Here is a 70190-nt window from a genome sequence, read left to right as displayed (position 1 = left end):
ATTCCTGCCATCCCAGGTATCAGCCTGGTGAATCTTGGCTGCACTCCCTCCATAGCAAGAACACCCTTCCTCAGATAAGGTGACCAAAACTGTGCACAATACTCAAGGTGTAGTCTCACCAAGGCCCTGTACAACTGCAGCAAGACATCCTTGCTCCTGTACTTGAATCCTCTCGCTATGAAGGCCTACATACCATTTCCCTTCTTAACCGCCTGCTGCACCTGCATGCTTACCTTCAGCGACTGGTGCACAAGGACACCCAGGTCTCGTTGCACTTCCCCTTTTCCCAATCTATTGCCGTTCAGATAACAATCTGTCTTCCTGTTTTTGCCACTGAAATGGATAACCTCGCATTTATCCACATTGGGCAGATGCATGGCAGATGCAGTATAATCACCCAACCTGTCCAAATCATCCTGGAGTGTTTCTGCACCCTCCTCACAGCACACACGCCCACCCAGCTTTGTGTCATCTGCAAACGTGGAGATATTACATCTAGTTCCTTGGTCTAGATCATTTGTATGTGAATAGCTGGGGTCCTAGCACTGATCCCTGCGGTACCCCACTAGTCACTGCCTGCCACTCGGAAAAAGACCTGTTTATTCCAGCTCTTTGCTTCCTGTCTGCCAACCAGTTCTCTATCCAAGTCAATACCTTGCCCCCAATCCCATGTGCCTTAACTTTGCACGCTAATCTCTTATGCGGGACCTTATCGAAAGCCTTCTGAAAGTCCAAATACACCACATCCACTAGTTCTCCCTTATCTATTCTACCAGTTACATCCTCAAAAAATTCCAGTAGATCAGTCAAGCACGATTTACCTTTTGTAAATCCATGTTGACTTTGTCCGATCCTGTCACTATTTTCCAAGTGCTCTGCTATTACATCTTTTATAATGGACTCTAGCATTTTCCCCACTACCGATGTCAGGCTTACCGGTCTATAATTCCCCGTTTTCTCTCTACCACCTTTTTTGAATAGTGGGGTAACATTAGCTACCCTCCAATCCATGGGAACTGTTCCAGAGTCTATAGAATTTTGGAAGATGACCAGCAATGCATCTACTATTTCTAGGGCCACTTCCTTAAGTACCCTAGGATGTAGATTATCAGGCCCTGGGGATTTATCGGCCTTCAATCCCGTCCATTTTCCTAACACCGTTTCCCTACAGATACTGATTTCTTTCAGTTCCTCCCTTTCATCAGGCCCTATGTTCCCCGGCATCTCTGGGAGGTTATTTGTGTCCTCCTTTGTGAAGACAGAACCAAAGTATGTATTTAATTGGTCTGCCATTTCTTTGTTCCCCATTATAAATTCCCCTGATTCTGACTGCAAGGGACCTACGCTTGACTTCACCAGTCTTTTCTGGTCTGGCCTTGTACAACTTAAAATTGTGACACCTCTCCCCCCGCCCCCCCCCCCTCCTCCCCCACCGCACCCCCGCCCCCCCTCCAGTCCTCCCTAACCTATTCAATTGGAACAAACTAGAACACGATCTATTCCCATCACCTTGTTTATAAACCTCAAATCCGATCGACCCTGTTCTATTGAAACGCTCGACCTTTTTTTCAACAGGTATCAACGTCCGAGTCCTCGACCCGTTCACGGTAAAGCCTCTCGACGCCGCCGCCATCATCACCAATGCCAGAGCCGTGGGTGGACGGATCATCACGGTCGAGGATCATTATCATGAAGGTAACTGCTTGTGGCTCCTCGGAGTGTCTGATCCAACCTCCTTGAGGTGTTTGTGTATAAAGGAGAGATCTTGCACTGGGATGTCCCAAAGCGCTTCAGCCAATGAAGTGTTTGGTTACAAATGCAGGAAACTCGGCAGCCAATTTGTGCACAGCAAGCTCCCACAAATGGCGATCTGATGATGACCAGATCATCATTTGTTTTTAGGTCGTAGGAACAGGAGGAGTCCTTTCAGCCCCCTCGAGCCTGTTACATTAGGAACAGGAGGAGTCCTTTCAGCCCCCTCGAGCCTGTTACATTAGGAACAGGAGGAGGCCATTCAGCCCCCTCGAGCCTGTTACATTAGGAACAGGAGGAGGCCGTTCAGCCCCCTCGAGCCTGTTACATTAGGAACAGGAGGAGGCCGTTCAGCCCCCTCGAGCCTGTTACATCTGGAACAGGAGGAGGCCATTCAGCCCCTCGAGCCTGTTACATTAGGAACAGGAGGAGGCCATTCAGCCCCCTCGAGCCTGTTACATCTGGAACAGGAGGAGGCCATTCAGCCCCTCGAGCCTGTTCTGCCATTCAATGAGATCACGGCTGATCTGGATCTTCACTCCGTCTACCCGCCTTGGCCCCATATCCCTTTATTTGCTCGTCTAGCGAAAATCTATCTCCGGTTTAAAAAGATTCATTGAGCCCAAGCATCTACTGCTTTTCGTGGGAGAGTGTTCCACACCTCCGCCACCCTTTGTGTGAAGAAGTGTTTCCTAACTTCTCTCTCTTGAATGGCCTGGCTCTGACATAAAGGTGGTGTTTAAGGGATAAATATTGGCCCCAGGACATTGGAGAACACCCCCCGATCTTCTAATAGTGGCCATGGGATCTTTGCCCACCTGAGGGCAGACGGGGCCTCAGGTTTAACATCTCATCAGAAAGACCGCCCCTCCGACAGTGCGGCACTCTCTCAGTACCGCCCCTCCGACAGTGCGGCGCTCCCTCAGTACCGCCCCTCCGACAGTGCGGCGCTCCCTCAGTACCGCCCCTCCGACAGTGCGGCGCTCTCTCAGTACCGCCCCTCCGACAGTGCGGCACTCTCTCAGTACCGCCCCTCCGACAGTGCGGCGCTCCCTCAGTACCGCCCCTCCGACAGTGCGGCGCTCCCTCAGTACCGCCCCTCCGACTGTCCGGCGCTCCCTCAGTACCGCCCCTCCGACAGTGCGGCGCTCTCTCAGTACCGCCCCTCCGACAGTGCGGCGCTCTCTCAGTACCGCCCCTCCGACAGTGCGGCACTCTCTCAGTACCGCCCCTCCGACAGTGCGGCGCTCCCTCAGTACCGCCCCTCCGACTGTGCGGCGCTCCCTCAGTACCGCCCCTCCGACTGTCCGGCGCTCCCTCAGTACCGCCCCTCCGACAGTGCGGCGCTCCCTCAGTACCGCCCCTCCGACAGCGCGGCGCTCCCTCAGTACCGCCCCTCCGACAGCGCGGCGCTCCCTCAGTACCGCCCCTCCGACAGCGCGGCGCTCCCTCAGTACCGCCCCTCCGACAGTGCGGCGCTCCCTCAGTACCGCCCCTCCGACAGTGCGGCGCTCCCTCAGTGCCGCCCCTCCGACAGTCCTGCTGACATCTACATATACAGCCTAGGAGATTTTTTTTTCCCCTCAAAACGCTGTCTAGGCTGGGGGTCAATTGGAAAAAATTACAAAACTGAGTGTTTCTGTTGGGTAAGGGTATTGTGGGTGGATGGAGTTGCGATACAGATCAGCCATGTTCAAGTTGAACGGAGGAACAGGCTCGAGGCGGGGGGGGGGAGTTGGCTGAATGGGCCCATGTCTGGCCAAGGTGCGTGTGTGCTGGGCTTTACATAGCTGTGTGTACACTGCGAGTTGATATTTGAGGGTCAAAGGAGTCTAGACGCTTGGCGAGCAGGAGGCTTGTCGACATAAACTGCCGGCTGGGGTCGCTGCCTTTTGAGTTGCAGAAATTGCAGTGCAGGAGGATGCCGCTCTCTGCCTGTCTCTGCTAGCACGTCACTGGAATTGTACTTGCTACAATTGTACAGGGCTTTGGTGAGACCACACCTGGAGTACTGTGCACAGTTTTGGTCTCCTTATATCTGAGAGAGGCTATCCTTGCCTTAGAGGGGATGGACGAGGGTTCACTCGATTGATTCCTGGGATGGGGGGATTGCCCTATGAGGAGAGATTGAGTAGACTAGGCCTATATTCTCGAGTTTAGAAGAATGAGAGGTGATCTCATTGAAACATATCAGATTCTGAGGGGGGGATTGACAGGGTAGATGCTGAGAGGCTGTTTCCCCCCTGGCTGGAGAGTCTAGAACCAGGGGTCACAGTCTCAGGATAAGGGGTCGGCCATTTAGGACTGAGATGAGGAGGAATTTCTTCACTCAGAGGGCGGTGAATCTTTGGAATTCTCTGCCCCAGAGGGCTGTGGAGGCTCAGTCGTTGAGTCTATTCAAGGCTGAGATCGAGAGATTTTTGGAATCGAGGGGAATCGAGGGATCGGGCGGGAGAGTGGAGATGAGGTCAAAGATCAGCCATGATCTGATTGAATGGCGGAGCAGGCTCGAGGGGCCGAATGGCCTCCTCCTGCTCCTAGTATTATGTTCTTATTCGACCATGTGGGTATCACAATGAACTTAATAGGGGTACAGGCAATCCTCTGGTATCTCACCCAACAGGCCATTCTCCCATGGGTGAGGCTAGCAACCCATCCCCGGCCCCCCACTCCCAGAGTCTATTCTACCTTGGGAGGAATCACAACCGAACTCCCCACCGATCCTCTCCTGACCCGCAGTCCAACCACCGAAGCTTCTGAACTCAGGGTCAATATAAGGGGCTAGAGGTTAGACCACACCTGGAGTACTGTGAGCAGTTCTGGGCCCCACACCTTAGGAAGGATATATTGGCCTTGGAGGGAGTGCAGCGTAGGTTTACCAGAATGATACCCGGACTCCAAGGGGTTAAGTTACGAGGAGAGATTACACAAACTAGGGTTGTATTCCCTGGAATTTAGACGGTTAAGGGGTCGATCTGATCGAAGTTTTCAGGATATTAAGGGGAACTGATAGGGTAGAGAGAGAGAAACTATTTCCGCTGGTTGGGGAGTCTCGGACTCGGGGGCAGAGTCTCAAGATTAGAGCCAGACCTTTCAGGAGTGAAGTTAGGAAACACTTCGACACACAAAGGGTGGTAGAAGTTTGGAACTCTCTTCCGCAAACGGCAATTGATGCTGGGGGTCAATTGTTAATTTTAAATCTGAGATTGATAGATTTCTGTTAACCAAAGGTATTAAGGGATATGGGGCAAAGGTGGGTAGATGGAGTTAGGACACAGATCAGCCCTGATCTCATTGAATGGTGGAACAGGCTCGAGGGGCTGAATGGCCTCCTCCTGTTCCTAATGTAACAGGCTCGAGGGGCTGAACGGCCTCCTCCTGTTCCTAATGTAACAGGCTCGAGGGGCTGAATGGCCTCCTCCTGTTGCTAATGTAACAGGCTCGAGGGGCTGAATGGCCTCCTCCTGTTCCTAATGTAACAGGCTCGAGGGGCTGAATGTCCTCCTCCTGTTCCTAATGTAACAGGCTCGAGGGGGCTGAACGGCCTCCTCCTGTTGCTAATGTAACAGGCTCGAGGGGCTGAATGTCCTCCTCCTGTTGCTAATGTAACAGGCTCGAGGGGGCTGAACGGCCTCCTCCTGTTGCTAATGTAACAGGCTTGAGGGGCTGAATGTCCTCCTCCTGTTGCTAATGTAACAGGCTCGAGGGGCTGAATGTCCTCATCCTGTTCCTAATTCTTCTGGAGCAATCTCTGGCCCCCCTGTCGTCTTCCCTGTGTGGTGTTTCATTTTGAAATAATTTGTCCAATTCCTAAACAGTGTCTCTTATCGCGCTAGCCAGTGGTGGTAAAGCATTCTAGGTTGTAATGACTCCGTTTTGTTAAGGAATGGGGCAACTTCTAATTCCTTCACCTGCCCTTGCTGTGATCCTGAATTTGCACCCCCCTCCCTTCCTAACTGTGCAAACAATCCATCTCTTCACCACAACTTGCATTTATCCAACACCTGTAATGTACTAAAACACATCCCAAGGTGCTTCATTAGCCTTGTCAAACAAACTTTGACCCCGAGCCACATAAGGAGATATTAGGGGACAGGTGACCAAAAGCTGGGTCAGAGGTCGGTTTTAAGGAACATCTTAATGGAGGAGCGAGGCGGAGAGGTTTAGGGAGGGAATTCCAAAGCTTGGGGCCCTGGCGCGGTCGCCAATGGCGGAGTGATGGAATTCAGGGGGATGCGTGAGAGGCCAGAATTGGAGGAGCGCAGAGATCTGGGAGGGTTGTAGGGGCTGGAGGAGGTTACAGAGATAGGGGGGGTTGTAGGGGCTGGAGGAGGTTACAGAGATAGGGAGAGGGTTGTAGGGGCTGGAGGAGGTTACAGAGATAGCGAGGGTTGTAGGGGCTGGAGGAGGTTACAGAGATAGGGAGGGTTGTAGGGGCTGGAGGAGGTTACAGAGATAGCGAGGGTTGTAGGGGCTGGAGGAGGTTACAGAGATAGGGAGGGTTGTAGGGGGCTGGAGGAGGTTACAGAGATAGGGAGGGTTGTAGGGGCTGGAGGAGGTTACAGAGATAGCGAGGGTTGTAGGGGCTGGAGGAGGTTACAGAGATAGGGAGGGTTGTAGGGGCTGGAGGAGGTTACAGAGATAGGGAGGGGTGTAGCGGCTGGAGGAGGTTACAGAGATAGGGAGGGTTGTAGGGGCTGGAGGAGATTACAGAGATAAGGAGGGTTGTAGGTGGCTGGAGGAGGTTACAGAGATATGGAGGGTTGTAGGGGCTGGAGGAGGTTATGGAGATAGGGAGAAGGTGAGACCATGAAGGGGTTTGAAGACGAGGATGAGAATTTTAAAATCGGGGCGTTGCTGGACCAGAAGCCAGTGTAGGTCAGCGAGCACAGGGGAGAGGGTGAACGGGCCTTGTTGGAGTACAGGGCAGCAGCGTTGTGGATGAGCTGAAGTTTATGGAAGGTGCGAGGCCTCTTCAACTTGTTCATTGAAAATCTTTAAGTTCCCCCTTTTTAAAGGCTTGAATTCGGGACGTTTAGCTGCAGCACCTCGTTCGGGTGAGTGTTGGCTGAGCCTTATCCAGAGCTCTCCACATGCCTCCTGGAATTCAGGCCAGGGGAGATACTCCTGTAGCTGCTCGACCAGGGTGTGAGGCGCTTTGGGACACCAGAAGTCATGAAAGGTGCGACAGAAATGGAAGATCCCTCTGGGTTGGCAGTCTGACGCTGAGGCTGCCCAGGAATGACTTGCGGATTGTTACTGGAGCAGTCCAGCAGAGGGCGCTCCTTTTGGTTGTTTTCATCTCTCTCTCGCGGGACTCGAGCCCCGTAATCCAGGCCCGACACTCCCCCCGGTGCCAGTACTGAGGGAGTGTCAGAGGGGCGGTACTGAGGGAGCGCCGCAGTGTCGGAGGGGCGGTAGTGCGGCGCTTCCTCAGTGTCGGAGGGGCGGTACTGAGGGAGCGCCGCACTGTCGGAGGGGCGGTACTGAGGGAGCGCCGTACTGAGGGAGCGCCGCACTGTCGGAGGGGCAGTACTGAGGGAGGGCCGCACTGTCGGAGGGGCTGTCTTTCGGGATGAAACGTTAAACCCAAGGCCCCCTGACTACCCTGTAAAAGATCCCACGCCCACTATTGGAAGAAGAGCAGGGGGGAGTTCTCCCCGGTGTCCTGGGCCCAATATTTATCCCTCAACCAACATCTCAAAAAAAACAGATGATCCGGTCATTTATCACATTGCTGTTTGTGGGAGCTTGCTGTGCGCAAATTGGCTGCCGCGTTTCCCACATTACAACAGTGACCACACTTCAAAAAAAAAAGTACATTGTTGGCTCTGACAAGCTTTGGGACATCGAGGTCATGAAAGGCGCTGGAGAAATGCAAGTATCTTCTCTCTCTCTCTCTCTCATTTTACCAACCTTGTCTCTCTCTCTCTCGCTCCAGGTGGTCTAGGTGAGGCGGTGTCTGCTGCGGTTGGCTTGGAGTCGGGGATCCTTGTCCACCGCCTGGCTGTTAGCGGAATCGCCTGGAGCGGGAAATCCGCCGAGCTCTTGGACGCGTTTGGCATCAGCGCTGGGGCCATCGTGGCTGCGGTCCGCTCCGCCTTGGCAAACTGAGACCGGTCTCGTCCTGTCCCTGGCGTGTGCGAGGATCGGGGCTGGGGGGGCCCGCTCGACTGACCAGAGGACCCAACTGATGTCTTCTCCTCAACAGCAAGGTTAACTGATCATTGCGTTCAACCTCGGGCAGCAGGTCAGGTGGGGTTTGCTGTGACGGACGGACGTGTAACGGACCTCCCTTCTCCGCAAACGCACCCGCCGAACCCGCTTAACCGGTACTCCGTGGCCTGTAGCTTTACTTGAACATTCCTGTCCCTCCAACGGTCCAATTATAACCTTAACCTGAACCAAACTAGGTTATGATGCTGCTAGGCTGGGTTGCCCATGGCTTGTATGGTGGCGACGGGCTCGAGCCATGGGCAGTTGGGCTGGTGATACCGGGGACCAATGATGTGAATTCCAGTAATGGCACGAGAATGGATCACCTTGAAGTCTTAATAAAACTTGACCATTCCTTGGCAGTCTTGACTGACTTAATGTTTTCCCATGGCAGTAGATTGTGTGCGTGTGAATATGACTGAGCGATTGAATTCATTCTTCCCTGGATCATGGCTGAGAGGGAAACATAGAAGATAGGAGCAGGAGTCGGCCATTCGGCCCCTCGAGCCTGCTCCCCCATTTAATGAGATCATGGCTGATCATCCAAATTCAGTACCCTGTCCCTGCCTTCTCCCCATATCCCTTGATCCCTTTAGTCTCAAGAAATATATCCAACTCCTTCTTGAATATATTTAATGAATTGGCCTCAACGGCCTTCTGTGGTAGAGAATTCCACAGGTTCACCACCCTCTGGGTGAAGAAATTCTTCCTCATCTCTGTCCTAAATGGCTTACCCCTTATCCTTAGACTGTGACCCCTGGTTCTGGACTCCCGCCATCGGGAACATCCTTCCTGCATCTAGTCTGTCTAGTCCTGTTAGAATTTTATAAGTTTCAATGAGATCCCCTCATTCTTCTAAACTCCAGCGAGTATAAGCCCAATTGACCCAATCTCTCCTCATACGTCATTCCTGCCATCCCAGGAATCAGTCTGGTGAATCTTCGCTGCACTCCCTCCATGGCAAGAACATCCTTCCTCAGATAAGGTGACCAAAACTGCACACAATACTCAAGGTGTGGTCTCACCAAGGCCCTGTACAACTGCAGCAAGACATCCTTGTTCCTGTACTCAAACCCTCTCGCTATGAAGGCCAACATACCATTTGCCACCTTAACCGCCTGCTGCACCTGCATGCTTACCTTCAGCGACTGGTGCACAAGGACACCCAGGTCTCGTTGCACTTCCCCTTCTCCCAATCTATTGCAGTTCAGATAATCTGCTTTCCTGTTTTTGCCACCAAAGTGGATAACCTCACATTTATCCACACTATACTGCATCTGCCCAATCACCCAACCTGTCCAAATCATACTGGAGTTTCTCGGCATCCTCCTCACAGCACTGTGAGCGTCAGCTATTAGCCTGCTCTCTGTCTCCTCCCTTCTGCAGCAGTTAGTACTGCAGTCGATGGTTGGCCTAGATTTTTGTGCTCAAGTTTCGGGCATTGGGACACATGTCCTGAGGCGAGTTGGGGGTGTGCAGCCTGCTCGGCCCTTGATGACCTTGCACCAACCCTTCTTGTGTGGTTGCGTACAGGATTGTGATTCGTAGCGAGGTCCAATGTCTTGCAATGTCAACAATACTGGCTGTTCAATGGTGGGGGCACTGCTGCCCAGCCTGATCCTGTCCTAGGTAACTTCCCCCTAGAGCGGGTGAACCAGAAACCTTGGCTCGCTTTGCCTTTACCCTAGTTCAGGGGCAGAGAACCCGACTGGAACAGATCAACAACCCCCCCAGCTGAGATTACTTTTTATTCATTTATGCGATCTGGGCGTCGCTGGCGAGGCTGGCATTTATTGCCCATCCCTAGTTGCCCTTGAGAAGGTGGTGGTGAGCCACCTTGAACCGCTGCAGTCCCGTGTGGTGAAGGTACTCCCACAGTGCTGTTAGGGAGGGAGTTCCAGGATTTTGACCCAGCGACGATGAAGGAACGGCCGATATATTTCCAACTCCGGATGGTGTGTGAGACTTGGAGATGGTGGTGTTCCCGTGCGCCTGCTGCCCTTGTCCTTCTAGCTGGTGGAGATCGCGGGTTGAGGAGGTGCTGCCGAAGAAGCCTTGGCGAGTTGCTGCAGTGCATCTTGTAGATCGTCCACACTGCAGCCACGGTGCGCCGGTGGTGGAGGGAGTGAATGTTTAAGGTGGTGGACGGGGTGCCGTGTTCTCTAAGGCGCACAGCCACTCACTGCTCTAGGGAACCCATGCAGCTGGCATGCACCGTATTTGGAATGGCCCGCGCAGCCCCTTAAAGGGGCCATGCAGAGCCTGAAAAAAAAGTACAGGGAACATAGATGGGGTGCCAATGAAGCGGGCTGCCTTATTCTGGAGGAATGCAGGTTATTGTAAGTCACGTCTCAAATGACGCCTATTCTGTATACGAGTATTAAATTGAGGGCCTGTCTACTTGGCCAGCGGATGGTAAAATTCCTCTGCCCACTATTGGAGCAGGGAGTTCTCCTGATAATCCTGCCTCACCCACCTTCCCTAATTGATTTGCTGTGGATTCTCACTGCCTGCAAAAAAGGCTGCTGCACGTGCCTACCTAAGACATACACTTAAGAACAAAAAAAAGGTTCTGAAAGTCTTCTAAGACAAAAAATTTGACAGCGAGCTACATGAGATATTAGGGACCGGTGACCAAAAGGTTGGTCAAGGAGGTCGGTTTTAAGGAGCATCTTAAAGGAGGAGACAGAGGCGGAGAGGTTTAGGGAGGGAATTCCTGAGACTGGAGCCCTGGTGCGGTCGCCAATGGCGGAGCGATGGAAATCGGTGGGGGGGTGCGCGAGAGGCCAGAATTGGAGGAGCGCAGAGATTAGGGAGGGTTGTTGGGGCTGGAGGAGCTTACAGAGATAGGGAGAGGGGCTGAGGACCATGGAGGGATTTGAAACATGGATGAGATATTTTAAAATCGAGGCGTTGCTGGACTGGGAGCCAATGTAGGTCAGTGAGCACAGCGGGGGGATGATGGGTGAACGGGACTCGGTGCGAGTTAGGACACGAGCAAATCAGCCAGGCGTTTCCCACATTACAACAGTGACTACACTTCAAAAAGTACTTCATTGGTTGTGAAGCGCTTTGGGACATTCGGTGGTCGTGAAAGGTGCTGGAGAAACGTGAGTCTTTCTTTTCAGGCTGGTAGATAATCGACCAAGGGGGGAATCGACTTTTTTTTAAAAAGAAAACACATCTGGTGACCATAGCGTTGCCAATGTTTTTTTTTAATTCCTCAATCTCGTTGCTGTTTGACCCCACGGCCACTATTTCGAAGAAGAGCAGGGGGTGTTTGGTTCATTGGGTGTGAAGTGCTTGGGGAGGTGCTGAATGGCACTGTGGAATTGCGAGTCTCTATCTAGACGTGCACATGTCTGCAGAAATGTCAGTCCCTGTCCTGCAGTGGGCTGCCCTCTGCTCTCGGGATCTCCAGGGAGGCAGCAATGGCGGTGCCGCTATCACAGCCTGCACTGGGGCGGGGAAATTCCTCTATTAAGTCAATGGGGGCTTCGCCGAACACCCTGGGGGAAAAAAAGAGATACTTGCCTTTCTCCAGCACCTTTCACGATGAAGTACAGTTTAAAGTTTAGTCGCAGTTGCAATGTAGGAAATGCGGCAGCCAATTTGCGCACAGCAAGCTCCCATAAATAGCAATGTGATAATGACCAGATCATCTGTTTTAATGATGTTGGTTGAGGGATAAATATTGGTCAGGACACCGGGGAGAACTCCCCCCTGCTCTTCTTCCAATAGTTGCCGTGGGATCTTTTACGTCCACCTGAGAGGGAAGACGGGGGCCTTGGGTTTAATGTCTCATCCCAAAAGACGGCCCCTCCGACAGTACAGCGCTCGCTCACTACTGCCCCTCCGACAGTGCGGCGCTCCCTTAGTACCGCCCCTCCGACAGTGTGGTGCTTCCTCAGTACCGCCCCTCCGACAGTGCGGCGCTCCCTCAGTACTGCCCCTCTGACAGTGCGGTGCTCCCTCAGTACTGCCCCTCTGACAGTGCGGTGCTCCCTCAGTACTGCCCCTCTGACAGTGCGGCGCTCCCTCAGTACCGCCCCTCCGACAGTGCGGCGCTCCCTCAGTACCGCCCCTCCGACAGTGCGGCGCTCCCTCAGTACCGCCCCTCCGACGGTGCGGCGCTCCCTCAGTACCGCCCCTCCGACGGTGCGGCGCTCCCTCAGTACCGCCCCTCCGACGGTGCGGCGCTCCCTCAGTACCGCCCCTCCGACGGTGCGGCGCTCCCTCAGTACCGCCCCTCCGACGGTGCGGCGCTCCCTCAGTACCGCCCCTCCGACGGTGCGGCGCTCCCTCAGTACCGTCCCTCCGACGGTGCGGCGCTCCCTCAGTACCGCCCCTCCGACGGTGCGGCGCTCCCTCAGTACCGCCCCTCCGACGGTGCGGCGCTCCCTCAGTACCGCCCCTCTGACTGACAGTGCGGCGCTCCCTCAGTACCGCCCCTCTGACTGACAGTGCGGCGCTCCCTCAGTACCGCCCCTCCGACGGTGCGGCGCTCCCTCAGTACCGCCCCTCCGACGGTGCGGCGCTCCCTCAGTACCGCCCCTCCGACGGTGCGGCGCTCCCTCAGTACCGCCCCTCCGACGGTGCGGCGCTCCCTCAGTACCGCCCCTCCGACGGTGCGGCGCTCCCTCAGTACCGCCCCTCACCCAGTGACATTGAATGCGAATCTGTCTGTCTAGACTGGCACATGTCTGCAGGGATGCCACTCAGTCGCTGTCCTGCAATGGGCTGCCCTGCAGGGAGGCAGTAATGGCGGCGCTGCAATCCCAGCCTGCACTGGGGCAAGGAAAGCCCTCTATTAAGTTAATGGTAAGAGGAAGGACTTTGCCTAGCAACCTGGGGGTAATTATGGGATGTGATGGGGTGGGTGGGGGGAGTTCATGAATGGAAAGGGAGAGGGTGCAGCAGTGTCCCGGGTGCTTGCAATCTTGCATTGCAACTTCCTAGCCAACAGATTAGGAACTTTTTACTTCTGCTTCACTGCTCCTCCAATCAGCTTGCAGCGTCGGCCTGACTGACGGCCGGCCCGGGCCAATCAGGGCGCCGCCCATTGTTCCGGAGGCGGAGCTGGCGGCTCTCAGTCCCAGCCAGCTCAAACACGCATGCGCTGAGTTTTTCCAGCATTTTCTGTTATTACGCATGCGCACTGGCCCTGTGCTCCACCCACCCCCCGCCCACTCTTTGATTGACAGGAGTCGCTCCCTCCCTCCGCCCACCCACCGGCAGACCCGCCCATGCTCTTGATCGACAAGCCGCTCCCGGATCGGATTGGACCTCCTGATTGACCGACATGCCCACACTCTGGAGGGGGGGGGGAAGAGAGAACGCACCCGCCCACCACCTTGATCGACAAGCCCAGCTCGGACCTGATTGGCTGGTCTGACGTGATCGACACGCCCACCCTCTTGATCGACAGAAGACACGCGAATCGGATTGGGCGCGTCTCATTGACCGACCCCGCCCATCTCTCTTGACTGACAAGCGAGTCTCGGAATCGGATTGGCTCGCCTGCTGAAGCGAACCCGCCCACCTCCTTTTGATCGACAGGCCGCCTTCGGATCGGAATGGCTCGCCTGGGCTGACGCGAACCCGCCCACCCTCCTTTTGATCGACAGGCCGCCTTCGAATCGGATTGGCTCGCCTGGGCTGAAGCGAACACGCCCACCTTCCTTTTGATCGACAGGTCGTCCTCGGATCGGATTGGTTCGCCTGCTGAAGCGAGCCGCCCACCTTCCTTTGCATCGACAGGCCGCCCTCGAATCGGATTGGCTCGCCTGGGCTGAAGCAAACCCGCCCACCTTCCTTTTGATTGACAGGTCGCCCTCGAATCGGATTGGCCCGCCTCATTGGAGCGGCAGCTGGTGATTGGCCGGGGCGGGGAGGGGCGAGGAATTTGAATAAAAAACCGTCGTCGCGAAAGCGGGAGAGAGAGACAGAAGCAGCAACAGCCCGGCAACCATTTTAATTCGGGGAAAAAAGTAAAATGTGAGAGGAAAAAAACTTTTGGGTGGGTCAATATCTTTGAGGAAAATGTCGGAGGTGACGGTGGAAGGCGGCCGGCCGGAGGAGGAGGAGACGCTGCTGCGGGCCGAGGTGGAGCGGCTGTCGGCCGAGCTACAGGAGACGAGCGAGCAGAAGGTGCGGGCGGCGCGCTACGGCCTGGCCGTGCTGGAGGAGAAGCAGGGCCTGCAGCGGCGTTACGCCGACCTGGAGGCCGAGCACGAAGCGGCCGCGCAGGAGCTGGAGCGGCTGAAGGAGGTGGGTGCGAGCGCCGGACCAATCGCGGCCCACCGCGCTCACTTTCCTCTCCGCCCATTGGTCAGGCTGGCTGTCGATCATTTGGAAAGGGGGCGACCACCATATGCGTCACGCTGTCAATCACTTTTTTCAGCCGGATCCACGTGGGCTACCCGACTCTGATTGGTCCGGCCCACACCTCCATTGTGACGCTCCTTCCTTCCTCGCCTTCCCATTGGTCACTTTTTTTAAAAGGAGGCGGGTTCCAAAGCCATGGCTGATTGGCCCGGCTGACCCCCATTCCTTAGTGACGTCCCTTGCTTTCTCGCTTGGCCATTGGTCCTTTCTTGCTGTCAATCACTTAAAAAAAACAATCGGGGAGCACGTGGGGCAACTCGACGCTGATTGGTTCGACATGTCCTGACTCTTGCCTTCTCGCCCGGCCATTGGTCGCTTCTTCCTGTCAATCAATTTTTTTAAAATAAAAGGTGGCAGCCGGCCCGCGCCTGGACAATCGGGAGCACGTGGGGCAACTCGACGCTGATTGGTCCGACATGTCCCCCCCCCCCCCCCCCCTTGCCTTCTCGCCTGGCCATTGGTTAACTTTGGGACGCCGCTGCTGCCTCGGCTGGCCATTGGCTGTTGCCTGCTGTCAGTCAGCAGCCAGAGGGGGGCGGGCCTGATATTTTGTCCTGAGGTGGGGAAAGCACCTGAAAATGTGGTGGATGGCGTTTATATGGGACACATTCGATTTTTTTTTTTGCAGCACAGGAGGACCCCATTGCCCCCCCCCCCCACCCGCCCTCACTCTGTCACAGTTCTCTTCCTCATTCCCATTCCCCATGAATACGTAGAATTAGGAACATAGAAGATAGGAGCAGGAGGAGGCCATTCGGCCCCTCGAGCCTGCTCCGCCATTTAATGAGATCATGGCTGATCATCCAAATTCAGTACCCTGTCCCTGCCTTCTCCCCATATCCCTTGATCCCTTTAGCCTTAAGAAATATATCCAACTCCTTCTTGAATATATTTAATGAATTGGCCTCAACTGCCTTCTGTGGTAGAGAATTCCACAGGTTCACCACTCTCTGGGTGAACAAATTCCTCCTCATCTCAGTCCTAAATGGCTTACCCCTTATCCTTAGACTGTGACCCCTGGTTCTGGACTCCCCCGCCATCGGGAACATCCTTCCAGCATCTAGTCTGTCCAGTCCTGTTAGAATTTTATAAGTTTCAATGAGATCCCCTCTCATTCTTCTAAACTCCAGCGAGTACAAGCCCAATCGACCCAATCTCTCCTCATACGTCATTCCTGCCATCCCAGGTATCAGTCTGGTGAATGGCGCACAAGCCAGTGTTTACGGCGCAGAAATAGGCCGTTCGGCCCAACTGCTCTGCGCCGGTGTTTATGCCCCGCACACGTCTTCTCCCACCGGCACTTCTCCAGCGCCTTTCACCACCTCAGGACGTCCCAAAGCGCTTCACAGCCAATGGAGTACTGTTTCTGAAGTGTGGTCACTGTTGTGATGTAGGAAATGCGGCAGCTAATTTGCGCACAGCAAGGTCCCACAAACAGCGCTGTGATAATGACCAGATCATCTGTTTTTAGTGATGTTGGTTGAGGGATAAATATTTGCGCAGAACTTCCCCCTGCTCTGTTCCAGTAGTGGCCGTGGGATCTTTTACATCCACCCGAGAGGGCAGACGGGGGCCTCAGGTTTAACGTCTCATCCCGAAAGACGGCCCCTCCGGCGGTGCGGCGCTCCCTCCGTGCAGGAACTGGAGTGTCAGCCTAGATTTTTGTGCTCGAGTCTCTGGAGTGGGACTTGAACCCACAACCTTCTGACTCGGAGGTGAGTGAGACCCAGTGAGCCACGGCTGACACATGTCTTCGCCTGGCAGTTCCACACTGGAGCCTGAATGAATAGTGGTGGTGATGGAAAAAGCCTGCGTCAGTTTTTCTCATCCCTGGCTCAGGAATGCAGGAGCACGAGTGTAGCAAGCCCAGCACAGCTTGGTTGAACCAGTATAGAGCCAGTGCACAGCACATTCCACAATCCCACTGCTCAGATTAGACGCCAGGCAGTCAAAGCAGACGTTTGCTGTAACAGGAACCCAATATACTTTGTTAAACAGCGCAGGATTCTGCACTTGCTACTCCGTGTCAGTTGTGGTTCAATGGGACCCCTCGCGCCTCTGAGTCAGAAGGTCGTGGGTTCAAGCCCCCACTCCAGGGACCTGAGCCCCGTAATCCAGGCCCGACACTCCCCAGTACTGAGGGAGCGCCGCACTGTTGGAGGGGCAGTACTGAGGGAGCACCGCACTGTCGGAGGGGCGGTACTGAGGGAGCGCCGCACTGTCGGAGGGGCGGTACTGAGGGAGCGCCGCACTGTCGGAGGGGCGGTACTGAGGGAGCGCCGCACTGTCGGAGGGGCGGTACTGAGGGAGCGCCGCACTGTCGGAGGGGCGGTACTGAGGGAGCGCCGCACTGTCGGAGGGGCGGTACTGAGGGAGCGTCGCACTGTCGGAGGGGCGGTACTGAGGGAGCGTCGCCCTGTCGGAGGGGCGGTACTGAGGGAGCGCCGCACTGTTGGAGGGGCGGTACTGAGGGAGCTTGCTGTGCGCAAATTGGCTGCCGCGTTTCCCACATTACATAGGCCATTCAGGACAGAGATGAGAAGAAATTTCTTCACACAGAGGGTGGTGAATCTTTGGAATTCTGTACCCCAGAGGGCTGTGGAGGCTCAGTCATTGGGTCTATTGAAAACAGAAGTAGATAGATTTCTGACTAGTAAGGGCATCGAGGGATATGGCGATAGGGCCGGTGAATGGAGTTGAGGCAGAAGATCAGCCATGATCTCATTGAATGGCGGAGCAGGCTCGAGGGGCCGAATGGCCTACTCCTGCTCCTAATTCTTATGTTCTTATTACAACAGTGACCACACTTCAAAAAAAGTCCTTCATTGGCTGTGAAGCGCTTTGAGACGTCCTGAGGTGGGGAAAGGCGCTGGAGAAATGCGAGTCTTTTTTATCTTTAGGGTTCTGTAGGCGACGACCCATCGGTGAAATAGCTCACCGTTTGTCGGTGTGCTGGGTAGGTGATATCTAAGTGAAGTGGGTGAGGTGCTGTTCAGTCTCTGTGCGACCACACCCCAGCTCCAAGTTGGCTGCCTTCAGGAGCTGTGGTGCGAGAGGAGTAAAGGAATGATTATTAATTTTGTTTGTGAAGGGGACAGTCATGAATTATAGAAACTTCTTTCATAAGTGGAATCGCAACTTCACGCCTGACATAATATATACTCACGAGCTAGCTGTGGCGGTCAAAATCAGAGAATTCTCCCAAGTGGAGCTTTGGTCCCAAGCTCTTTTAGTTATCCCGGGGCGAAAAATAGGAGCAGGACTCGGCCCTTCGAGCCTGCTCCGCCATTCTATATGATCATGGCTGATCCTCTATCTCAATACCATATTCCCGCTCTCTCCCCATACCCCTGGATGCCTTTCGTGTCTAGAAATCTATCTATCTCCTTCTTAAATAGATTCAGTGACTTGGCCTCCACAGCCTTCTGTGGTAGAGAATTCCACAGGTTCACCACCCTCTGAGTGAAGAAATTTCTCCTCATCTCAGTCCTAAATGTCCTACCCCGTATCCTGAGACTGTGACCCCTCGTTCTAGACCCCCCCCAGCCAGGGGAAACATCCTCCCTGCATCCAGTCTGTCTAGCCCGGTCAGAATTTTATACGTTTCAATGAGGTCCCCTCTCATTCTTCTAAACTCTAGTGAATACAGGCCTAGTCGACCCAATCTCTCCTCACACGACAGTCCTGCCATCCCAGGAATCAGTCTGGTGGACCTTCGCTGCACTCCCTCTATGGCAAGTATATCCTTTCTTAGGTAAGGAGACCAAAACTGCACCCAGTACTCCAGGTGTGGTCTCACCAAGGCCCTGTACAACTGCAGCAAGACATCCTTGCTCCTGTACTCAAATCCTCTTGCAATGAAGGCCAACATCCCATTTGCCTTCCTAACTGCCTGCTGCACCTGCATGTTTGCTTTCAATGACTGGTGTACAAGGACACCCAGGTCCCTTTGTACATCAACATTTCCCAATCTAAAAGGGTTAATTCCCGAGGACAGGTTGCACAGACTGGGCTTGTGTTCCCTCGAGTGTAGAAGATTAAGGGGTGATCCGATCGAGGTGTTTGAGATGATTAAAGGATTCGATCGGGGCGATCGAGAGAGAAACTATTTCCTCTGGTGGGGGGAGTCCAGAATAAGGGGGCAGAACCTTCAAATTAGAGCCAGGCTGTTCAGCGGTGATGTCAGGAAGCACTTCACACAAAAGCTGGTGGAAATCAGGAACTCCCCCCCCCAAAAAGCTGTCGAGGCTGGGGGTCAATTGGAGCTGAGATTTTTGTTGGGCGAGGATATTAAGGGTTACGGAAGCAAGGCGGGTAGATGGAGTTAAGATACAGATCAGCCGCGATTTAATTGAATGGCGGATCAGGCTAGAGGGGATAAAAAACAGGAAGGCAGATTATTATCTGAACGGCAATAGATTGGGAGAAGGGGAAGTGCAACGAGACCTGGGTGTCCTTGTGCACCAGTCGCTGAAGGTAAGCACGCAGGTGCAGCAGGCGGTTAAGAAGGCAAATGGTATGTTGGCCTTCGTAGCGAGAGGGTTCGAGTACAGGAGCAAGGATGTCTTGCTGCAATTGTACAGGGCCTTGGTGAGACCACACCTTGAGCATTGTGTGCAGTTTTGGTCGCCTTATCTGAGGAAGGATGTTCTTGCCATGGAGGGAGTGCAGCAAAGATTCACCAGACTGATACCTGGGATGGCAGGAATGACGTATGAGGAGAGATTGGGTCGATTGGGCTTATACTCGCTGGAGTTTAGAAGAATGAGAGGGGATCTCATTGAAACTTATAAAATTCTAACAGGACTGGACAGACTAGATGCAGGAAGGATGTTCCCGATGGCGGGGGAGTCCAGAACCAGGGGTCACAGTCTAAGGCTAAGGGGTAGGCCATTTAGGACAGAGATGAGGAGGAATTTCTTCACCCAGAGAGTGGTGAACCTGTGGAATTCTCTACCACAGAAGACAGTAGAGGCCAATTCATTAAATATATTCAAGAAGGAGTTAGATATATTTCTTAAGGCTAAAGGGATCAAGGGGTATGGGGAGAAAGCAGGGACAGGGTACTGAATTTGGATGATCAGCCACGATCTAATTGAATGGCGGAGCAGGCTTGAGGGGATGAATGGCCTCCTCCTGTCCCGATGCTACACTGTCTCTGCGGCCGGGAGGCCCAGACTGTTTCGGACCTGTTGTCGCACTGCGGTTGGTCGGTGAGGAGGGTGCACGGTGCGCCCGGGTCTGCGGGCACGATCGTGTTGAGCAAGCCGGTTTGGGTTCCGTTACTGGTCCGTGTTTTTAGCTGGTGTCCCCAGTGTCTGTACGGGGCAGTTGCCACAGTGTCAGTGCAGGCTCCCCGATCACAGGAGCGAGTTGACTGTCTGCCACTTTAACTCTCCATCTCACTCTGACCTCTCTCTCTCCGCGGCCTCCTACAATGATCCAATGAAGCAAGCTCGAGGAACAGCACCTCCTTTCGATCAGGCACTTGACAACTTTGAGTTCAGCAACTTCAGATCATAACCACATTTTCTCGGACATAAGGCGCTGGCAGTGATTCTGCTGTAACCGTTTACACCTCCTTTAGGCCTATCGTCTCTTCCTTTTACTTGAAAGAGAGAGAAAGATCTTGCATTTCTCCAGCGCCTTTCACCACCTCAGGACGTCCCAAAGCGCTTCAGTACTTTTTTTTTTTGAAGGACCCGGGGGTCCTCGTACATGAAACACAAAAAGTTAGCATGCAGGTACAGCAAGTAATCAAAAAGGCAAATGGAATGTTGGCCTTTATTGCAAAGGGAGATGGAGTATAAAAGTAGGGAAGTCCTGCTACAACTGTACAGGGCGTTGGTGAGACCACACCTGGAGGACTGCGTACAGTTTTGGTCTCCTTATTTAAGGAAGGATATACTTGCATTGGAGGCGGTTCAGAGAAGGTTCACGAGGTTGATTCCTGAGGCGAAGGGTTTGACTTATGAGGAAAGGTTGAGCAGGTTGGGCCTATACTCACTGGAGTTTAGAAGAATGAGAGGGGATCTTATTGAAACATTCTGAGGGGGCTCGACAAGGTAGAGGCAGAGAGGATGTTTCCCCTCGTGGGGAAATCTAGACCTCGGGGGCACAGTTTTAGAATAAAGGGTCGCCCTTTTTAGAACTGAGATGAGGAGGAATTTCTTCTCTCGGAGGGTCGTAAATCTGTGGATTTCTCCGCCCCAGAGAGCCGTGGAGGCTGGGTCATTAAGGTGCAGATAGACTGATTTTTGCAAGATAAGGGAGTGAAGGGTTATGGGGAGCGGGCGGGGAAGTGGCTTTGAGCCCCGAGATCAGCCATGATCTCATTGAATGGCGGAGCAGGCTCGAGGGGCCGAATGGCCGACTCCTGCTCCTATTTCTTATGTTCTTATGGTCACTGTTGTAATGTGGGAAACGCGGCAGCCAATTTGCGCACAGCAAGTTCCCACAAACAGCAACGTGATAAAGACCGGATCATCTGTTTTTAGTGATGTTGGTTCAAAAAAGTCCCATTACCAGCTACCTTTCCCTTACAATTTCATCCCTATTGTCATTTAATCATTGCCACCCTCCACACTATCAGAGACCTTCCCTTTTCCGCTAAACCTGGAACTTCTTCCAGTTCTGACGAAAGGACGTCAACCTGAGACGTTAGCTCAGTTTCTCTCTCCCCAGATACTGCCCGACCCTCTGAGTGTTTCCAGCACTTTCAGTGTATAAAAAAAAAAAATTATTTCAGATTTCCAGCATCTGCAGTATTTTTATGCTTGCCACTTACTTTTAAACTGGGTTCTGGCAAATGACTTCAGGCCTGCGTTGCGATCTTGTTATCGGAAGGCGTTTTGGCTTGCATCGCTTGTCTGAGAGTGGAATGCAGATTGTCCAGTGGGCTAGTCAGTTGTTGTATGAGCTTAATGGTCGATATTACAGCACAACAATCTGCCTTTATCCAGCGCCTTTAACGTAGTAAAACGTCCCGCAGCGCTTCACAGGAGCGTAAATCAGACAAAATTTGACCCTGAGCCACATGAGATATTGGGGGCAGGTGACCAAAAGCTGGGTCAAAGGGGTCAGTTTTAAGGAGCGTCTTAAAGGAGGAGAGAGAGGCGGAGAGGTTTAGGGAGGGAATTCCAGAGCTCGGGGTCCTGGCGTGGTCGCCAATGGTGGAGTGATGGAAATCGGGGGGATGCGCGAGAGGCCAGAATTAGAGCAGTGCAGAGATCTGGGAGGGTTGTAGGGCTGGAGGAGGTTAGAGATAGGGAGGGGGGGACGAGGGCCATGGAGGGATTAAAAAAAAAAAGACTTGAATTTCCACAGCGTCTTTCACGACCACCGGATGTCTGAAAGCGCTTTACAGCCTCATTTTTTTGAAGGGTGGTCACTGTTGTAATGTGGGAAACGCGGCAGCCAGTTTGCGCACAGCAAGCTCCCACAAACCGCAATGTGATAATGGCCGGATCATCTGTTTTTGTTATGTTGATTGAGGGATAAATACTGGCCCCAGGACACCGGGGAGAACTCCCCCCGGCTCTTCTTCAAAATAGTGGCCATTGGATCTTTTACATCCAGCTGAGAGGGCAGACGGGGGCCTCGGGTTTAACGTCTCATCCGAAAGACGGCTCCCCTGACAGTGCAGCAATCCCTCGGCACGGCCCCTCCGACGGTGCGGCGCTCCCTCAGTACCGCCCCTCCGACGGTGCGGCGCTCCCTCCGTACCGCCCCTCCGACGGTGCGGCGCTCCCTCCGTACCGCCCCTCCGACGGTGCGGCGCTCCCTCAGTACCGCCCCTCCGACGGTGCGGCGCTCCCTCAGTACCGCCCCTCCGACGGTGCAGCGCTCCCTCAGTAGCCCCCTCCGACAGTGCGGCGCTCCCTCAGTACCGCCCCTCAGTACCGCCCCTCCGACGGTGCGGCGCTCCCTCAGTACCGCCCCTCCGACGGTGCGGCGCTCCCTCAGTACCGCCCCTCCGACGGTGCGGCGCTCCCTCGGCGCGGCCCCTCCGACAGTGCGGCGCTCCCTCGGCGCGGCCCCTCCGACAGTGCGGCGCTCCCTCAGCGCGGCCCCTCCGACAGTAGAACTGATAGTTTCTCTCTATCTACCCTATTTCCGCTGGTTGGGGATTCTAGGACTAGGGGGCAGAGTCTAAAAATTAAAGCTGGGCTTTCAGGAGTGAAGTTCGGAAACACTTCGACACACAAAGGGTGGTAGACGTTTGGAACTCTCTTCCGCAAACGGCAATTGATGCCGGGGGTCAATTGTTAATTTTAAATCTGAGATTGATAGATTTTTGTTAATCAAAGCATATTGAGGGATACGGGGCAAAGGCGGGTAGATGGAGTGAGGTCGCAGATCAGGCTCGAGGGGGCTGAATGGCCTCCTCCTGTTCCTAATGTAACAGGCTCGAGGGGCTGAACGGCCTCCTCCTGTTCCGATGTTGTTTTCAAGTCTCTGTCCTCCCCTAATTTGGTTCTCGTGTTTTTATTTAAAGTGTTCCATACATCTGTACACTCTGTGGTTGGTGCGTTGAATTCCTGAAGTTCACAATTTAGAAGTTGAGCAACAGACAGTTTGTTTGTGCTGGTATCCCCCGGGATTAATCAGTCACTCCCAACCATTCTTGTGTGCTGTAGTCATCTGCTCAATACTGTTTCAGCTTGCTTTAAAAAGATTCTGCTGGAGTGCCTGATTTTTAAATTCCCATCCTTGTTTTCAAATACCTCCACAGCCTCCTCACCCCCTCTCCCTATCTGTAACCTCCTCCAGCCCCTACAACCCTCCCTATCTGTAACCTCCTCCAGCCCCTACAACCCTCCCTATCTCTGTAACCTCCTCCAGCCCCTACAACCCTCCCCATCTCTGTAACCTCCTCCAGCCCCTACAACCCTCCCTATCTCTGTAACCTCCTCCAGCCCCTACAACCCTCCCTATCTCTGTAACCTCCTCCAGCCCCTACAACCCTCCCTATCTCTGTAACCTCCTCCAGCCCCTACAACCCTCCCTATCTCTGTAACCTCCTCCAGCCCCTACAACCCTCCCCATCTCTGTAACCTCCTCCAGCCCCTACAACCCTCCCCATCTCTGTAACCTCCTCCAGCCCCTACAACCCTCCCTATCTCTGTAACCTCCTCCAGCCCCCTACAACCCTCCCTATCTCTGTAACCTCCTCCAGCCCCTACAACCCTCCCTATCTCTGTAACCTCTTCCAGCCCCTACAACCCTCCCTATCTCTGTAACCTCCTCCAGCCCCTACAACCCTCCCTATCTCTGTAACCTCCTCCAGCCCCCTACAACCCTCCCTATCTCTGTAACCTCCTCCAGCCCCTACAACCCTCCCCATCTCTGTAACCTCATCCAGCCCCTACAACCCTCCCCATCTCTGTAACCTCCTCCAGCCCCTACAACCCTCCCTATCTCTGAAACCTCCTCCAGCCCCTACAACCCTCCCCTATCTCTGTAACCTCCTCCAGCCCCCTACAACCCTCCCTATCTCTGAAACCTTCTCCAGCCCCTACAACCCTCCCTATCTGTAACCTCCTCCAGCCCCTACAACCCTCCCTATCTCTGTAACCTCCTCCAGCCCCCAACACCCTTCCCTATCTCTGAAACCTCCTCCAGCCCCTACAACCCTCCCTATCTCTGTAACCTCCTCCAGCCCCTACAACCCTCCCTATCTTTGTAACCTCCTCCAGCCCCTACAACCCTCCCTATCTCTGAAACCTTCTCCAGCCCCTACAACCCTCCCTATCTGTAACCTCCTCCAGCCCCTACAACCCTCCCTATCTCTGTAACCTCCTCCAGCCCCCTGCAACCCTCCCTATCTCTGAAACCTTCTCCAGCCCCTACAACCCTCCCTATCTGTAACCTCCTCCAGCCCCTACAACCCTCCCTATCTCTGTAACCTCCTCTAGCCCCCACAACCCTCCGAGATCTCTGCGCTCCTCCAATCCTGGCCTCTCGCGCATCCCCCGATTTCCATCGCTCCGCCATTGGCGACCGCGTCAGGCCCCCCCGAGCTCTGGAATTCCCTCCCTAAACCTCTCTGCCTCGCACTCTCCTCTAAGATGCTCCTTAAAACCGACCTCTTTGACCCAGCTTTTGGTCGCCTGTCCTAATATCTCCTTATGTGGCTCGGGGTCGAATTTTGTTTGATAATCGCTCCTATGAAGGTCCTTGGGACGTTTTACAACGTTAAAGGCGCTATATAAATACAAGTTGTTTTAGTAACACAGTTTCCCCTGAATTCCCTATTGGATTTATTGGTGACTATCTTGTATTGATGACCCCCTAGTAGAAACCAAATCAATGGCATAGATGTGAATGGGGGAAACTGTAATCTTGGATGTACATGTACTTCCTCTCTATATATAGTGTGTTCAATGTCCACATACCGCTCCGAATCTTGTACTCTCTGCTGGTCTCGGGGCCCACATCCCAAATACAACATAAGCTGACAAAGCATTGTGAATATTATAAGGAGTAGTGTCCAATCCATGGGTTACAGCCATGTCTCTGTTGGTAGCACCCTCGCACCTGTCCTACTCCAGAGACTTGAGCACAAAAATCCAGGCTGACACTCCAGTGCAGTAATGAGGGAGCGCCGCACTGTCGGAGGGGTGGTACTGAGGGAGCGCCGCACTGTCGGAGGGGCGGTACTGAGGGAGCGCCGCACTGTCGGAGGGGTGGTACTGAGGGAGCGCCGCACTGTCGGAGGGGCGGTACTGAGGGAGCGCCGCACTGTCGGAGGGGTGGTACTGAGGGAGCGCCGCACTGTCGGAGGGGCGGTACTGAGGGAGCGCCGCACTGTCGGAGGGGCGGTACTGAGGGAGCGCCGCACTGTCGGAGGGGCGGTACTGAGAGAGCGCCGCACTGTCGGAGGGGCGGTACTGAGGGAGCGCCGCACTGTCGGAGGGGCGGTACTGAGGGAGCGCCTTACTGAGGGAGCGCCGCACTGTCGGAGGGGCGGTACTGAGGGAGCGCCGCACTGTCGGAGGGGCGGTACTGAGGGAGCGCCGTACTGAGGGAGCGCCGCACTGTCGGAGGGGCGGTACTGAGGGAGCGCCGCACTGTCGGAGGGGCGGTACTGAGGGAGTGCCGCACTGTCGGAGGGGCGGTACTGAGGGAGTGCCGCACTGTCGGAGGGGCGGTACTGAGGGAGCGCCGCACTGTCGGAGGTGCCGTCTTTCGGGATGAGACGTTAAACCCGAGGCCCCGTCTGCCCTCTCAGGCGGACGTAAAAGATCCCACGGCCACTATTGGAAGAAGAGCAGGGGGGAGTTCTCCCTGGTGTCCTGGGGCCAATATTTATCCCTCAACCAGCATCACTAAAAAACAGATGATCTGGTCATTTATCACATTGGCTGTTTGTGGGAGCTTGCTGTGCGCATCTTGGCTGCCGCGTTTCCCACATTACAACAGTGACCACACTTCAAAAGAAGTACTTCATTGGCTGTGAAGAGCTTCGGGACGTCCTGAGGTGGTGAAAGGCGCTGGAGAAATGGGAGTCTGTCTTTTTTTTAAACAGCATAAACAAGCAATGAGTTACGACACACAATCAACGTGCGAAATTGTTTTTTCATTTATTCCCCGAATTGCTGGTGCTGATGTTTTTTCCTCGAACCTGCCCTTTTTCCAGAGATTAGACAGTCGCAGTTGCCGTGATGAGATTAACCTCGAGGAGGAAATCATTTTCAAGTGGGCATCAGGCCATCGAATTTCTTCCTTGGGATGTTTTTCCTCTCTTGTTTTCCCTCGCGTCCTGCAAGCAGTGACTCATACCTTGGTACAGTTCCATGACTGCCAACAAATCCCCCCCCCCCTTCCAACTGGCCGTCCTTCACATGTGAGGCCTGGTACTGATTTTTGCCGGCCGGCATTTAGACTGCAAGAGGATATCTCCGTCGCGCCTGCTGGTCCCGTCTTTCCCCAACACCCTCGCACACGAGCTCTAGCAGGGCTCGCCAGACTTTGATCAGGAACCTGGGCCGCTTTCACGGCGGGGGGGGGGGGGGGGGGGGGGGAACACAGCAGCCAACAAACCTGGGGCCGCCTTGCTTTTTTTTTTTAAACGGGTCTGTACCTCCCTTCAGGAAGGATGTTGAGGCCTTGCAGAGGAGATTGACCAGAATGGTACCAGGGGATGAGGGACTTCAGTGATGTGGAGAGACTGGAGAAGCTGGGGTTGTTCTCCTTAGAGCAGAGAAGGTTAAGGGGAGATTGACCAGAATGGTTCCAGGGATGAGGGACTTCAGTGATGTGGAGAGACTGGAGAAGCTGGGGTTGTTCTCCTTAGAGCAGAGAAGGTTAAGGGGAGATTGACCAGAATGGTACCAGGGATGAGGGACTTCAGTGATGTGGAGAGACTGGAGAAGCTGGGGTTGTTCTCCTTAGAGCAGAGAAGGTTAAGGGGAGATTGACCAGAATGGTACTAGGGGATGAGGGACTTCAGTGATGTGGAGAGACTGGAGAAGCTGGGGTTGTTCTCCTTAGAGCAGAGAAGGTTAAGGGGAGATTGACCAGAATGGTACCAGGGGATGAGGGACTTCAGTGATGTGGAGAGACTGGAGAAGCTGGGGTTGTTCTCCTTAGAGCAGAGAAGGTTAAGGGGAGATTGATCAGAATGGTTCCAGGGATGAGAGACTTCAGTGATGTGGAGAGACTGGAGAAGCTGGGGTTGTTCTCCTTAGAGCAGAGAAGGTTAAGGGGAGATTGACCAGAATGGTTCCAGGGATGAGGGACTTCAGTGATGTGGAGAGACTGGAGAAGCTGGGGTTGTTCTCCTTAGAGCAGAGAAGGTTAAGGGGAGATTGACCAGAATGGTACCAGGGATGAGGGACTTCAGTGATGTGGAGAGACTGGAGAAGCTGGGGTTGTTCTCCTTAGAGCAGAGAAGGTTAAGGGGAGATTGACCAGAATGGTACCAGGGGATGACTGACATCAGTGATGTGGAGAGACTGGAGAAGCTGGGGTTGTTCTCCTTAGAGCAGAGAAGGTTAAGGGGAGATTGACCAGAATGGTACCAGGGGATGAGGGACTTCAGTGATGTGGAGAGACTGGAGAAGCTGGGATTGTTCTCCTTGGAGCAGAGAAGGTTAAGGGGAGATTGACCAGAATGGTACCAGGGGATGAGGGACTTCAGTGATGTGGAGAGACTGGAGAAGCTGGGGTTGTTCTCCTTAGAGCAGAGAAGGTTAAGGGGAGATTGATCAGAATGGTACCAGGGGATGAGGGACTTCAGTGATGTGGAGAAGCTGGGGTTGTTCTCCTTAGAGCAGAGAAGGTTAAGGGGAGATTTAATAGAGGTGTTCAAAATCATGAAGGGTTTTGATGGAGTAAATCAGGAGAAACTGTTTCCAGTGACAGGAGGGTCGGTAACCAGAGGACACAGATTGAAGATAATCGGTAAAAGAACCGGAGGGGAGATGAGGAGAATGTTTTTTACGCAGCGAGTTGTTGTGATCTGGAACGCGCTGCCTGAAAGGGCGGTGGGAGCAGATTCAATTGTAACTTTCAAAAGGGGGAATTGGAGAAATACTTGAAGGGGGAAAATGTGCCGGGCTGTGGGGAAAGAGCAGGGGGGAGTGGGACTGATTGGAGAGCTCGTTCAAAAAGCCGGCACAGGCACGATGGGCCGAATGGCCTCCTCCTGTGCTGTATGATACCACACTGTACGCACAGTCACTCATAACTGGGACACCCCAAGGCTGCCGTTTTTCCCATTATTTTGTTGTTGATCCTGAATACATATTTCCTGGTTCACGTCTTGTTTGTGGGAAGGCCGGTGAGTCACAGGGCTGGAAATGTAACCTCCGAATGCACTGTTGTACTATATGGTGTAATTACCTTAGTGGAATTTCTCCAAGTCATGAGCCACTCAAATTATTGAAACCCCTTTTTTACATTTCAACAGCGACCACACTCCAAAACAAAAAATGACTTAATTGGCAGTAAAGCTCTTTGAGATGTTGCGAGGTCGTAAGAGGCGCTGTATAAATACCTTTTATCCCTCAGATTAGCATGCAGGAGTCTTTATTGTCAGTATATTGGGGGTGTTCCCAAGTCTTGGATTAGCTGGAGAGACGACATAAACTAGGCTTGTACTCCCTGGAATGTCAAAGGTTAAGAGGGTGGATAAATGTGAAGTTACCCACTTCAGTAGGAAAAACAGAAAGGCAGAGTATTATTTAAATGGCGATAGATTGGGAAATGTTGTTGTACAGAGGGACCTGGGTGTCCTTGTACACCAGTCACTGAAAGCAAGCATGCAGGTGCAGTTAGGAAGGCAAGTGGTATGTTGGCTTTCATTGCAAGAGGATTTGAGTACAGGAGCAAGGATGTCTTACTACAGTTGTACAGGGCCTTGGTGAGACCACACCTGGAGTACTGTGTGCAGTTTTGGTCTCCTTACCTAAGGAAGGATATACTTGTCACAGAGGGAGTGCAGCGAAGGTTCACCAGACTGATTCCTGGGATGGCAGGGCTGTCGTATGAGGAGAGATTGGGTCGACACGGCCTGTATTCACTAGAGTTTAGAAGAATGAGAGGGGATCTCATTGAAACGTATAAAATTCTGACCGGGCTAGACAGACTGGATGCAGGGAGGATGTTTCCCCTGGCTGGGGGGTCTAGAACGAGGGGTCACAGTCTCAGGATACGGGGTAGGACATTTAGGACTGAGATGAGGAGAAATTTCTTCACTCAGAGGGTGGTGAACCTGTGGAATTCTCTACCACAGAAGGCTGTGGAGGCCAAGTCACTGAATATATTTAAGAAGGAGATAGATAGATTTCTAGACACAAAAGGCATCAAGTGGTACGGGGAGAGAGCGGGAATATGGTATTGTGATAGAGGATCAGCCATGATCGTATTGAATGGCAGAGCAGGCTCGAAGGGCCGACTCCTGCTCCTATTTTGCTGTGTGATTTGATTGAGGATTTTAGTATTTTGAATGGAATTGATTGGGTAGATGGAGGGAATCTTTATCCGCTGGTGGGGGGAGTCTCGGGCAAGGGGGACACATCCTTAAAATCAGTGCCAGGCCGTTCCGGAGCGAAGTTCTGAAATACTTGGTTAGCAAAGGGTGGTGGAAGTGTGGACCCCTCTTCCCACAAAAAGTTGTGGCTGCTTGCTCAGTTAATCATTTTAAATCCGAGCTCGATAGATCTTTGCGATGCGAGGGTCCAAAAGGTTCCAGAGCCAAGGTGGGTGGAATGGGGTTAAGATACAGATCGGCCACGATCCCATTGAATGGCGGAACAGGCTCGAGGGGGGCTGAATGGCCTCCTGTGTATTTGCCGATTCACCATCCAGGGCACAGGCGGAGAGAGCTGACTGCGGGAGCTCGACAGGTTTGCGCGACATTCCTGCCCCCGCTGACATTAATGTGGGTGTTAATCGGAGAGCCGACGAGAGGAATGTCGCACGACGGCGCGAAGCATTGGCCCAGTGACGTCGGCAGGATGCACCTTCTGTCCTCGAGACATTAAACCAGGGTAATTCAGTGTTGCTTCCCTTCCCTGTTTGAGGAAATGTCGGCTAAAGATAAGATTGGGAATGCAGCGTAGGGCGTTACGGGTATGAACCTGTTCGCTCCACATTTCTAACAATAGTACAGCACTGACTGAGGCCACTCGGCCCATCGAGTCTGTGCCGGCTCTGTCGGAGAGCAATCCAGTCAGTCCCCCTCGCCCGCTTCTTCCCCATATCCCTGCAATTGTTTCTCCTTCAAGCATTTCTCCAATTCCCTTTCGAAGGCTACTATTGAATCTGTCTCCACCGCCCCCTCAGGCAGCGCATTCCAAATCCTGACCACTCGCTGCGTAAAAAAGTTTTTCCTCATGTCGCCTCGGGTTCTTTTGCCTATCACTTTAAATCTGTGCCCTCTGACCCTTCAGCCATTGGAAACAGTCTCTCTTTATTTACTCTGTCTAAACTCCTCATGATTTTGAATACCTCTATCAAACCTCTTTACCTTCTCTGCTCTAAGGAGAATAATCCCAGCTTCTCCAGTCTCTCCACATCACTGAAGTCCCTCATCCCTGGTACCATTCTGGTCAATCTCCCCTTAACCTTCTCTGCTCTAAGGAGAACAACCCCAGCTTCTCCAGTCTCTCTCCACGTCACTGAAGTCCCTCATCTCTGGTACCATTCTGGTCAATCTCCCCTTAACCTTCTCTGCTCCAAGGAGAACAACCCAAGCTTCTCCAGTCTCTCTCCACGTCACTGAAGTCCCTCATCCCTGGTACCATTCTGGTCAATCTCCCCTTAACCTTCTCTGCTCCAAGGAGAACAATCCCAGCTTCTCCAGTCTCTCCACATCACTGAAGTCCCTCATCCCTGGTACCATTCTGGCCAATCTCCCCTCAACCTTCTCTGCTCTAAGGAGAACAACCCCAGCTTCTCCAGTCTCTCCACATCACTGAAGTCCCTCATCTCTGGTACCATTCTGGTCAATCTCCCCTTAACCTTCTCTGCTCTAAGGAGAACTACCCCAGCTTCTCCAGTCTCTCCACATCACTGAAGTCCCTCATCTCTGGTACCATTCTGGTCAATCTCCCCTTAACCTTCTCTGCTCTAAGGAGAACTACCGCAGCTTCTCCAGTCTCTCCACATCACTGAAGTCCCTCATCTCTGGTACCATTCTGGTCAATCTCCCCTTAACCTTCTCTGCTCCAAGGAGAACAACCCCAGCTTCTCCAGTCTCTCCACATCACTGAAGTCCCTCATCTCTGGTACCATTCTGGTCAATCTCCCCTTAACCTTCTCTGCTCCAAGGAGAACAACCCCAGCTTCTCCAGTCTCTCCACATCACTGAAGTCCCTCATCTCTGGTACCATTCTGGCCAATCTCCCCTCAACCTTCTCTGCTCTAAGGAGAACAACCCCAGCTTCTCCAGTCTCTCCACATCACTGAAGTCCCTCATCTCTGGTACCATTCTGGTCAATCTCCCCTTAACCTTCTCTGCTCTAAGGAGAACAACCCCAGCTTCTCCAGTCTCTCCACGTCACTGAAGTCCCTCATCCCTGGTACCATTCAGGTCAATCTCCCCTTAACCTTCTCTGCTCTAAGGAGAACAACCCCAGCTTCTCCAGTCTCTCCACATCACTGAAGTCCCTCATCCCTGGTACCATTCTGGTCAATCTCCCCTTAACCTTCTCTGCTCCAAGGAGAACAACCCCAGCTTCTCCAGTCTCTCCACATCACTGAAGTCCCTCATCTCTTTAAAATGTCAACTGTTTCCATTCACACAGTTCCCCTTAGTCCAGACTGAAAAATCAGCAGCTTAAATTTAATGTCAGTGCCCTTTGTGTTTTCTTTCTAATAATTTTCTGTAGTTGTTTGATATAACTCGAGCTTCCAGCTAATTACATAGGGGCCGAACATTTCGGACTGAGATGAGGAGGAATTTCTTCACTCAGAGGGCGGTGAATCTTTGGAATTCTCTGCCCCAGAGGGCTGTGGAGGCTCAGTCGTTGAGTCTATTCAAGGCTGAGATCGAGAGATTTTTGGACTCGAGGGATATGGAGATCGGGGGGGGAAGGTGGAGTTGAGGTCGACGATCAGCCGTGATCCTATTGAATGGCGGAGCAGGCTCGAGGGGCCGAATGGCCGACTCCTGCTCCTATTTCTTATTTTCTTATGAATGTCAGGCACAGAAACAAGCCATTCAGCCCAACTGGTCTGTGCCGGTGTTTCTGCTCCACACCAGCCTCCTCCCGCCCCTCTTCATCTCACCCCATCACCGTATCCTTCTATTCCTTCCTCCCTCATGTGTTCATCCAGCTTCCCCTTCAAGACATCTCCGCTATTCGCCTCGACCACTCCCTGTGGTAGCGAGTTCCACATTCTCGCCACACTCTCTGGGTAAAGAAGTCTCTTTTTTTTGCTGGGTTTGTTTATAAATATGGACAATGTCCGAGCCTGGTGACTCCCTCTTAAGTGAGACTCGATCTTGTCCCGGGTGCTTTTCCGATCTATATCGAACTGAAACTCTATCTGTGACTGAAATGTCACTCGCAGTTCCCAGTGCCTGGGTTATTGTGTGTGGGAATGTTGGCATCTTGTCCTTTGTAAGTGTCGAACTGGGAGCTTCAGCCTTTTTATGGACATCAAGATCTCCTTTGGACAGGTCAAGCAGCCTGTGATATATATTGGAGCATCTGTCGACCAGGCAACCAAAATAAGTGCCTGGTGCTTTAGTTATGTGCTCCATTCGTTGGTCCTTGTTCAAGAGCAAATAACAAGAAAAGAGGACATAAAAGACTGTTGATTCGCTGGTGCCCTTTAACTAAATGTCTCTCCCATGTGTGGGTAAATAGTAGATGCTGGCTTGTTAACCTTTTTCTTTATAACTCCGTCTGTTCAGAGTTGTGTTTGCAAGTGATCCTGCACTTTATTTGCAGCTCTCTCTCTCCTTGATCTGGCGTGTAACCACGCGAATATAGCTAGGTTTCCCTGCGCCCATTCGCGTGCTCCTCACTTCTGCTTCCCCTTTTCTCCAATTCCAATTCCAATTCAAATGCTTTATTGGCATGAAAGTTTACAGAGAACCATATTGCCAAAGCTTACCTATTTTCTTAGTTTCTCTTTAACCCCCCACCGCCCCCCCCCCCCCCCCCCTTATCTCTGTAACCTCCTCCAGCCCCACAACCCTCCCAGATCTCGGCGCTCCTCCAATTCCGGCCTCTTGCGCATCCCCCCCGATTTCCATCGCTCCTCCATTGGCGACCGCGCCAGGGCCCCCGAGCTCTGGAATTCCCTCCCTCAACCTCTCCGCCTCTCTCTCTCCTCCTTTAAAACCGACCCCTTTGACCCAGCTTTTGGTCACCAGTCCCTAATACCTTCTTGCGTGGCTCGGCGTCAAATTTTGTCTGATTTACGCTCCTGTGAAGCGCCTCGGGAGGTTTTACTAAGTTAAAGGCGCTATATAAATGCAGGTTGCTGTCGTTGTTTTCATAGCACACTAAGTTGCGGGTTGGCACGCAATTGCTCGCTGCTAGTAATTTCAGCTTGCTCTGGTGTGGGGGTTGGGCCAAGGGGAGCGGGGAGGAGAGTAACATCCCTTGTACGTCTCCCCGTGCCTGGTTACGCAACAACGCGCATTTCTCCAGCGCCTTTAACGTCGTCAAAAACGTCCCGCGGTGCTTCGCAGGAGCGTAAATCAGACACCAAGCCGCACGAGATGTTAGGACAGGCGACCAAAAGCTGGCTCATAGAGGTCGGTTTTAAGGAGCGTCTTAATGGAGGAGAGTGAGAGAGGTTTAGGGAGGGCTGAAGGCACAGCTGGCAATGCCCCAAGAGTAATTTTTCTGCCTTGCATCTTGGCTGGGGATGGTGCGTGGGTCGGAGAGGCACTGACGAGGGGGAAGAGAAGAAAACCTCGTCCGATGTGTTGTATAAATCTGCCCGATTATTTTTTAAAGTGGCGTTCAGTCCCCATTGTAAACTGAGGCAAAGCACAATTCACACTCGCAGCAAGATCGTGAATTAAAATTAAAAAGCGTTAATGGCATCTCTTGTTTAACAAGGCATCGCCTAATGACTTCAGTGCCCTCTTTGCTTTGCTAATTCTGCTCTCAGTTATACTTGCCTGGCTAAAATCAGGCACAGGCTTATTAAATGTATTAAGTCTTTAGGAAGATGATGTACAGTACTTTGATACAGCTGGCCTTAAGAACATAAGAAATAGGAGCAGGAGTAGGCCAATCGGCCCCTCGAGCCTGCTCCGCCATTCAATAAGATCATGGCTGATCTGATCCTAACCGCCAATCTACTATCACAGAACCATCTTCTGAATCTAACGGCATTAGACACACGAAATAGGAGCAGGATCAGGCTACACGGCCGCTGGGCCCGCTCCGCTACCCACAGGGCCATGACCGATCCGAACCTAGACTCCTGTCCAAATTCCTGCCCGCTCCCCGTAACCCTTAATTCCCTTTACTTCTAGGAAACTGTCTATTTCTGTTTTAAATTTATGTAATGATGTAGCTTCTACAGCTTTTTGGGGCAGCATATTCCATGGACCTACCACCCTCTGAGTGAAGTAGTTCCTCCTCATCTCAGTTTTGAAAGGGCAGCCCCTTATTCTAAGACTATGCCCCCTAGTTCTAGTTTCACCCATCATCGGGAACATCCTCCCCGCATCCACCCGATCCAACCCCTTCACAATCTTATATGTTTCAATAAGATCGCCTCTCATTCTTCTGAACTCCAATGAGTAGGAGGGTGAATAGAAATGTGCTGCTTGTTACGGAGCTATGGGGCAGGAGGCTTATTGTTTTGTCCCCCAACCAACTAGTGGGAAAGATAGAGGAGCAAATTTGCAGGGAAATTACAGAGAGGTGCACGAACTATAGAGTAGTAATAATGGGGGACTTCAATTATCCTACTATAGACTGGGATAGTACCGGAAACTCTCTTTTATCCGGGACCGGCGTGGTGCCGGTTTATCAAAAAGTCCAGATTACAGAGAGGTATAGTAAAAGGTACGAGAGGCCCCGTACACAGCAACGGATCCAAGCTTCCCTGTTGCTTAGCAACAGGTGCAGGAACCCCGGCCACAAGATCCAGGCGTCCCTGTTGCTTAGCAACAGGTGCAGGAACCCCGGTTACACAGCCACAGACCCAGGAACGGCCACTAATATGAAGTAAAACTTACCTGAACCTACTCCTGAATTTTGCCGGTAAATCGAGAGTTTCCTGTAATAGTGTAAAGGGCAGAGAGGGGGAAGAATTTCTGAAATGTGTTCAGGAGAACTTTCTTGATTAGTACGTTTCCGGCCCAACGAGGAAGGAGGCATTGCTGGATCTGGTTCTGGGGGATGAGGTAGAACAAGTATCAGTAGGGGGAACATTTAAGGAACAGTGATCATATTATCATAAGGTTTAGATTAGCTATGGAAAAGGACAGGGAGCAAGCTAGGGTTAAAAATACTTAATTGGAGGAAGGCAAATTTCAGTGGGTTGAGAATGGATCTGGCCCGGGTAAATTGGAATCAAAGATTGGCAGGCAAAACAGTAATCGAACAATGGGCTGCCTTTAAAGAGGAGCTGGTTCAAGTACAGTCGAGGTACATTCCCACGAGGGGGAGAGGTAAGGCAACTAAAGCCGGAGCTCCCTGGATGGCAAAAGAGATAGAGTAAGATGAAGCAGAAAAGGGGGGCGTATGACAGATGTCAGGTTGAGAATACAAGTGAGAATCGGGCTGAATATAGAAAGTTCAGAGGGGAAGTGAAATAGGAAATAAGAGGGGCAAAGAGAGAGTATGAGAATAGACTGGCAGCTAACGTAAACGGGAATCCAAAAGTCTTCTATAGGCATATAAATAGTAACCGGGTAGTAAGAGGAGGGGTGGGGGGCGATTAGGGACCAAAAAGGAGACCTACGCATGGAGGCAGAGGGTATGGCAAATGAGTACTTTACATCTGTCTTCACCAAGGAAGATGCTGCCAAAGTCATAGTGAAAGAGGAGGTACTGGATGGGATAAAAATTAATAGAGGAGGTTGGCTGTACTTAAAGTTGATAAGTCAATAGGACCGGATGGGATGCATCCTAGGATGCTGAGGGAGGTTAAGGAGGAAATGGCGGAGGTACTGGCCATAATCTTCCAATCCTCCTTAGATACGGGGGTTAGTGCCAGAGGACTGGAGAATTGCAAATGTTACACCCTTGTTCAAAACAGAGTGTGAGGATAAACCCAGGAACTGCAGGCCAGTCGGTTTAACCTCGGTAGTGTGGAAGCTTTAGAAACAATAATCAGGGACAAAGTTAACAGTCACTTGGACAGGTGTGGATTAATTAACGAAAGCCAGCGCGGATTTGTTAAAGGCAAATCGTGTTTAACTAACTTGATTGAGTTTTTTGATGAGGTAACAGAGAGGGTTGATGAGGGTAATACGGTTGACGTTATGTACACGGACTTCCAAAAGGCGTTTGATAAAAGTGCCACATAATAGGCTTAGCAGCAAAGTTGAAGCCCATGGAATAAAAGTGGCAGCATGGATACGGAATTGGCTAAGTGACAGGAAACCGAGAGATGGGGTGAATGGTTGTTTTTCGGACTGGAGGAAGGTACACAGTGGTGTTCCCCAGGGGTCGGTTCTTGGTCCACTGTTTTTCTTGATACAGGAAACTTTGGTTTCTCCGGAGGTTAACTGTCCGGAATGCTTGATCCACCGGCAAAAATCAGGAGCCGTTTCGTTAGGGTTTTCTTTTTCTTCTTGTTGCTTTTTTTTTCACCAGTCAGGCTCTGCAAGGTCTCGCTGAAGCTGTTGCTAAGCTACAGAGACGCTTGCAAGGTACGGCCGACTGTTTAGAAGCTAAGCAACAGGGTTTGTTGCCAGATACGGAGCTCAAAAGCTCCGTATGTTTCAACATTAGCGCTGGTTTGTCCGGCAGTTTTGATGGGACGGCAACAGCTCGGTCCCGTCGGTGCCGGATAGCACAAAGTTTCCTGTATATGTTAATGACTTGGACTTGGGTGTACAGGGCACAATTTCAAAATTTGCAGATGACACAAAACTTGGAGGTATAGTGAACAGGGAGGAGAATAGTAACAGACTTCAAGAGGACATAGACAGGCTGGTGGAATGGGCGGACACGTGGCAGATGAAATTTATCGCAGAACAGTGCGAAGTGATACATTTTGGCAGGAAGATCAAGGCGAGGCAATATAAACTAAAGGGTACAATTCTAAAGGGGGTGCATGAACAGACAGACCTGGGGGTGTATGTGCACAAATCATTGAAGGTGGCAGGGCAGGTTGAGAAAGCGGTTAAAAAGCACCCGGGACCCTGGGCTTCATAAATAGAGGCAGAGAGTACGAAAGCAAGGAAGTTCTGATGAACCTTTATACAGGAAACTTTTTTTTATCCAGCACCGACGGGACCGACGCGGTGCCGGTTCATCAAAAATTCCGGATAACCGAGAGCTATAGTAAAAGATACGGAGAGCTGAGAGCTCCGTATAAAGCAACAAACCCTGTTGCTTAGCAACAGGTTCAGAACAATGGCCACAAGTTCCAAGCGTCTCTGTAGCTTAGCAACAGCTGCAACCACACCCGATTGCACAGCAACAGATCGAGGAAGGCAAGTAATAAAACTTACCTGAACCTACTCCTGAATTTTGCCGGTTAACCGACATTTCCGGTTATTCAGGTGCCGGTAAATTGAAAGTTTCCTGTAAAACACTGGTTCGGCCTCAACTGGAGTATTGTGTCCAATTCTGGGCACCGCACTTTAGGAAGGATGTGAAGGCTTTAGAGAGGGTGCAGAAAAAATTGACCAGAATGATACCAGGGATGAGGGACTTCAGTGATGTGGAGAGACTGGAGAAGCTGGGGTTGTTCTCCTTAGAGCAGAGAAGGTTAAGGGGAGATTGACCAGAATGGTACCAGGGATGAGGGACTTCAGTGATGTGGAGAGACTGGAGAAGCTGGGATTGTTCTCCTTGGAGCAGAGAAGGTTAAGGGGAGATTGACCAGAATGGTACCAGGGATGAGGGACTTCAGTGATGTGGAGAGACTGGAGAAGCTGGGGTTGTTCTCCTTAGAGCAGAGAAGGTTAAGGGGAGTTTGACCAGAATGGTACCAGGGATGAGGGACTTCAGTGATGTGGAGAGACTGGAGAAGCTGGGATTGTTCTCCTTAGAGCAGAGAAGGTTAAGGGGAGATTTAATAGAGGTGTTCAAAATCATGAAGGATTTCCCCTAGCAGGAGGATCGGTAACCAGAGGACACGGATTTAAGATAATCGGTAAAAGAACCAGAGGGGAGATGAGGACAATTATTTTTTACGCAGTGAGTTGTTGTGATCTGGAATGCGCTGCCTGAAAGGGCGGTGGGAGCAGATTCAATAGTAACTTTCAAAAGTGCGGCGCTCCCTCAGCACCGCCCCTCCGACAGTGCGGCGCTCCCTCAGTACCGCCCCTCCGACAGTGCGGCGTTCCCTCAGTACCGCCCCTCCGACAGTGCGGCACTCCCTCAGTACCGCCCCTCCGACAGTGCGGCGCTCCCTCAGTACCGCCCCTCCGACAGTGCAGCGCTCCCTCAGTACCGCCCCTCCGACAGTGCGGCGCTCCCTCAGCACCGCCCCTCCGACAGTGCGGCGCTCCCTCAGCACCGCCCCTCCGACAGTGCGGCGCTCCCTCAGTACCGCCCCTCCGACAATGCGGCGCTCCCTCAGTACCGCCCCTCCGACAGTGCGGCGCTCCCTCAGTACCGCCCCTCCGACAGTGCGGCGCTCCCTCAGTACCGCCCCTCCGACAGTGCGGCGCTCCCTCAGTACCGCCCCTCCGACAGTGCGGTGCTCCCTCAGTCCTGGCCCCGGGGGAGTGTCGGGCCTGGATTACGGGGCTCGAGTCTCTGGAGTGGGGCCTCGAATCCCCCCACCCACTGACTCTGAGGCGAGAGAGGGTGAGACCCACTGACGTCGCACTAGAGATGTATTTGTAAGAACTCCTGGCTCGACAACTTTAGGGCAGTCCTTGCTGTAAACTTGGGTGAAGGGACGGAGAGAAACATGACCCAAAGCTAATGAGATTCCTCCCCTCCCTGCGAGTTTTATATTGAGCACTGCCTGATCGACTTGTCTGCATCAGGAAGGATTCTCTTACCTGCCGCACTGCTGAGCCAGGTTTCATTTCCTGTTGGGTGTTTATAATTAGTCAAATGTTCACAGCCCGAGACACCGTGGTGGTTAAGTGTCATGTAACATTTTTGCTTTCGAGTGCACTTTTGAAATTTCTTTTCACGTGCTGCTTAAGTCATGGATGGGGAAGTACCCACACTGCCCCGCACCCCCCTTTATATAGATGAAATAAAGAAAGACTCGCATTTCTATAACGCCTTTTAACCCTCAGGACGTCCCAAAGCGCTTCACAGCCAATGAAGGACTTTTTTTGAAGTGTGGTCACTGTTGTAATGTAGGAAACGCGGCAGCCAATTTGCGCACAGCAAGCTCCCATAAACAGCAGTGATAAATGACCGGATCATCTGTTTTAGTGATGTTGGTTGAGGGATAAATATTGGTCCCAGGACACCGGGGAGAACTCCCCCCTGCTCTTCTTCCAATAGTGGCCGTGGGGTCTTTTACATCCACCTGAGAGGGCAGACGGGGCCTCGGGTTTAACGTCTCATCCCGAAAGACGGCACCTCCGACAGTGCGGCACTCCCTCAGTACTGCCCCTCCGACAGTGCGGCGCTCCCTCAGTTCCACCCCTCCGACAGTGCGGCGCTCCCTCAGTACCGCCCCTCCGACAGTGTGGCGCTCTCTCAGTACTGCCCCTCCGACAGTGCGGCGCTCCCTCGGTACCGCCCCTCCGACAGTGCGGCGCTCCCTCGGTACCGCCCCTCCGACAGTGCGGCGCTCCCTCGGTACCGCCCCTCCGACAGTGCGGCGCTCCCTCGGTACCGCCCCTCCGACAGTGCGGCGCTACCTCAGTACCGCCCCTCCGACAGTGCGGCGCTACCTCGGTACCGCCCCTCCGACAGTGCGGCGCTCCCTCGGTACCGCCCCTCCGACAGTGCGGCGCTCCCTCGGTACTGGCCCCTGGGCAGTGTCGGCCTGTATTGTGGAGTGGGGCTTGAACGCACCATTCGTACTTGTAGCACAGAGCGGCAGAGATCAGATCCTGTCTGAAACCTCTTGAAGTTCTAAATGTTGTTTGCAGAATTTTAAACGGGGGAGAAAGAAAGGGAAAATGCTACAGAACTACCTTCTGAACTTCTATGGCAGACTGTTGACTGGACAGTAAGATGTATCCCCTGGAGTTTGTAGAGAATTTCACTGAATTAGCCAGCTGGAAGCTACCAGCACACAATGAAAACCTTCTACAGCTGTTGTGTAAAGTTCAGATTGCAAATTTCTGCAGTGCACATTTTCCTTTATACAATTTCTCAGTGGGTCTCACTCTCGCCTCCAAGTCAGAAGGTCGTGGGTTCGAGCCCCCACTTCAGAGACTAGAGCCCCGTAATCCAGGCCCAACACTCCCCTGGTGCCAGTACTGAGGGAGCGCCGCACTGTCGGAGGGGCGGTACTGAGGGAGCGCCGCACTGTCGGAGGGGCAGTACTGAGGGAGCGCCGCACTGTCGGAGGGGCGGTACTGAGGGAGCGCCGCACTGTCGGAGGGGCGGTACTGAGGGAGCGCCGCACTGTCGGAGGGGCGGTACTGAGGGAGCAGCGCACTGTCGCAGGGGCGGTACTGAGGGAGCGCCGCACTGTCGGAGGGGCGGGTACTGAGGGAGCGGCGCACTGTCGGAGGGGCGGTACTGAGGGAGCGCCGCACTGTGGGAGGGGCAGTACTGAGGGAGCGGCGCACTGTCGGAGGGGCGGTACTGAGGGAGCGCCGCACTGTCGGAGGGGCGGTACTGAGGGAGCGCCGCACTGTGGGAGGGGCAGTACTGAGGGAGCGGCGCACTGTCGGAGGGGCGGTACTGAGGGAGCGCCGCACTGTCGGAGGGGTGGTACTGAGGGAGCGGCGCACGGTCGGAGGGGCGGTACTGAGGGAGCGCCGCACTGTCGGAGGGGCGGTACTGAGGGAGCGGCGCACTGTCGGAGGTGTCAGACAAGACGTTCAACCCGAGGCCAACTTATACCTTTCAACCGGCCCTGCCAAAACTGATCACTTTATCTCATTGCTGTTTGGGATTGAGCTGTGTGCAATTTGCCTGCTGTGTATATAAACAAATGTGAATACACTTCAAAGGGGATTACAGGAAACTTTGTGATATCCGGCTCCGACGGGACCGGCGTGTTGTCGATCTATCAAAACTGCCGGATATACAAAGTTAATGTTGAAGCATACGGAGGTTTTCATCTCCGTTTCTGACAACAAACACTGTTGCTTAGCAACAGCTTCTAAAGAGCCGGCTGCAGCTGCAAGCGTCTCTAGCTGAAGCTGTTGCTATAGCTACAGACCTTGCAGCGCCTGACTGGGGGGTGGGGGGGAAGAACGAGAACTAAAAAAAACTTACAGACAACGGCTCCTGATTTTTGCCGTTAGATCGAGTATTCCAGACATACAACCTCGGGATAAACCAAAGTTTCCTGTCGTTGGCTGTGGAAATCTTTGAAACGTACTGGGATGTGAAAGGTGCTGGTGCCTTTCTCTGGAGTGAGATTCACTTGAGTGAAAGGTAGAATTTTAAAGTGGCTGCAGGAACAGAGACCTGGGGCTCACATACACAAATCTTTTGTAGTGGCAGGACGGGACTGTTAAATAATCCTGGGCTTTATGAGCAGAGGTATAGGGCACAAAAGCAATGTAGTTATGCTTATAACCTTTATAAAACACTAGTTAGGCCCCAGCGAGAGTATTGTGTCCAATTCTGGGCATCACACTTTCGGAAGGATGTCCAGGCCTTGGAGAGGGTGCAGAGGAGATTGACCAGAATGGTACCAGGGATGAGGGACTTCAGTGATGGGGAGAGACGGGAGAAGCTGGGATTGTTCTCCTTAGAGCAGAGAAGGTTAAGGGGAGATTGACCAGAATGGTACCAGGGATGAGGGACTTCAGTGATGGGGAGAGACTGAAGAAGCTGGGGTTGTTCTCCTTAGAGCAGAGAAGGTTAAGGGGAGATTGACCAGAATGGTACCAGGGATGAGGGACTTCAGTGATGCGGAGAGACTGGAGAAGCTGGGATTGTTCTCCTTAGAGCAGAGAAGGTTAAGGGGAGATTGACCAGAATGGTACCAGGGATGAGGGACTTCAGTGATGTGGAGAGACTGGAGAAGCTGCGGTTGTTCTCCTTAGAGCAGAGAAGGTTAAGGGGAGATTGACCAGAATGGTACCAGGGATGAGGGACTTCACTGATGTGGAGAGACTGGAGATGCTGGGGTTGTTCTCCTTCGAGCAGAGAAGGTTAAGGGGAGATTGACCAGAATGGTACCAGGGATGAGGGACTTCAGTGACGTGGAGAGACTGGAGAAGCTGGGGTTGTTCTCCTTCGAGCAGAGAAGATTAAGGGGAGATTGACCAGAATGGTACCAGGGATGAGGGACTTCAGTGATGTGGAGAGACTGGAGAAGCTGGGGTAGTTCCCCTTAGAGCAGAGAAGGTTAAGAGGAGATTAAATAAAGGCGCTCAAAATTGCAAAGGGATTTTGATGGAGTAAATAAGGAGAAACTGTTTCCAGTGGGCAGGAGGGTCGGTAACCAGAGGACACAGATTGAAGATAATCGGTAAAAGAACCAGAGGGGAGATGAGGAGAATGTTTTTTACGCAGCGAGTTGTTGTGATCTGGAACGCGCTGCCTGAAAGGGCGGTGGGAGCAGATTCAATAGTAACTTTCAAAAGGGGGAATTGGAGAAATACTTGACGGGGGAAAAATGTGCCGGGCTGTGGGGAAAGAGCAGGGGGGAGTGGGACTGATTGGAGAGCTCGTTCAAAGGGCCGGCACAGGCACGGTGGGCCGAATGGCCTCCTCCTGCGCTGTGCGATTCTGTAATCTGTGTGTGTTGGAAATTGGCACACAGATACACAAAGCATCGAACGAGAACACTTTAAAATCACGTGATTGTAATAGCTTGCCATTTGAAACTGGCTCGCCTCACGATCTCATTTACAGGACTGGTTGTTTTTCGTCACCACTGATATTCGCAACACGAATCTGTTGTGTTGATTTTTGTACGCTGTGTCCTGCAGCGCTCCTGTTTTTAATTTACGTGCAAATCTGGCCAAAATATTATCGCAGCTGCGGCTGCAAGCAGATGTGAGTCAGGGCAATCTGGCACCAAACGCCCTCGATATCCGTTCCTTTCAAAGGTTGAGTCAGAGAGGAACCAGACCCACATCGCTTTGAAGCCGCCTGGGCCCCCGAGCTCTGGAATTCCCTCCCTAAACCTCTCCGCCTCTCTCTCCTTTTTAAGACGCTCCTTAAAACCGAGCTCCTTGACCAAGCCTAGTCCTAATATCTCCTTATGTGGCTCGGTGTCAAATCCTGTTTGATAACCGCTCCTCTGAAGCACCTTGGGACGTTTTACTATGTTCAAGAAAGAGAGTTCCACATTCTAGTCTTTAAGATTATGAAGGGGTTTCGATAGGGTAGACGTAGAGAAGATGTCTCCACTTGTGGGGGAGACCAGAACTAGGGGCCATCAATATAAGAGAGTCACTAATAAATCCAATGGGGAATTCAGGAGAAACTTCTTCCCCCAGAGAGTGGTGAGAATGTGGAACTCGCTCCCACAGGGAGTGGTGGAGGCGAATAGCGTCGATGTATTTAAGGGGGAAGCTGGATAAACACACGAGGGAGAAAGGAATAGAAGGATATGGTGATGGGGTGAGATGAAGAGGGGGCGGGAGGAGGCTGGTGTGGAGCAGGAACACCGGCACGGAGCAGAGGGGCCGAATGGCCTGTTTCTGGGCTGTGAATTCTACGGAACATGGTGTCGGCTCCGCCCTGTAGTATAAATGGAATATATTTAAGAATGAGCGACCAGGTTACATTTCACGACCACCTCCATAGCAAACTGGATTATTCCCAGAGGTTAAATTCCTGCCAGGGTTGGGAGAACAGCAGCACCTTCAGATGTCTTTGGGCAGCAGTCTGTAGTCAGAGGCACAGCACAGTCCAAGGGATTGTTGCAGGCCATTCAGTAAAGGGTCTGAGTAACTCCTACACCGCTCGGCCTCTCGCTTTCTCTCTCTAACAGCAGCAACTGTTGTGTGTTCTGGCCAGCTCTGATTCTATATTGGTGCCTGAAATAGCTTGCTTCTAAAGATACCTAATGATGAGCACTTTACACTCGATCGGGCCAGAGAGCGTTCGCTCAGCTCACCATAATAGGGACCGAACTCGCTGGAAGAATTGTGTAGCATGGCTATCGGTATCTACTGTTACCACTCCAAGATATGGAATTACATCGAGTGGACAGGCCATTCGGCCCCTCTGCTCCGTGCCGGTGTTCCTGCTCCACACGAGCCTCCACCCGCCCCCTCTTCATCTCACCCCATCACCATATCCTTCTATTCCTTTCTCCCTCATGTGTTTATCCAGCTTCCCCCTTAAATACATCGACGCTATTCGCCTCGACCACTCCCTGTGGGAGCGAGTTCCACATTCTCACCACTCTCTGGGTGAAGAAGTTTCTCCTGAATTCCCCATTGGGTTTATTAGTGACTCTCTTATATTGATGGCCCCTAGTTTTGGACTCCTTCCCCCACTAGTGGAAACATCTTCTCCACACTGTGTAAAAGATTTGTCAAATAATCTGAGATTGGTTGTCGATGCCTCTTGCACTAATAAAAGTTGGTTGAATAACACGGCAGCTTCGGGCTGTGGTTTAAATGCAGCCAGTTTTTATCAGCACATTTAATTAAAAAAAGGTTCAACAAAACTACAGCTGTACAAAGCCCTGGTTAGACCACACCTGGAGCACTGGGAGCAGTTCTGGGCACCACACCTTAGGAAGGATATACTGGCCTTGGAGCGAGTGCAGCGTAGGTTTACCAGAATGGTACCCGGACCCCAAGGGTTAAGTGATGAGGAGAGATTACACAAACTAGGGTTGTATTCCCTGGAATTTAGACGGTTAAGGGGTCGATCTGATCGAAGTTTTCAGGATATTGAGGGGAACTGATAGGGTAGAGAGAGAGAAACTATTTCCGCTGGTTGGGGAGTCTCGGACTAGGGGGCAGAGTCTAAAAATTAGAGCCAGACCTTTCAGGAGTGAAGTTAGGAAACACTTCGACACACAAAGGGTGGTAGAAGTTTGGAACTCTCTTCCGCAAACGGCAATTGATGCTGGGGGTCAATTGTTAATTTTAAATCGGAGATTGATAGATTTCTGTTAACCAAAGGTATTAAGGGATACGGGGCAAAGGTGGGTATATGGAGTTTGGTCACAGATCGGCCATGATCTCATTGAATGGTGGAACAGGCTCGAGGGGCTGAATGGCCTCCTCCTGTTCCTAATGTAACAGGCTCGAGGGGGCTGAACGGCCTCCTCCTGTTCCTAATGTAACAGGCTCGAGGGGGCTGAATGGCCTCCTCCTGTTCCTAATGTAACAGGCTCGAGGGGCTGAACGGCCTCCTCCTGTTCCTAATGTAACAGGCTCGAGGGGCTGAATGGCCTCCTCCTGTTCCTAATGTAACAGGCTCGAGGGGGCTGAATGGCCTCCTCCTGTTCCTAATGTAACAGGCTCGAGGGGGCTGAATGGCCTCCCTGTTCCTAATGTAACAGGCTCGAGGGGGCTGAATGGCCTCCTCCTGTTCCTAATGTAACAGGCTCGAGGGGGCTGAACGGCCTCCTCCTGTTCCTAATGTAACAGGCTCGAGGGGCTGAATGGCCACCTCCTGTTCCTAATGTAACAGGTTCGAGGGGCTGAATGGCCTCCTCCTGTTCCTAATGTAACAGGTTCGAGGGGCTGAATGGCCTCCTCCTGTTCCTAATGTAACAGACTCGAGGGGGCTGAATGGCCTCCTCCTGTTCCTAATGTAACAGGCTCGAGGGGGCTGAATGGCCTCCCTGTTCCTAATGTAACAGGCTCGAGGGGGCTGAATGGCCTCCTCCTGTTCCTAATGTAACAGGCTCGAGGGGGCTGAACGGCCTCCTCCTGTTCCTAATGTAACAGGCTCGAGGGGCTGAATGGCCACCTCCTGTTCCTAATGTAACAGGTTCGAGGGGCTGAATGGCCTCCTCCTGTTCCTAATGTAACAGGCTCGAGGGGGCTGAATGGCCTCCTCCTGTTCCTAATGTAACAGGCTCGAGGGGCTGAACGGCCTCCTCCTGTTCCTAATGTAACAGGCTCGAGGGGGCTGAACGGCCTCCTCCTGTTCCTAAGTAACAGTACAACCGAATCATTCCGTCGCTGGAATTGTAATCTGATACCTTACATGAAGGGTAAGTGTGAGTGATCTCCTGTTGTGGGAGGGACAGAGAGAGGAACAATATAATTAAAGCTTGTGTGTAGGATGTGCACTTCCTGTCTACAAACTTTGCTTCCTGCTCTTGCCATGTTTCTTCGCGCTTTACAATTGTAAATAGCTGCCAACGTTTCCTATTCAATTTTGTCAACTGTTAGAAAGACAGACTTCCATTTCTCCAGCTCCTTTCCCCACCTCCGGACGTCCCAAAGCGCTTCACAGCCAATGAAGGACTATTTTTGAAGTGTGGTCACTGTTGTAATGTGGGAAACGCGGCAGCCAATTTATGCACAGCAAGCTCCCACAAACAGCAATGTGCTAAATGACCAGATCATCTGTTTTAGTGATGTTGGTTGAGGGATAAATATTGGCCCCAGGACACCGGGGAGAACTCCCCCCTGCTCTTCTTCCAATAGTGGCCGTGGGATCTTTTACATCCACCTGAGAGGGCAGACGGGGGCCTTTGGTTTAACGTCTCATCCAAAAGACAGCCCCTCCGACAGTGCGGCGCTCCCTCAGTACCGCCCCTCCGACAGTGCGGCGCTCCCTCAGTACCGCCCCTCCGACAGTGCGGCGCTCCCTCAGTACCGCCCCTCCGACAGTGCGGCGCTCCCTCGGTACCGCCCCTCCGACAGTGCGGCGCTCCCTCGGTACCGCCCCTCCGACAGTGCGGCGCTCCCTCAGTACCGCCCCTCCGACAGTGCGGCGCTCCCTCAGTACCGCCCCTCCGACAGTGCGGCGCTCCCTCAGTACCGCCCCTCCGACAGTGTCGGAGGGGCGGTGAAAGGCGCGGGAGAAATGGGAGTTCTTTTTTCTTGTCTACGCCTCGTGCGTCTGCCCTTCCTAGTGTTTATATTCCTAAACTTGTAACCATGGCATCAGGCCCGCAGTGACCAAAGGGTTAAGTAGGCAGCCCAAAAATGTTTTAGTCCATGCAAAGCAGCCTGTGAGTACAAAGCTGCAAATGACCCAAGGCAAACTGCGAGGGATTTGGGTGGGGGGGGGTGGTCGAGCGAGACTGAGCCAAGAATGTGGCGGGCAGCGGGTCGCGTGCTGGAGACCCCGTGACGCAGGCATCTGTTGGACAGTCTGCTTAGCGGAAAGGAAAAGCTGTTTTTTTGCTCCATAAAGTTTAAGAAAGGTCACCCAAGTCTTCCACAAGCTGCGTTCCAGTAACTCTTTGCAGACCGTAATTCAGAGGGATCTGGCTGTCCTTGTACACGAATCACAGAGAGTTAGCGTGCAGGTCACCGCAAGCAATCCGGAAGGCAAATGGTATGTTGGCCTTTATTGCAAGGGGGTTGGAGTATAAGAGTGAAGAGGTCCTACTGCTTTGGTGCGACCGCACCTTGGGTACTGTGTACAGTTCTGGTCTCCTTATCTGAGGAAGGACGTACTTGCCTTAGAGGGAGTGCAACTGAGATTCATTAGATTGATCCCTGGGAATGGGGGGATTGTCCTCCTCAGGAGAGATTGAGTAGCAACAGAAAATGCTGGAGAAACTCAGCAGGCCAGGCAATATCCGTGGAGAGAGAAATAGAGTTAACGTTTCAGGTCGAAACCCTTCGTCAGGACTGAGAGAAAAGGCAGGAAATGAAACAAAAGGCCAGTTTGGGGGCTGGGAAATGGGGGAGGGGGTGAAAGAAGAGACATTAAGAGATAATCAAGGCGAGAGGAGATGGTAATAGGACCGGTAAAGAAACAAACTGGCTCTAGATGAAGTGTGAAATGCACTGGCAGAGTGAGAGACAGCTGCCATGTGGGAGAGAGCGACAAACAAGGAAAAGGCACAAACCAAGTGTGGATAAAAAATATATAAAAATATAATAGGGGCCGAGGTTATGATCTGAAATTGTTGAACTCGATATTGAGTCCAGAAGGCTGTAAAGTGCCTAATCGGAAGATGAGGTGCTGTTCCTCGAGCTTACGTTGAGCTTCCGTGGAACAATGCAAGAGGCTGAGGACGGTGAAATCCGAGTGGGAATGGGGCGGTGAATTAAAGTGACAGGCCACCGGAAGCTCAGGGTCACCCTTACAGACTCAACGGAGGTGTTCCGCAAAGCGGTCACCCAATCTGCGTCTGGTCTCCCCAAATGTAGAGGAGACCGCACCGTGAGCAGCGAATACAGTGTACTAGATTGCAAGAAGTACAAGTAAATTGCTGTTTCACCTGGAAGGGGTGTTTGGGGCCCTGGACAGTGGGAAGGGGGGTGGTATAGGGGCAGGTGTTACATCTCCTGCGCTTGCACGGGAAGGTGCCAGGCGAAGGGGTGCTGGGGGTGATAGAGGAGTAGACCAGGGTGTCTCGGAGGGAGCGGTCCCTACGGAATGCTGAAAGGGGAGGGGAAGATGCGTTTGGTGGTGGGATCACATTGGAGGTGGCGAGAGGTTGAGTAGACTGGGCCGATACTCTCTGGAGTTTAGAAGAATGAGAGGAGATCTCATTGAAACATATCAGATTCTGAGGGGGATTGACAGGGTAGATACTGAGAGGCTGTTTCCCCCTGGCTGGAGAGTCTAGAACCAGGGGTCACAGTCTCAGGATAAGGGGTCGGCCATTTCGGACTGAGATGAGGAGGAATTTCTTCACTCAGAGGGCGGTGAATCTTTGGAATTCTCTGCCCCAGAGGGCTGTGGAGGCTCAGTCGTTGAGTATATTCAAGGCTGAGATCGAGAGATTTTTGGACTTGAGGGGAATCAAGGGATCGGGCGGGAGAGTGGAGTTGAGGTCGATGATCAGCCCTGATCTTATTGAATGGCGGAGCAGGCTCGAGGGGCCGAGTGGCCGACTCCTGCTCCTATTTCTGATGTTCTGCTGTTAAGATCTTTTCCAGACTGCGAATCATGCCCTTTGCTTCCCAGACTATTTGTTCGTTCCTTGATTGGATTCCCATCGAACAAACCCCCCCCCCTCCCCCGTCTAATGACCAGGGGGGTCCCCGGTATCCTCGGGACTCCACACACACCCCACTAAACCCAGCAAACAATCACAACTGCCTCGCCAAACAGTGTGCTTAACTGCAGGTGTGATCTATAGCGTATCAACTGAGAGGGAGGTCATTTAGATAAGTTAATAAGAGAAAGGACTCCCATTTCTCCAGCACCTTTCCCCACCTCAGGACGTCCCAAAGCTCTTCACAGCCAATGAAGGACTTTTTTTGAAGTGTGGTCACTGTTGTAATGTGGGAAACGCAGCAGACAATTTGCGCACAGCAAGCTCCCACAAACAGCACTGTGATAAATGACCAGATCATCTGTTTTAATGATGTTGGTTGAGGGATAAACAACGGCCCCACTATTTTCTTGCTCGCTGCCTGCCAGGGTATTTTCAATACTGCGGATGCTGGAAAACTGAACTAAAAACAGAAAATGCTGGAAATACTCGGCAGGTCAGGCAGCATTCGTGGAGGGAGAAACGGAGTCAACGCTTCCGGTCGATGACCTTTCATCGTGTCTTTCACTTGAACTGTTAACTCGCGTTTCTCTCTCCACAGATGCTGCCTGACCTGCTGGGTATTTCCAGCATTTTCTCGTTCTATTTTAGGGTATATGCAACTTCTAACACCAGAACGATCCCGGGGGCTAAAAGGGTTAAATCCCGAGGACAGGTCGCACAGACTGGGCTTGTGTTCCCTCGAGTGTAGAAGATTAAGGGGTGATCTGATCGAGGTGTTTGAGACGATTAAAGGATCGATCGGGTCGATCGAGAGAGAAACTATTTCCTCTGGTGGGGGGAGTCCAGAACAAGGGGGGCAGAACCTTCAAATTAGAGCCAGGCCATTCAGGGGTGATGTCAGGAAGCACTTCTTCACACAAAGGCTGGTGGAAATCTGGGACTCTCTCCCCCAAAGAGCTGTCGAGGCTGGGGGTCAATTGGAGCTTTCAAGACTGAGATTGATAGATTTTAGTTGGGCGAGGGTGTTAAGGGTTACAGAACCAAGGCGGGTGGATGGAGTTAAGATACAGATCAGCTGTGATCTAATTGAATGGCGGAGCAGGCTCGAGGGGCTGAATGGCCTCCTCCTGTTCCTAATGTAACAGGCTCCTGTTCCTAATGTAACAGGCTCGAGGGGCTGAATGGCCTCCTCCTGTTCCTAATGTAACAGGCTCGAGGGGGCTGAATGGCCTCCTCCTGTTCCTAATGTAACAGGCTCGAGGGGGCTGAACGGCCTCCTCCTGTTCCTAATGTAACAGGCTCGAGGGGGCTGAACGGCCTCCTCCTGTTCCTAATGTAACAGGCTCGAGGGGGGGCTGAACGGCCTCCTCCTGTTCCTAATGTAACAGGCTCGAGGGGGCTGAACGGCCTCCTCCTGTTCCTAATGTAACAGGCTCGAGGGGCTGAACGGCCTCCTCCTGTTCCTAATGTAACAGGCTCGAGGGGGCTGAACGGCCTCCTCCTGTTCCTAATGTAACAGGCTCGAGGGGGCTGAACGGCCTCCTCCTGTTCCCAACCAGCTAGAAGATGCGTGACAGTGGCTGACGATCCTATAGTTCCTCTTTGGGGAAAGCATCGAACCTCGAGTGCATCTGCTGGTGTGGGGTGGGTGGGGGGGGGACCTGTGCCAACATGCCACCTCTCCTCGTCGCTTACTATCGATCTCTCACCACGTCCCCTTTGCTCTCTTTTCCCCCCCACCCCTCTTTTTCCCCCCCCCCGCTGCAGGCCTTTGCCGAGGCACACAGCAACCAGAAGAAGGTGGCGGCTGATGGCGAGACCCGCGAGGAGAGCCTGCTGCGCGAGGCCGCCCGGAAGGAGAGCGCCCTGGCCACCAAGATTGCGGAACTGCAGGCGGAGAGCAAGCAGACTAAGCTGGTGCTGACCAACACCCTCTCTGAGAACGAGCGCCTGACCAGCGAGCTGCAGGAGGTGAAAAAGGTACCATTCCCGCGAATGTTCCCTGTCTTATTGCTGTGCGGCCCGTTCGAATATTCGCGCTCGCGCGGTTTCTTCCGTGAGAGCGGCCAGTGTGGGACCTGCAGACTTCCACCGCCCTTTGTGTGAAGAAGTGCTTGCTGATATCACCCCTTGAACGGCCTGGCTCTAATTTGAAGGTTCTGCCCCCTTGTTCTGGACTTCCCCCCCCCCCCCCCCCCCCAAACACCAGAAGAAATAGTTTCTCTCGGCGGGTTGTCTTATGAGAAAAGGCTGGACAGGCTAGGCATGTATCTGTTGGAGTATAGGAGCAGGAGTCGGCCATTCGGCCCCTCGAGCCTGCTCCGCCATTTAATGAGATCATGGCTGATCATCCAAATTCAGTACCCTGTCCCTGCCTTCTCCCCATATCGCTTGATCCCTTTAGCCTTAAGAAATATATCCAACTCCTTGAATATATTTAATGAATTGGCCTCAACTGCCTTCTGTGGTCGAGAATTCCACAGGTTCACCACTCTCTGGGTGAAGAAATTCCTCCTCATCTCTGTCCTAAATGGCTTACCCCTTATCCTTAGACTGTGACCCCTGGTTCTGGACTCCCCCGGCCATCGGGAACATCCTTCCTGCATCTAGTCTGTCTAGTCCTGTCAGAATTTTATAAGTTTCAATGAGATCGACTCCTTTAATCACCTCAAACGCCTCGATCAGATCACCCCTTCTCGAGGGAACACAAGTCCAGTCTGGTCAACCTGTCCTCGCAAGTTAACCCTTTTAGTCCCTGGGTATCGTTCTGGTGTTGGAGAGTAAAACTCTCCAATCAGTCCCACTCCCCCCTGCTCTTTCCCCACAGCCCGGCACATTTTTCCCCTTCAAGTATTTCTCCAATTCCTTTTGAAAGTTACTATTGAATCTGCTCCCACCGCCCTTTCAGCCAGCGCGTTCCAGATCACAACAACTCGCTGCGTAAAAAACATTCTCCTCATCTCCCCCTCTGGTTCTTTTTGTCGTGGGGAAACAAAGAGTTAAATAGGAGAATGTTTTTAAACCAGGGGAGACTAATAACTCGTTAACGTTCCCGCTTTGTCTCTTCCTCTCCTGAACAACCGGATGAATGCTGGCTTACAATTCTGTGACCCCCACCCCCCCCTCCATAACCCTTCAATGCCTTGCCCGACTGGGCAGCCTTCACATCTTGCTCAGCGTTGCACTATTCCAACATGAGGTGCATCACAGCTGAGATAGACCAATCCTCAAAGAACGAAAGACTCCCATTTCTCCAGCGCCTTTCCCCACCTCAGGACGTCCCAAAGCGTTTCGGAGCCAATGAAGGACTTTTTTTGAAGTGTGGTCACTGTTGTAATGTGGGAAACGCGGCAACCAATTTGCGCACAGCAAGCTCCCACAAACAGCAATGTGATAAATGACCAGATCATCTGTTTTTAGTGATGTTGGTTGAGGGATAAATATTGGCCCCAGGACACTGGGGAGAACTCCCCCCTGATTATCTTCCAATAGTGGCCGTGGGATCTTTTACATCCACCTGAGAGAGCAGACAGGGGCCTCGGGTTTAACGTCTCATCCTGAAAGACAGCGCCTCCGACAGTGCGGCGCTCCCTCAGTACCGCCCCTCCGACAGTGCGGCGCTCCCTCAGTACCGCCCCTCCGACAGTGCGGCGCTCCCTCAGTACCGCCCCTCCGACAGTGCGGCGCTCCCTCAGTACCGCCCCTCCGACAGTGCGGCGCTCCCTCAGTACCGCCCCTCCGACAGTGCGGCGCTCCCTCAGTACCGCCCCTCCGACAGTGCGGCGCTCCCTCAGTACCGCCCCTCCGACAGTGCGGCGCTCCCTCAGTACCGCCCCTCCGACAGTGCGGCGCTCCCTCAGTACCGCCCCTCCGACAGTGCGGCGCTCCCTCAGTACCGCCCCTCCGACAGTGCGGCGCTCCCTCAGTACCGCCCCTCCGACAGTGCGGCGCTCCCTCAGTACCGCCCCTCCGACAGTGCGGCGCTCCCTCAGTACCGCCCCTCCGACAGTGCGGCGCTCCCTCAGTACCGCCCCTCCGACAGTGCGGCGCTCCCTCAGTACCGCCCCTCCGACAGTGCGGCGCTCCCTCAGTACCGCCCCTCCGACAGTGCGGCGCTCCCTCAGTACCGCCCCTCCGACAGTGCGGCGCTCCCTCAGTACCGCCCCTCCGACAGTGCGGCGCTCCCTCAGTACCGCCCCTCCGACAGTGCGGCGCTCCCTCAGTACCGCCCCTCCGACAGTGCGGCGCTCCCTCAGTACCGCCCCTCCGACAGTGCGGCGCTCCCTCAGTACCGCCCCTCCGACAGTGCGGCGCTCCCTCAGTACCGCCCCTCCGACAGTGCGGCGCTCCCTCAGTACCGCCCCTCCGACAGTGCGGCGCTCCCTCAGTACCGCCCCTCCGACAGTGCGGCGCTCCCTCAGTACCGCCCCTCCGACAGTGCGGCGCTCCCTCAGTACCGCCCCTCCGACAGTGCGGCGCTCCCTCAGTACCGCCCCTCCGACAGTGCGGCGCTCCCTCAGTACCGCCCCTCCGACAGTGCAGCGCTCCTCACACATCCGACTGAGGGTGCTCGACGGTGACCCCTCACTATAACCCCTGGAGGCCCTAACACAACTGAAAGGTGAGGCTAATTTCTGACACCTTCCCCTCTTGCTCCTATGTAACAGGTTCGAGGGGGCTGAACGGCCTCCTCCTGTTCCTAATGTAACAGGCTCGAGGGGCTGAACGGCCTCCTCCTGTTCCTAATGTAACAGGCTCGAGGGGCTGAACGGCCTCCTCCTGTTCCTAATGTAACAGGCTCGAGGGGGCTGAACGGCCTCCTCCTGTTCCTAATGTAACAGGCTCGAGGGGGCTGAACGGCCTCCTCCTGTTCCTAATGTAACAGGCTCGAGGGGGCTGAACGGCCTCCTCCTGTTCCTAATGTAACAGGCTCGAGGGGCTGAATGGCCTCCTCCTGTTCCTAATGTAACAGGCTCGAGGGGCTGAACGGCCTCCTCCTGTTCCTAATGTAACAGGCTCGAGGGGGCTGAACGGCCTCCTCCTGTTCCTAATGTAACAGGCTCGAGGGGGCTGAATGGCCTCCTCCTGTTCCTGTCGGGGCAGGTCCAACGCTGCGGGGCTTTTACTCTGCTCTTCAGTGATTGGCACCCAAGTTGGAAGGGTAGGCAGCAGCAAAGCTGATCAAATGGAAAGGCCGCCGAGAGGAAGTAAGGGGCCGGATGCCTGGGTGAGCGGAAACCACAGGCGCCTGCGAATATTAACCGTCTGCCGTGCGTCTCGAGCAGAGAGACTCTTCTACAGACAATCTCCCAGCGACGGGGGCTCTGTCTCGCACAGAGTTGAGTGAGGCACTTTGGGAGGACTTATATGGGAAGACTGTTTTCAAAATCGTGACATTAATTGCAAAGTGTGGATGAGCAGAGAGACCTTGGTGTTCGTATACTATTCGATGCTGAGAGGCTGTTTCCCCTGGCTTGAAAGATTCGCTAGATTGATTCCTGGGATGAGAGGGTTGTCCTGTGAGCAGAGATTGAGTAGACTGGGCCGATACTCTCTGCAGTCTAGAAGAATGAGAGGTGATCTCATTGAAACATATCAGATTCTGAGGGGGATTGACAGGGTCGATGCTGAGAGGCTGTTTCCCCCCTGGCTGGAGAGTCTAGAACCAGGGGTCACAGTCTCAGGATAAGGGGTCGGCCATTTTGGACTGAGATGAGGAGAAATTTCTTCACTCAGAGGGCGGTGAATCTTTGGAATTCTCTACCCCAGAGGGCTGTGGAGGCTCAGTCGTTGAGTCTATTCAAAACAGAAGTCGATAGATTTTGGACTCTAGGGGAATCGAGGGATATGGGGATCGGGCGGGAAGGTGGAGTTGAGGACGAAGATCAGCCATGATCTTATTGAATGGCGGAGCAGGCTCGAGGGGCCGAATGGCCGACTCCTGCTCCTATTTAGAAACATAGAAGATAGGAGCAGGAGGAGGCCATTCGGCCCCTCGAGCCTGCTCCGCCATTCAATGTGATCATGGCTGATCATCCAAATTCAGTACCCTGTCCCTGCTTTCTCCCCATATCCCTTGATCCCTTTAGCCTCAAGAAGTATATCCAACTCCTTGAATATATTTAATGAATTGGCCTCAACTGCCTTCTGTGGTAGAGAATTCCACAGGTTTACCACTCTCTGGGTGAAGAAATTCCTCCTCATCTCTGTCCTAAATGGCTTACCCCTTATCCTTAGACTGTGACCCCTGGTTCTGGACTCCCCCGCCATCGGGAACATCCTTCCTGCATCTAGTCTGTCCAGTCCTGTCAGAATTTTATAAGTTTCAATGAGATCCCCTCTCATTCTTCTAAACTCCAGCGAGTATAAGCCCAATCGACCCAACCTCTCCTCATACTTATTTCTTGCGTTCTTGTACACATATCCTTAAAGGTGGTGTGGCAAACCACTGCTAACTCTGTACAGGTCCGGGCATGTCTCCGCCCCTGGCTCCACCCCTAAGCCCGGGTATAAAGGTGACTCACCACCCTTCCCCCCCGGGAGCTCTTAGGATGGATCCACTAGCAGAGGCATGCTCCAGTTCTTAGTCAATAAAAGCCTACTTCGTATAAGTTCAACTCGTAGTCTTTGGTGTTGTTGATAGTGCATCAGGTGGCAGGGCAAGTTGATAGGTTGTTTAAAAAAGCATATGGGTTACGTGGGTTTGTAAATAGAGGCATAGAATATAAAAGCTGAGCTCATTCTACAACTTTATAAATCACTGGTTAGGCCGCAGCTGGAGTATTGTGGACATTTGTGGGCCCCACACTTCAGGAAAGGTGTTAAGGCCTTGGAGAGGGTGCCGAGGAGGTTTACCAGGATGGTACCAGAGATGAGGGACTTCAGTGATGTGGAGAGACTGGAGAAGCTGGGATTGTTCTCCTTGGAGCAGAGAAGGTTAAGGGGAGATTGACCAGAATGGTACCAGAGATGAGGGACTTCAGTGATGTGGAGAGACTGGAGAAGCTGGGATTGTTCTCCTTGGAGCAGAGAAGGTTAAGAGGTGACCTCGTAGAGAATTTTAAGATGAGAGGTTTTGATGGAGTAGAGGGAGAAAAAATATTCCCTATGGCAAGTAATTCGATAACCAGAGGTCGCCGATTTAAAATCATTGGCAAAAAATCTACTCTGGAGATGACAGTGTGGCGCTCCCTCAGTACCGCCCCTCCGACAGTGCGGCGCTCCCTCAGTACCGCCCCTCCGACAGTGCGGCGCTCCCTCAGTACCGCCCCTCCGACAGTGCGGCGCTCCCTCAGTACCGCCCCTCCGACAGTGCGGCGCTCCCTCAGTACCGCCCCTCCGACAGTGCGGCGCTCCCTCAGTGCGCCGCTCCCTCAGTACTGCACTGGTAGCGTCGGCCTAGATTTTTGTGCTCAAGTCTGTGGAATGGGGACTGTGAACCCACGACCTTCTGACTCAGATGCGAGAGTGCGACGCCCTGAGCCACAGCTGACGGGCTTGTCACACGGCTCCGGCACTCGGTGGGGCAGAGGTGCTGGAGATGCAGAGCCAGTTGATCCGGTGTTTTGATCATCTTACTGGAAATCTGACGTCCGCACATTCAGCGGAGATGCTGGAGGGAAAGAGAGCTGATCTGCCCTCTGCTGTTGCCTGACGTTAATTGAATGCCTCCCAATCAACAACAACTTGCCTTTCATGTCGTGAAACGTCCCAAGATGCTTCTCAGGAGCGTAAATCAGTCAAAATCTGACCCCGAGCCACATGTGGAGATATCAGGGACAGGCGACCACAAGCTTGGTCAAAGAGGTCAGTTTTAAGGAGCGTCTTAAAGGAGGAGAGAGCATGGCGGAGAGGTTTAGGGAGGGAATTCCAGAGCTCGGGGCCCAGGTGGCTGAAGGCACGGCCGGATTATAGGGGGTTCAGATAAATCGAGAAATCATTGCTTTAAGCGATTCAATCGTGCTAGAGGCTAGCAGTGTCACTCTGAGCTTCTTACCGCACTAGGATCAGTTCTTAACGCTGCTTCGACGTGGCCTTATTGCGGCTCGGTGTCCAGCTCTGGTGCTTAAAGAGCATGTGATGCTGAGGAGAGAATGCAGACGGAAAGCCCTGTCAATTTTTTTTCCTCTCTCCCTCCTCGTTGCCCTGAGGCGGCCACAGAACCACAGCGAAGATCAGCACCAGGCCAAGAATCGATCATAGACTCTTGCAGCACAGAAGGAGGCCATTCGGCCCGTCGGGCCTGTGCCGGCCCTTTGAAAGAGCTCTCCAATTTAGTCCCACTCCCCAGCTGTCGCCCCATAGCCCTGTGCATTGGTCTTCTTCAAATACACGCCCGATTGCCCTTTTGAAAAGTCCTATTGAATCTGATTCCAGCACCCTTTCAGGCAGTGCGCACCGGATCTTAACAACCCTCTGTGTGAAGGAATTTCTCCTCATCTCCAACTGCTTATTTCGCCAATTATTTTAAATCTGTGTCCTCTGGTCACCGACCCACTTCCCAGAGGAAACAGTTTCTCCCTATCTGCTCTATAAAAACCCCTCATGATTTTGAACACCTCTCTTAAATCGCCCCTTAACCTTCTCTGCTCTAAGGAGAACAACCCCAGCTTCTCCAGTCTCTCCACATCACTGAAGTCCCTCATCCCTGGTACCATTCTGGTCAATCTCCCCTTAACCTTCTCTGCTCTAAGGAGAACAATCCCAGCTTCTCCAGTCTCTCCACATCACTGAAGTCCCTCATCCCTGGTACCATTCTGGTCAATCTCCCCTTAACCTTCTCTGCTCTAAGGAGAACAATCCCAGCTTCTCCAGTCTCTCCACATCACTGAAGTCCCTCATCCCTGGTACCATTCTGGTCAATCTCCCCTTAACCTTCTCTGCTCTAAGGAGAACAATCCCAGCTTCTCCAGTCTCTCCACATCACTGAAGTCCCTCATCCCTGGTACCATTCTGGTCAATCTCCCCTTAACCTTCTCTGCTCCAAGGAGAACAACCCCAGCTTCTCCAGTCTCTCCACATCACTGAAGTCCCTCATCCCTGGTACCATTCTGGTCAATCTCCCCTTAACCTTCTCTGCTCTAAGGAGAACAATCCCAGCTTCTCCAGTCTCCACATCACTGAAGTCCCTCATCGCTGGTACCATTCTGGTCAATCTCCCCTTAACCTTCTCTGCTCTAAGGAGAACAATCCCAGCTTCTCCAGTCTCTCCACATCACTGAAGTCCCTCATCCCTGGTACCATTCTGGTCAATCTCCCCTTAACCTTCTCTGCTCTAAGGAGAACAACCCCAGCTTCTCTAGTCTCTCCACATCACTGAAGTCCCTCATCCCTGGTACCATTCTGGTCAATCTTCCCCTTAACCTTCTCTGCTCTAAGGAGAACAACCCCAGCTTCTCCAGTCTCTCCACGTCACTGAAGTCCCTCATCCCCGGTACCATTCTGGTCAATCTCCCCTTAACCTTCTCTGCCATAAACCTCCCAGTTCTGTTTTATTTTACCCTCCATTTCCTTTGTCACCCAGGGAGCTCCCGGTGCAAATGCCCTGTTTTTTTCCTCATTACTGACTCCTCTGCGTCACACAGGGAGCGGCTGCCTTTACCCAGCGAGTCAGCCATTGCCTTGACTCATCGAAACCAGCTGCACTCGCTCCTCTGAACACCAGTGTATATATATTTTTTAAACATTATTTCGACGTAGATTGTACAGCACAGAAACCCATGTACTGCTCCGTGCCGGTGTTCCTGCTCCACACCAGCCTCCTCCCGCCCCTTCTTCATCTCCCCCCATCACCATCTCCTTCTATTCCTTTCTCCCTCGTGTGTTTATCCAGCTTCCCCCTTAAATACATCGACGCTATTCGCCTCGACCACTCCCTGTGGCAGCGAGTTCCACATTCTCACCACTCTCTGGGTGAAGAAGTTTCTCCTGAATTCCCCATTGGATTTATTAGTGACGATCTTATATTGATGGCCCCTGGTTCTGGTCTCCCCCACAAGTGGAGACATCTTCTCTACGTCTACCCTATCGAAACCCCTTCATAATCTTAAAGACCTCGATCAGGTCACCCCTCGGCCTTCTCTATTCTAGAGAAAAGAGCCCCAGCCTGTTCAGCCTTTCCTGATAGTTAGAACCTCTCAGTTCTGGCCGCCTTCTTCTTAGGCAGTCCCTGGGAACCGAGGATGACTTGCTTCCACACTAACAATGAGTTCTCAGGTGACTGAGTCCAATGCGGATTTTCATTCAGCAGTCGGGAAGGAGGCGGGACTACAACTTCCGGGTTTTAGTCCCGCCTCCATCGACGTTTGGCCAATCAACGCGATTTTCCCTTGATTGACCTTGTTGAGCCCGCCCAGCAGGCTCAGCAGGCCAATTAAGGGCCACCCGGCAGCAGGTGACGTCACAGACTGAAATTTCATCTGTCAAGAGGTTTTGACAGATGAAATATCAGCGTTTCACAGCTGTTTGAAGCTGTCAAACACTGACAGCCTGACTTCTAACCTGAGTCCTTCTACGCAGACTCAGTTAGAACTCACACTGGCACTCAAAGCTGAAGGCTGTCACTTTTGACAGCTCGCAGCCGTTCAGCTTTCAGTGCCGGCTGAGTGATGGACTCCCGACGCCTACAGGAAGAAAGGCTGTTACGGTAATTTAAACTTCTTTACACACACCAAACACACTTACCTTTGCACTCATGCACCCATCACTCACCTTTACACCGACATCTCGACCCCGCCAAGTCCTTCAACCCGATGGCCCGCCTGCTCTAACCTGGCGTGGTTTGAAGCCGTCAGGAATCCCACACGACACCCCTCAAAATCGGGATTAGGCTAAAAACTGCCTGTTAACTAACTGTTAACAGGCAGTTAATTGGCACTAATCCCTTCCCGCCTCGGGTCAGCGGGTCCCAGTGCGGGGCGGGTACCCGCCTCCCTTGAAACTTACGTGGAGGCGGGTTTTGGGCGGGATGGTGTCGGGACCCCCGAATTCGGGATTTTTGCCCCCCCGCACGCCTAAAAGCCCGCCTCACGGCACACTGAAAATCTGTCCCACAGTCTCTGTCACAGGTGGGGCAGACGGTGGTTGAAGGGGCGGGTGGGTGTGGGGTGCTTGGGTTGACGTGCGCTCCTTGCGCTGCCTGCGCTTGGCTTCCGCTTGCTCCTGGCGAAGAGACTCGAGGTGTTCGGCGCCTTCCCGGATGCTTCTCCACTTTGTGTGGTCTTGGGCCAGGGATTCCCAGGTGTCGGTGGGGGATGTTGCAATTTTTCAAGGAAGCTCTGAGGGTGTCCTTGAAGCGTTTCCTCTGCCCACCTGGGGCTCTCTTGCCGTGCCGGAGCTCCGAGTAGAGCGCTTGTTTTGTGAGTCTTGTATCGGGCATGCGGACAATGTGACCCGTCCATCGGAGCTGATCGAGCGCGGTCAAAGCTTCGATGTTCTGGTATCATTCTAGTAAATCTTGTTTTGTACCAAATGTAAATCCATATTCAAATTTAAAGTCGATTTCCTTTTGGTTTAAAGTGAAAGATTAAGTTTGGCCGACAAAACCCAACGAGCTAGTTCTCCAAACCGTTTTGAAAGCCCTGGGCTGAGACTAAGCCCCCGGTACTGTGTGGTGGTTCAAACACGGACTAATGAATGAGTGTCGCAGACTTCGACCCGCGTTAATTAACGGCTGGATGCTTAGCACCTCTCTGCTTCCGTCCAGCCTGCCCTCACAACTAGATGAGCAAGCGAAATGAAATCTCTCTCCCATCGCTTCCACCAGTAATCTCTCTTGTTGCCCCCTTGTCTCCAGAAACTTTATAAATAGAGACAGAGTCCAAAAAGCCAGGAAGTTATGCTGAACCTTTATAAAACACTGGTTAGGCCCCAGTTAGAGTATCGTGCCCAATTCTGGGCACCGCACTGTAGGAAAGATGTCAAGGCCTTGGTGAGGGTGCAGAGGAGATTGATTAGAATGGTACCGGGGATGGGGGACTTCAGTGATGTGGAGAGACTGGAGAAGCTGGGGTTGTTCTCCTTAGAGCAGAGAAGGTTAAGGGGAGATTGACCAGAATGGTACCAGGGATGAGGGACTTCAGTGATGTGGAGAGACTGGAGAAGCTGGGATTGTTCTCCTTAGAGCAGAGAAGGTTAAGGGGAGATTGACCAGAATGGTACCAGGGATGAGGGACTTCAGTGATGTGGAGAGACTGGAGAAGCTGGGATTGTTCTCCTTAGAGCAGAGAAGGTTAAGGGGAGATTGACCAGAATGGTACCGGGGATGAGGGACTTCAGTGACGTGGAGAGACTGGAGAAGCTGGGGTTGTTCTCCTTAGAGCAGAGAAGGTTAAGGGGAGATTGACCAGAATGGTACCAGGGATGAGGGACTTCAGTGATGTGGAGAGACTGGAGAAGCTGGGATTGTTCTCCTTAGAGCAGAGAAGGTTAAGGGGAGATTGACCAGAATGGTACCAGGGATGAGGGACTTCAGTGATGTGGAGAGACTGGAGAAGCTGGGATTGTTCTCCTTAGAGCAGAGAAGGTTAAGGGGAGATTGACCAGAATGGTACCGGGGATGAGGGACTTCAGTGACGTGGAGAGACTGGAGAAGCTGGGGTTGTTCTCCTTAGAGCAGAGAAGGTTAAGGGGAGATTGACCAGAATGGTACCAGGGATGAGGGACTTCAGTGATGTGGAGAGACTGGAGAAGCTGGGATTGTTCTCCTTAGAGCAGAGAAGGTTAAGGGGAGATTGACCAGAATGGTACCAGGGATGAGGGACTTCAGTGATGTGGAGAGACTGGAGAAGCTGGGATTGTTCTCCTTAGAGCAGAGAAGGTTAAGGGGAGATTGACCAGAATGGTACCGGGGATGAGGGACTTCAGTGACGTGGAGAGACTGGAGAAGCTGGGGTTGTTCTCCTTAGAGCAGAGAAGGTTAAGGGGAGATTTAATAGAGGTGTTCAAAATCATGAAGGGTTTTAATAGAGTAAATAAGGAGAAACTGTTTCCAGTGGCAGGAGGGTCGGTAACCAGAGGACACAGATTGAAGATAATCGGTAAAAGAACCAGAGGGGAGATGAGGAGAATGTTTTTTACGTAGCGAGTTGTTGTGATCTGGAATGCGCTGCCTGAAAGGGCGGTGGGAGCAGATTCAATAGTAACTTTCAAAAGGGGGAATTGGAGAAATACTTGAAGGGGGAAAATGTGCCGGGCTGTGGGGAAAGAGCAGGGGGGAGTGGGACTGATTGGAGAGCTGGTTCAAAGAGCCGGCACAGGCACGATGGGCCGAATGGCCTCCTGCGCTGTGCGATTCTGCGCATCTCCCAAACCCATCTAGAGCAGCAGCAGACCGTCTCGAGATCAGCTCTTGACCTATTAACAGGGAGCTCTCTGCAAAGACCTTCCTTTGTCGGTGATGACTGCGCTAAAATTAGACGAGGGGAGAGCGGGATTGCATTTCCGTCGTGTTGGCAGAGATGGGAGACTGGGCGGATCTCGCTGTGTATTCTCGGGGCTGAGAGAGCAACGTTCCCGAATCATTGGAAGCATTGAATGGGGTGGGGGAGGGCTGGTGGGGCGTTGTTGTTGACTGCAGTTCTGTGAACAATTATTATGTGCCGAGCTCGCGACTGACACACAGTGCTAGTCGGAGCTGCGCGTCTGTGTCCAGGGAGAGAAGCAAGGGAGGGAATAAAGAACAGTGTTGTTGAGACAGCCAGCTTTCTAGGCACTGGAGTATAAATAGAGCAGGCTCCAGTCTGTGGTGGGTTAGCTACACAGGGATCCTGTAATTAACTTCATCCAGGGTCCCTGATCACCACCCAATGAATTCCCCTCCTCCCAGTCAAAGATTTTGCCAACACACTGTCTACACTCACTCTCCCGCCTTGAGTCAATAGGTCGTGGTTTTGCGCCCCCCACTCCAGAGACTCGAGCCCCGCAATCCAGGCCCGGCCCTGCCCCCCCCCTCGGTGCCAGTACTGAGGGAGTGTTGGAGGGGCGGTGCTGAGGGAGCGCCGCACTGTCGGAGGGGCGGTGCTGAGGGAGCGGCCCACTGTCGGAGGGGCGGTACTGAGGGAGCGCCGCACTGTCGGAGGGGCGGTACTGAGGGAGCGCAGCACTGTCGGAGGGGCAGTACTGAGGGAGCGCCGCACTGTCGGAGGGGCAGTACTGAGGGAGCGCAGCACTGTCGGAGTGGCAGTACTGAGGGAGCGCCGCACTGTCGGAGGTGCCGTCTTTCAGAAGATTTTAAACCCGAGGCCCTGTCTGCTCCCTCAGGTGGATGTAAAAGATCCCACGCCCACTATTGGAAGAAGAGCAGGGGGGAGTTCCCCCCGGTGTCCTGGGGCCAATATTTATCCCTCAGTCAACATCACTAAAACAGATGCGCTGGTCATTTACCACATTGCTGTTTGTGGGAGCTTGCTGTGTGCAAATTGTCTGCCACGTTTCCTACATTACAACAGTGAGCACACTTCAAAAAAAGTCCTTCATTGGCTGTGAAGCGCTTTGGGACGTCCTGAGGTGGTGAAAGGCGCTGGAGAAATGGGAGTCTGCCTATCTACCTAGACTGGCACATTCAGGATGTCCATTTGGGTCAGGTACCTGGGTTACTGATGCCCAAGGGACCGTGTCTGAACTAGAGGCAGGGGCGAACGCGGGAGCCAATTTGCACACGGCAAGCTCCTGCAAACAGCGAGGAGCGTTCGAGAGAGAACCGTAAGCAGAAAAAATGGAGCATTTGCCGTGTTTGATGCAGAATTGAATATTGTTGCCTATTTCCCCCCCCCCCCTCTCTCTTTCATTCAATCGCCTCCTCCCAGCAGGCTGGAGACCCGCTCCCGGGGGGGGGGGTGGGTGCTGAGCGCACGAGAGGGCAGCTGGAGTGACCGTCCCATCTGTGGTTTATGTTCCTTCCCTAAAGGGACATCAGCGAACCAGTTTGGGGTTTTTAACAACAATCCGGCTGCTTCAGGGTCACTTTTCAATCGGCTTTTGAAAAGCGGATTGAAATTCAATGAGGCTTGAACAAGCGGGCTCTGAGGAGGCCGAGGGACGATTGTGCGGAGAGCTCGGTGTTGTGCACTGCCCTGCACAGAATGAGTTTTCCCCTGAAGCTTGGTGTACAGAGGCGCTGCCAATTGGCACTGCCACACACAGGCTGGTTGAGTTTGTTAATGGGCAATTGTGCTGCACAGATTACTGTCTGAGCACGCCAGCTAGTGTCAGCCACTGTAAAGGAGCAGTGTTCGCCCCGAGCTTAAGCCCCTCAACGGCAGGGCTGTAATGGAGGACGGAGTGCTAGGGTGCTGTTGGTTATCCATTACAGCCCCATAACATCTTCCGTGTCCGCCCCTGCCTCCGCTCCTCTGTTGCTGAATCCCTCATCCATGCCTTCCTCCCCTCCAGTCTCGACTCTTCCAACGCTCTCCCGGTCGACCTCCCACCTTCCACCCTCCGTAACCATCAACTCATCTAAAACTCTGCTGCCCCCGTGTCCTAACTCGCACCGTGTCCCGTTCACCCATCACCCCTGTGCTCGCTGACCAACATTGGCTCCCGGTCCGGCATCGCCTTGATTTAAAAATTCTCCACCCTCCTGTTCAAATCCCTCCACGGCCTCCTCCCTCCCTATCTCTGTAACCTCCTCCAGCCACTACAACCCTCCCTATCTCTGTAACCTCCTCCAGCCCCTACAACCCCCCACTATCTCTGTAACCTCCTCCAGCCCCTACAACCCTCCCTATCTCTGTAACCTCCTCCAGCCCCTACAACCCTCTCCCTATCTCTGTAACCTCCAGCCACTACAACCCCTCCCTATCTCTGTAACCTCCTCCAACCCGTACAACCCCTCCCTATCTCTGTAACCTCCTCCAACCCGTACAACCCTCCCTATCTCTGTAACCTCCTCCAGCCCCTACAACCCCCCACTATCTCTGTAACCTCCTCCAGCCCCTACAACCCCCCACTATCTCTGTAACCTCCTCCAGCCCCTACAACCATCCCAGATCTCTGCGCTCCTCCAATTCCGGCCTCTCGCGCATCCCCTGATTTCCATCACTCCGCCATTGGCGACCGCGCCAGGGCCCCGAGCTCTGGAATTCCCTCCCTAAACCTCTCCGCCTCTCTCTCTCCTCCTTTTAAGACGCTCCTTAAAACCGACCTCTTTGACCCAGCTTTTGGTCGCCGGTCCCTAATATCTCCTTATGTGGCTCGGGGTCAATTTTGTCTAATTTACGCTCCTCTGAAGCACCGCGGGACGTTTTACTACGTTAAAGGTGCTGGATAAATGCAAGTTGTTGTTGTTTTACTTGCATTGGTAAGAAAATGTTAATGAGCAAACTAGCAAGAAAATCTGCTACCAGGGATGTGCAAGAGATTAGAACTTGGAGAGGGTGCAGAGGAGATTGACCAGAATGGTACCAGGGGATGAGGGACTTCAGTGACGTGGAGAGACTGGAGAAGCTGGGGTTGTTCTCCTTAGAGCAGAGAAGGTTAAGGGGAGATTGACCAGAATGGTACCAGGGATGAGGGACACTCTTTCGTCAGGTGTTCAATAAATGTGCTGTGTATTACCTAATCGACGCTAACACTATTTTCATTCAATTTTTTCTCCCTTGCTTTGACAGGAATGCGAGAATCTGGAGCTGGAAAAGAGCCAGCTCCGGGATGAGATCAAGGAGTCCAAGGTGCGAGAGAGCCAGCAGCTGCAGGACTGTACCGAGCTGGAGGAGGAAAACATCTCCTTACAGAAGCTGGCCTCCATGCTGAGGGAGAACCAGGTACGACAGCCATTCGGCCCCACTGCTCCGTGCCGGTGTTTCTGCTCCACACCAGCCTCCTCCCATCCTTCTTCATCTCACCACCAAACCATATCCTTCTATTCCTTTCTCCCTCATGTATTTATCTAGCTTCCCTGTAAATGCAACTATCCAGCTTGCTTTTAAATGCATTTTCCCTGCTCTGCTTCCAAGAGTGGCCATGGCATCTTTTACGTCCACTTGAGAGGGCAGATGGGGACCTCGGGTTTAACGTCTCATCTGAAAGACGGCAACTCTGACAATGCGGCGCTCCCTCGGTACTGCCCCTCCGACACTGCGGCACTCCCTCAGTACCGCCCCTCCGACACTGCGGCACTCCCTCAGTACCGCCCCTCCCACAGTGCGACGCTCCCTCAGTACTGCCCCTCTGACAGTGTGGTGCTCCCTCAGTACTGCCCCTCCGACACTGCGGCACTCCCTCAGTACCGCCCCTCCCACAGTGCGGCGCTCCCTCAGTACTGCCCCTCCGACAGTGCGGCGCTCCCTCAGTACTGCTCCTCCGACAGTGCGACGCTCCCTCAGTACTGCCCCTCCGACACTGCGGCACTCCCTCAGTACCGCCCCTCCGACAGTGCGGCGCTCCCTCAGTACTGCCCCTCCGACAGTGCGGCGCTCCCTCAGTACCGCCCCTCCGACAGTGCGGCGCTCCCTCAGTACTGCCCCTCCGACAGTGCGGCGCTCCCTCAGTACCGCCCCTCCGACAGTGCGGCGCTCCCTCAGTACCGCCCCTCCGACAGTGCGGCGCTCCCTCAGTACCGCCCCTCCGACAGTGCGGCGCTCCCTCGGTACCGCCCCTGCGACAGTGCGGCGCTCCCTCGGTACCGCCCCTCCGACAGTGCGGCGCTCCCGCGGTACCGCCCCTCCGACAGTGCGGCGCTCCCTCGGTACCGCCCCTCCGACAGTGCGGCGCTCCCTCAGTACTGACACCGGGGGAGTGTCGAGCCTGGATTACGGGGCTCGAGTCTCGGGAGTGGGGGCTCGGACCCACGACATTCTGACTGAGGCGAGAGTGAGACCTGGCTGTAAGTTGAGGAGACGAGAGAGCGAAATGGCCGTCTCTTTGCTCCCCACCTGCGGTACGAGGCTTGAGCTCACCCTGCCTGTCCTTTCTTCCCCCCCCCCACCCCCCCCAGGTGGAGTTCGAAGGACTGAAGCACGAGATGAAGCAACGAGAGGAGGACATAGAGATCCTCAACAGTCAGCTGGAGGAGGTGAGCCGCCTGAAGGTCTTGACCGAGCGTCAGCTGGAGGAGGCCCTGGAGAGCCTGAGGACGGAGCGGGAGCAGCGGGCCAACCTGCGCAAGGAGCTCGCGACCTACGCCAACGCCAGCGGCTCCCTCTGCAACCTGCCCGTCGACTTCGAGGAGCTGCGCTTCGACGACAGCGCCGGCCCGGACGAGCTGGACAGCGGCTACCACCACGGCTCCAGTCTGCTGAACGGCGAAGTCAAGATGTCCACCCCCCGCCCCGGCCAGGCTTTCCGCCCGGCGCCCGGCCTGGTCTCCGACCTCTTCAGCGAGCTCAGCCTGTCCGAGATGCAGAAGCTGAAGCAGCAGCTCGTGCAGGTACTGGCCGGGCAGGAAGGGGCGGGGGCTTGGGCGAAATCCCTTCATCTCCGCGCCACATGCAGAAAGTCTTCTCTCACCAACATAAACCTGAAAATGCTGCATAGGGCTGGCAGGTCAAGCCAGTATCCCTGGAGAGAGAGAGAGACCCTGCTAGGCCACCCAGCTGGAGCCTTGTGTTCAATGCTGGGCACCGTGCTCTTTAGGAAGGATTTCAAGGCCTAAGAGAAGGTGCAGAGGAGATTGACCAGAATGGTCCCAGGGATGAGGGACTTCAGTGATGTGGAGAGACTGGAGAAGCTGGGATTGTTCTCCTTAGAGCAGAGAAGGTTAAGGGGAGATTGACCAGAATGGTACCAGGGATGAGGGACTTCAGTGATGTGGAGAAGCTGGGGTTGTTCTCCTTCACTTAATCTCCCCTTAACCTTCTCTGCTCTAAGGAGAACAATCCCAGCTTCTCCAGTCTGTCCACATGGTAAGAATTTAATTCCCAGTGGTTATACATCAGCTTGGCGCTTCCCCTGTCAGGTCGACACATAATAAATCGGTCATTCATGTATCGCGTACACCGGGCCAATCGCCTTCGCACGAAAAGGCGCTATAAACTGTATAGTGCTTGAAGTACATGAGTGAGGAAGTCTTGCTGCAATTATATAGGGCCCTGGTGAGACCACACCTGGAGTATTGTGCACAGTTTTGGTCTCCTTACCTAAGGAAGGATATACTTGCCATAGAGGGAGTGCAACGAAGGTTCACCAGACTGGTTCCTGGGATGGGGGGATTGTCCTATGAGGAGAGATTGAGTAGACTGGGCCGATACTCTCTGGAGTTTAGAAGAATGAGGGGTGATCTCATTGAAACGTATAAGATTCTGAGGGAGGATTGACAGGGTAGATGCTGAGAGGCTGTTTCCCCCCTGGCTGGAGAGTCTAGAACCAGGGGTCACAGTCTCAGGATAAGGGGTCGGCCATTTCGGACTGAGATGAGGAGGAATTTCTTCACTCGGAGGGCGGTGAATCTTTGGAATTCTCTGCCCCAGAGGGCTGTGGAGGCTCAGTCGTCGAGTATATTCAAGGCTGAGATCGATAGGTTTTTGGACTTGAGGGGAATCGAGGGATCGGGGCGGGAGAGTGGAGTTGAGGTCGATGATCAGCCCATGATCTTATTGAATGGCGGAGCAGGCTCGAGGGGCCGAATTGCGGCCTCCTGCTCCTACTTCTGATGTTCTTACACCAGTTCTTGGGGAAATGGCTTTAAATGAAGTGTGCTTGAGATGGTTCCCTGCGAACAGCCCTTCCTGATCTGTCCTGTGCTTTGTCTAGGTAGAACGGGAGAAGGCCTCCCTCCTGGGCAGTGTCCAGGAGCTGCAGAAGCGGCTGGATTCGATCGGCCAGGGCGATCTGCTGTCGGAGCAGTCCCACCGGGTCGGCGAGGAGGAGGAGGCCGGCAGGCCGGAGGTCCTGGAGGCCAAGTACCGGGCGGCCATGGCCGAGCTCCAGCAGCTGAAGGCCGAGCTGAAGGAGCTGGAGATCAGGTACCTGGGGTGCGAGGCCAAGTACCTGGAGGAGCAGGAGCGCTGGGAGCTGGAGGCCAAGGAGCTGGCCGAGAACATCCAGCTGCACATCAAGTGCAGCCAGGAGGACCAGGACTGCATCGTGCGGCTCCAGAAGGAGCTGCGGGTCATCGGCAAGGCGGCCTCGGAGTCCCAAGGAGGCCTGAGCCGGGCCCAGGACGAGCTGGCGGCCTTCAGCGAGGAGCTGGCCAGCCTGTACCACCACGTCTGCCTGTGCAACAACCTGACGCCCAACCGGGTGATGCTGGACTACTTCAAGGAGGGCCGGGGCCGAAGGGGCCGCCGGCGCTCGGCCGATCGTTTCGGCAAGGCGGCCGAGCCCGACGGCAGCGGCGGCGAACTCTCGCCCCGCTCGCTGCCCTCCTCCCCCGTGCCCGAGGCGGCCGAGCCCCAGCGGGGGCCCCTCAGCGTCCTCGACCTGAGCGCCGTCATCCGCAGCCAGCTCAAGCACCTGCGGGCGGTGGTGGAGCTGTCGCGGCAGCGGGCCGCCCTACAGCTGCTGGCACCGGGCGCCGAGAAGGACAAGGAGGCGCTGATCGAGGAGGTGCTCAAGCTCAAGTCGCTGCTCAGCACCAAGCGGGAGCAGATCGCCACCCTCCGGACCGTGCTGAAGGCCAACAAGCAGGTGAGGAGGGCCGCCCCTGACCCTTGACCCCCGTCCGTTGTCGTCCTCATCGACCTGACCACCCTGTCCATTGTCGTCGTCGTCGTCCCCACCCTTCCCCACCCCCCTCGCAGCTCGAGCTGGCCTTCCGACCCTATAGCCTCCCCCATCACCAAGACCGCCTATTAGAAAAATAGGAGCAGGAGTCGGCCATTCATAGAAACATAGAAGATAGGAGCAGGAGTAGGCCATTCGGCCCCTCGAGCCTGCTCCGCCATTTAATGAGATCATGGCTGACCATCCAAACTCAGTACCCTGTCCCTGCTTTCTCCCCATATCCCTTGATCCCTTTAGCCTTAAGAAATATATCCAACTCCTTCTTGAATATATTTAATGAATTGGCCTCCACTGCCTTGTGTGGTAGAGAATTCCACAGGCTCACCACTCTCTGGGTGAAGAAATTCCTCCTCATCTCTGTCCTAAATGGCTTACCCCTTACCCTTAGACTCTGATCCCTGGTTCTG

The 70190-nt window shown here is 53.4% G+C and overlaps 2 protein-coding genes across 3 annotated transcripts in view; both read left to right on the top strand.

Moving 5' to 3' along the window:
- Positions 1-8323, top strand: part of tktb (transketolase b) — a 29231-nt gene extending 20908 nt beyond the window's left edge. Inside the window, exons 12-13 of the mRNA XM_085979013.1 lie at positions 1576-1695; positions 7694-8323. Of these exons, the coding sequence (XP_085835139.1) occupies positions 1576-1695; positions 7694-7866 (293 nt within the window). The 3' untranslated portion in view covers positions 7867-8323. The remainder of the gene's footprint in view (positions 1-1575; positions 1696-7693) is intronic.
- Positions 8324-13869: 5546 nt separating this feature from the next.
- LOC147086829 (protein bicaudal D homolog 2-like) lies at positions 13870-69729 on the top strand. Of its 2 annotated transcripts, none has more exons than XM_085979011.1 (5): positions 13870-14238; positions 50890-51102; positions 65733-65885; positions 67058-67489; positions 68812-69729. In XM_085979011.1, exons 1-5 carry the CDS (start codon positions 14011-14013, stop codon positions 69712-69714), a joined length of 1929 nt encoding a protein of 642 aa, XP_085835137.1. In that variant the 5' UTR covers positions 13870-14010; the 3' UTR covers positions 69715-69729. The 2 variants fall into 2 exon arrangements, with proteins under 2 accessions (XP_085835137.1, XP_085835138.1); XM_085979012.1 differs by lacking the exon at positions 13870-14238 and adding an exon at positions 47233-47501.
- The last annotated feature ends 461 nt before the right edge of the window (positions 69730-70190 follow it).

The sequence above is a fragment of the Somniosus microcephalus genome, unplaced genomic scaffold, assembly GCF_052327205.1.
Source record: "Somniosus microcephalus isolate GS21.2 unplaced genomic scaffold, FLI_Smic_1.0 unresolved_chr7, whole genome shotgun sequence".
In the NCBI taxonomy this organism is placed as follows: domain Eukaryota; kingdom Metazoa; phylum Chordata; class Chondrichthyes; order Squaliformes; family Somniosidae; genus Somniosus; species Somniosus microcephalus.
Note: the sequence above shows the minus strand (reverse complement) of the source record. Positions and strands in the feature narration are given on the sequence as shown.

Coding starts and splice junctions, on each gene's coding strand:
- LOC147086829 (XM_085979011.1), top strand. CDS start 14,011: ATGTCGGAGGTGACGGTGGAAGGCGGCCGGCCGGAGGAGGAGGAGACG. Junction 14,239..50,889: donor AGCTGGAGCGGCTGAAGGAG/GTGGGTGCGAGC, acceptor CCCCCGCTGCAG/GCCTTTGCCGAGGCACACAG. Junction 51,103..65,732: donor AGCTGCAGGAGGTGAAAAAG/GTACCATTCCCG, acceptor TTGCTTTGACAG/GAATGCGAGAATCTGGAGCT.